The sequence below is a fragment of the Corapipo altera genome, unplaced genomic scaffold, assembly GCF_003945725.1.
Source record: "Corapipo altera isolate COAL_440 unplaced genomic scaffold, ASM394572v1 61085, whole genome shotgun sequence".
Taxonomy (NCBI): Eukaryota; Metazoa; Chordata; class Aves; order Passeriformes; family Pipridae; genus Corapipo; species Corapipo altera.
Window position 1 is genome coordinate 310,053 of NW_020885021.1, and position 72,089 is coordinate 382,141.

The following is a 72,089-nucleotide window of genomic DNA, read 5'->3' on the forward strand; positions in this document are numbered from 1 at the left end:
CGAGGATGATGAGACAAAGGGATGTCTGCCCGCTACGCTGAGCAGGCACTGCAGCGTCCGGAGGAGATGTAGAAAGCTCCTTAAGGTGAAATTCAGTCACTATGGTCACAAGATCGTCTCCCGGGCCATCAGCAGCACATCCATGCCGTAGCTGTCCTTGATCATCTTGGACAAGTGCTACCGAGTCTCGAGCAGTGCGTCCATTTCGGCGGGGCCGCTTGGCTGCCCCCGGCCCCGCTCTGCAACCTCCGGTCCCGCTTTGGCTCCCTTCGGCTCCGCCCGGCCCCTCTCCTTTAGAACTCTAATGTCCTCCCAGGCAAAGCAGCTTTTCTCTCAGTCCGAAAACACGAAAGTAACAAGCGACATAACTTAGCTTCGTCGGTCTAGCACCAAAACCCCGTAACAAAGCTTTCCAGGCGATAAACACATGCCTTTCGTTTGCACACATGGTCTGCCCCATGGTGACTTAGAAAAATTCTCAGGAGCCCACCTGTGCCTGACCAAGTGCCAAATGCACCCAGGCTTCCCAGGCAAATCGTGCCTTCCAAGTGCAGCAGAAACACTCGTGTGCAGGTGTAGAGAAAATCAGACCCGGGTCCTGCAGCGCACCCCGCTGCTATACAGTTCCTGAGAACCGAGACCCCGCTGCGCGCTCCTCGCAGCTCACCTGCCTCCGACCGTGATACCCCTACGACCCAGGCAATACTCGACAGTCTTTTTTTCTGTTTGCGTGGTCCACCGGGGCACCAGTTGTCGCTGGGTATCCGTCGAAAGGTCTCGACTTGAAAGGGGAAAGAAGGACAGACGCGACACACACGAGGATGATGAGACAAAGGGATGTCTGCCTGCTACACCGAGCAGGCAGCTTTTTATTAGGTGCCAAGTTCCCCTTTTCCCATACATACATACTATAAACATTTTCCTGTAAAACACCCAGGAATGCAACACCTGCAGTTTGTTAAAACAGCTTGACCTTATACTGTCCAACTCTCAGGGTTGTTTCCATGGGAATGTGCAGTTATCTCTTACTTCTCTCACGGGAATGGCCTTACTCCCTTTAATGCTTCTAACTCTTCTACTTCTAGGGGGCCTGGGGGTTCCATGGGCCTGCCATCTCCCCCCGCAGTAGTTGAATATTATTATATCATGTTCTTCACTATAAAACAAAATTAAAAAGACAGTTATTTTAGTGAAAATTTCTGAAAATGCAATGCTCAAGTCATATGTATTCTATCTTTTTATGTAAAGTCAGTACTTAAAAGTCTTATTTTTCCTGAGATAGGTGGGACATGTTTGTAGCTTACTGAAATTTAATCTTTAAGGCACTAACATCTATTTTTCCATTAGAAGAATTATCCTTATTAATGGCGGAGGGGGTCGGACAGAAATGCACACAAATCAATATGATTGGCAAAAATGTCCGCTTTATTAGAGGAAAGGCAGCTTATATGCTGCCTGTGACACAGAGACATGCGATTCTTTTCCCGGTTACATTGGATACATAAGGTAAACACTCTGAGTTGTATAATACCAATTGGACCATAGCAGGTGTCCATAAAACTTGTTTTCCTGCCAAAATAACTCCTCCTTCACCTTGGCACAAGGCCTGCAGCCATATTAGTGGTGCAGTATTTATTACTGTCTGCAACCAGCCGTGCCAAGGCAGAGGTCGCAGAAATGCAACAGAAATTGTTCACACAATTTCTGTCCTCTGACAAATCCCCTGTTGGAGTTTGAACAATTTAAATTGCATTTCTGTAACATTCCTTATTGTACCCATAAGAGTCCAATAAACACAAACATACAATAACATTACTATCATTAATAAACTTAACAACCTATTGATCCCAAGATATGTGCTCTTAAAGTGCGTCTAAGAGTGCTTCTCCAAACGTATTCAGTCTAAAAGTGTCTTCTGTTTTAATGTAAAAGTATTTGTGTATTTCAAGTGTGTGTGTGTATTTATTATCAGAACACAGTAATCATCATGCAGTCACGCACATACACGCGTACAAACTTTCACAGTGGCCACTGTCAACACACTTTCACACAAACATACTCCTGAGTTCCATGTCACTGTGTTTACTAACATGTGGTAAATAATCTAAAATCTCTACCTTCTAGAAGTATGTGCTAAAGTATACTAAAAAAAATTGTGCTTTAATAAGACTAAAAATACTGTGCTTTGATAACACTAAGATGTGCTCTTCATGATGTTGACAAAACTGTTATATACAACACCTTCTAACAGTGCTAATAATACCTACAGCAATGTTAGTCCTGATCTGAAGAATCAGCACCTTTCCAGGACTTAATCCATCAAGCCAGTATCCATCGAACACCTGTCTGTTAAGATGCAAGCATAACCTCTTCCAGTCATCTTCACTTCTGCAGGCCCTTTCCATTCTCCTGTTTGTGGATCCTTATATTGTACTTTAACTACTACCTGTTGACTTACCAGTCCAGACTGCAAAGAAGTGTTATGAATAATAATGGGAGGGTGTCGGAGGACAGAAATTGTGTGAACAATTTCTATTGCATTTCTGTGACCTCTGCCTTGGCATGACTGGGTGCAGACACTAATAATTACTGCGCCACTAATATGGCTGCGGGCCTTGTGCCAAGGTGAAGGAGGAGTTATTCTGGCAGGAAAACAAGTTTTATGGACACCTGCTGTGGTCCAATTGGTAATGTACAGCTCAGTGTGTTTACCTTATGTATCCAATGTAACCTGGGAAAGAATCACATGTCTGTGTGTCATAGGCAGCATATAAGCTGCCTTTCCTCTAATAAAGCGGACATTTTTGCCAATCATATTGATTCGTGTGCAATTCTGTCTGAGTCCCTCCGCCGATATCTGGCACCTGCATGGACTGGTCCTACGGTAAATAAGTTTCAGCAAGCAGTCTTGTCTCATGACTTTTTCCATCAGTCTGCCGATGTATTAGTCAGGCAGTTTGGGCTCACTTCATCGGACGCACGAGGAATTGTACAGGCCTGTTCAGCCTGTCATAAGAACGGGCTGGGCATTGGCTTAGGAGTCAATCCTCGGGGGCTACAAGCATTGCAGCTTTGGCAAATGGATGTTACTCATGTTGCGGAATTTGGGAGGTTAAAATATGTGCATGTATGCATTGATACCTTTTCTCATGCCATGTGGGCCTCTGCTCAGGCTGGAGAAGGTACCAGATATGTCATTCGACATATGTATGCATGCATAGCAGCCCTAGGGGTCCCCACAGAGCTGAAGACTGACAATGGACCTGGTTACGCTTCACAACGTTTCCGACGATTCTGTATGAATTGGGGTATTTCTCATGTTACTGGTATTTCTAATTCTCCTACAGGTCAAGCTATTATTGAACGGGCTCACGGAGTTCTGAAGTCACTTCTGCGCAAGCAGAAAGGGGGAGAAGAGCTAGCCAGTCCACATGACCGGCTTGCAAAAGTGTTATATGTGCTATTGGGCATGGCCCAATCATGGGGGATCATCATAGGAGAAGGCAGACCAGCCTGTAAGGGTCCCATATCTTCCATGACCGTGTTGACAGCTCACAGATCATGCAATAACCTCCATTTTCCTGATTTTTTCGGGATGGTAAATATGGGAGCGTTCCATGGACTCGTAGATGGAACAATATGTCCTGCATCCAATTGCTCCTGAACCAATTGCTGAACTATTTGCAGCCTCTCCTTTTTCAGCGGCCACTGATCTATCCATACTGGTTTTTCTGTTTTCCATTGCAGTTTTAAGGTCGGCTGCCTATCAATGGCCGCTCCTGAAAAGGAGAAGTAATCAGGCGTGTCCCCATTTTCCCTAACAGATCTCGACCTAACAGGCCAATTGGTAAAGATAACACATAAGGACGCGTTCCCACTATTGCCCCATCAGAAAACTGGAAAGTTATCACATCTCTGCTGATCCATGTCTGCTGTACACCGCCTACTCCCTTAACTCCTGTAGGTGTCATTTCCACAGGCCATGTTTGAGGCCATTTGTTTCAGAATAATTGAAATGTCAGCCCCAGTATCAAGAAGCATAGTCATAGTGCTGGATTGACCATTAGGATGCCGTATAATTACATCTTCCTCGGGCTTTCCCTGCATTATATCTACTGCTAACATCACCTTAGGGGGGCCTGTCGAGCCAAAACCCCCATCTCCTCATATCAATGGCTCTGCATTGGGCACTTCTGCTTTAAAAGGCACTAGCTGAGCTATTTTACTGTTAGCAGGAATAAAAACTGGTGGTGTTAAGGTGTATACCATGATCTTGATGACACTTGTAGAATCTGCATCTATGACTGCTGGCACCACAAAAATTCCCTGACGAGACAAAGATGATCATCTTACCAAATGAGCGCTCAGTCCTCTACCTAAAGGTCCTTGCAATGTGGACTCAATCACGTACACATCTTGAGTCTCAAGCATAGTATCTACTGCTGTTGCCAGGTCCACGCCGGCGCTTCCTGCGGTGGCTGCACAGCAGCAGTCCAAGCACCCTGATTTGCTGTCATCACATTGGAGTGCATCGCGCTCCGTTTGGAGTTTCCCTGTCGTCTACACTCATGTGTGTTATGGTTGTTCACTTGACAGTTATTACACCACTTTGACCCTCCTGCCGTACTTGCAGGGCAAGCAGTCCCTGGCAAAGGAAATGCTCAACAGTGGATGCTGAGATGTCCCTTCTGACCACAGGCAAAACATCTCTTTTCTTTGCGTTTTTTACCATCCCTTCCTTTCCCAGACAGAAGAGGCTTTACTACTGCACCTACTGCAGTAGCTAGATAGGTCGCTTCCTCCTGTTTGCTCATTCTTGATACAGCATCCAGGAGTTGAGCTGTGCCAGCACCCCTAGGCAGCGTGCTTAAAACCTGTGTGTTTTTCTCATTGGCATTATCATAGGTCAACACATCCAGAAATCTTGCTTTCATATCATGATCCATATCTGAATCTGTATTTACCGACTGAAATAAACTATCTATAAACAGATTATACGGCTCATGGGGCCCCTGTTTGATCAGAGTACATGGGGGCCCTGACCTTGCATCCTTCACTGCAAGCAAGGACCTGTAGGCCAGGTCTTGGCTAGTTCGTAGTACCTCATCTGGAAACTGTGCTTGTATGGCCGTTGTGTTATACTGACCAATACCCGTGAGCATGTCAGCTGTAATGCCATAGAGAGGGTGACCTTGCTGCCTGGGCTGGCTGTCTCTGTTGCACAGCTAGCATCCCATTTATTAAAAAATTGTAGCTGCTGCGAAGGAGTCAGCAGTGTGGTTACTATCACTCGTGTATCGAATGGTGTTAACAGACTTGCAGTAAAAAGATGTTCCATTATCGATTGTGTATAACTTCTCTTTAAACCATACCGGGAAACGGTTGCCTTAGCCTCTTTTATGAGCTTCCAATCTAAAGCTTCCCAGGATTTACGCCCTGCACCATCTACAATTGCAGGGAAAGCACTAACTCCTAAGAGCCCATAATCCCCATCAGAAGCAGCATCCCATATGATGTTCTTCCAATTTTGTGTTGGATTACCACTCACACCCACCCTTCCCCCCCCTCCACCCGGCAAGGCTGGAAACCCCACATCAGAAGGTCCCATCCCAGGCATCCCGGGAAAGGGGTTCGGAGGAGGCGAGGTCGGCTCCATAGATGAAGGTGGAACACCGCAGAACTCTGGATGCTGTGGAGTGAACTGCCTCTCTGCCAATGTAGACTTGAGCTCTTCAAGGCAATGCAACAAAGAGTTCATCTGATCCTTCGTTGCAAGGGTAGCAAGCCTGCCGCCGTCATCCTCCGAACTCTCAGCATCAGAAGCCGGACTCGGGGACCGAAGCGGAGGGGATAGCTGTTCCGCGTTGTCATGAGCCGGTAGTTCTTTCATCTTCTGCAGCAGCATCGGTGCAAGGGTAGTGGCCCCTCCTCCTGCAGCTCCTGCCTCTGTTGAAACAGCGGCGGCTCCCGCCGGCATAGCGGCAGCTCCTTTTGGAAAAGCTCCGGTCGCTATAGCAACGATCCTCGTCGGCGTACTGCTGGGTTCAGGTGCGACGGTTTTTGATGACATAAGCGCAGGCGACATGGCGGTTCCGGGTAGTAGCGCTGCAGTGCCCCCTGGTGACGCGGAGGCTCCTAGCATCGCCGTCCTGGGCGGCACCTGCGCGGTAACAGTCGCCAATGTAGCACCCGGAGCAGGCGCAGTGGGGAGCGGCGCCGCTGACTGCGCAGGCGCAGGAAGAGATGGCAGTGTCGGCTGCGCAGTCGCAGTAGAGGGAGGTGCCGTTGGCGCGGCGCCAGCTTTGTTCTCCACAGTCCCGGTTTTTTGTGCCAGTGTCGGCGCGCTGCTGAACCGAGACAAGCCCGCGGCTTCCAAAACCTTCATCGGTCGCGCCGGAGCAGGCGCAGGAGCCGAAACCTCCCCGAAAACGAACCGTTCCACGCACGGATGCACTACAGTCTCCCCGTCACCCTGGAAAGCTGCCTTTGCAGCCGTCTCTGCAGCCGTAGATGCTCGGTGTAAAGCGTTCTGTCTCTCTAGCGAGTCAACTACCAGATGCCAAAGCCTAGGATATTTCTTTGCATCTTTTGACCCCTTAGACATATCTTCCCATAAGTGGTCCTTTATAGTATCCCACGTGGACACCTCAAAGGCGGCTTGAGCGGTAGGGATTAGGTTCTTTGCTCTCGCCCATTCCAGTAACCCTTTCAGGGTTTTTTCGTCATAATTTGGCTCTCTTAGAGAGATTATATATTGGAGGAGCGTTTCCACAGCCTCGGCATCTTTAGATGCCGTGGGCCCCATGCCTCCTCCCTCGGTTGACTCACCTGGCCAAGGCGAGATTCCAACTCCACCGTGCGCACGGCTTTTTCGTAGCGCTGGGGACAACGCTACCTCACACGACCACTTCCCTCAGCTCCTACCTTTCACCTTACAACCCCGCAGAACTTGGCGATGTAGGACTTCCTGTGTAACGGGCGCCAGATATCGGCGGAGGGGGTCGGACAGAAATGCACACAAATCAATATGATTGGCAAAAATGTCCACTTTATTAGAGGAAAGGCAGCTTATATGCTGCTTGTGACACAGAGACATGTGATTCTTTTCCAGGTTACATTGGATACATAAGGTAAACACACTGAGCTGTACAATACCAATTGGACCACAGCAGGTGTCCATAAAACTTGTTTTCCTGCCAGAATAACTCCTCCTTCACCTTGGCACAAGGCCTGCAGCCATATTAGTGGCACAGTATTTATTACTGTCTGCAGCCAGCCATGCCAAGGCAGAGGTCACAGAAATGCAATAGAAATTGTTCACACAATTTCTGTCCTCCAACACTTACTTCCACTTTTAACATTAATTAAAAAAGGTATTAGAAATATTGTATGGAATGAAGTGCTCTATAAAGCAATTTCCATTTGTGTGTAAAATTCAGTGTTATGTTGTTCTATTAGCACATCATCTAATTCTATATTTTTGTTCATCTTTTAGCAACATACTGTAAGAGCTGTAAATTAATATAAATGGTATTTCACTTCTCGAATTTAGTTACTCATAATTCGCATCTTGATTGAACTGAAGGAATATTGTATCAAATATGGATTAAATTAGCCTGTACAATGCGTTATCATGGGATCATCTACTCAACAGTGTTAATACTGAAAAAGAATTTCTGAACGTTTACAATAGGTATACTAAGAGAAGCTTCACAGAAGTAGTCACTAAAGGAAAATAAAACAGTTATTAGAATTTATGCAGTACATTGCAAATAATTCTGTTAAAGAGGTTCATGCCCCCTCACACTGAGTATAATGTTGTAACTTTTAGAGATTTATGCTGGATGTCTGCAGCATGACATACACCCCAACCTGCAAGAATTGTTTTAGCTTTGGAAAACAGCAAATTACAACATTACTTGTCCTTACAGTTTTTCAAAACTTCCTTAATTGTGAAGTTAAACCAATGTCTGAGTTACATGAGTAATGTGTGATTGGCAGCAACCCATGATTTCTGTCTATAGTCGGTACCTAGAAAAATGAATAGATAAATCACTATTACAGTCTGCTAATACAGCTTGAAATTCAGGGTCTTCTGTGAGAAGTCAGTCCAAGTTGTCTCTGATGTCTGGGATGTAATTAACTCTCAGCTCTTGTTCATCTGCTTCTTTTAGTTGTTCTTCACCTTTAATAAAAAACTCGCAAATTTGTTATTAATAGTTCAGTCAGTTTTAAGTGGGTATCGTGGGTAATTTCACAGTTTTTCTTTGAAGCTGAAGGCATAGTGATGATTCTTTGCAGTGTAATTCTCTCCGTAGGAGATAGGTTCCATGGCTTGGTTCTTTGAATTTTTCCTGGAGCATTCTTCAATCCTGCTTCTCAAATAACATTGGTTAGAACAATCACATTTAGTTTTAGCTCATCTTTTTAGGTCTCTAACTTCTGTATTTCCTTTTACTTTGCTTTTATCATTTTGAGCAGCATTTTATCATGTTGTACTGCAGAACAATTCTCTCCTATTGTAAAGGAAAACACATTGAATTTCAGGAAGGTCACTAACTTCAATAAAAGCAAATAGCAGCTTTCATTATGAAGAAACAATTGGTTGTTCAAAATCCCAGCATATGGAAATCTTTCAGAGGGTGGGATTACTGATTTTGATAAGGGTCTTAGTTGCATAATTGGATTAAATATAGTTTTGTATCTTTTCTTTTATCAAGCCACACATGGCTTGGGATTTGAACAGGATTCACAAATTCATAGGGCAGATTCCTGCCTCTCTGAATGTAAAAAATGAAACTGGAAAACAGTCACATCCTTTTAAAACTTAAGCAGTCTCAGCCAGCCTCTGAAACGATATGATCAGCTAGGATTTATAAGCAGCTAATTCTGAATTTTTGCTGATATTTATATATTTTTCTGGGATATGCATGAAAACTTTAAACATCTTATTCAAACAAAATAGGTCTAACAGTTTAACTTACATCAATGTATTTAAGAAGTTAACACTTGTAAAGTAGCTTTCAACTTTAGCAACTTATATAAAGGCACAGTGAAACTCACTCAGGTTGCTTTAAACTAGGGTTTTGCTCATAAGAGTATACCAGGGGATCCAGAATGCACACCTGCAAAGCAGCAACAGTTCTGGTTTAAGCTTGTCACCTGATAACAGGGACACACCTCTGCTGCTTAGCACAGAGACTAGGACAGATGCAGTTTAAACTTGAAACACTGTCTGTTGTTAGGCAATTTCCTGTATTATATCTTTAGATTTTATCTCTCTTTCCACAAAGGTGGAAACTTCCAGCTAGAAACAGTTTATTTATTTTTTCCTTTTTTCTCTGGCAAAAACTGCCCCTGTCAAATAAGATATTTTTGAGCTAGGTATTCCACCAAATAAGTCTACCTTAAAGCTTCCTCAACAATCTCAAAAAACCTATTTGTAAAATACAGAAGCAACAAAAGAATGTTTACAGAGCTGTTTGAGCAGGGGGGGAGAGGGAAGGTAGAGCAGCTGTGCTTAGCAGCTCTGCCGGAGAATCACTGCCCCCACATGCCTTGGAATTTTCTTATCACAGGCAGTTGTCAGCAGTTACTTTAAAAACTCTATTTCTCCATTACATTTATGTACGTATTTTAAAACAATTTTGGTTATTTTAATGAACAACTTCAGAAAACAGTTAGTGAGACTATGTTATGAAATTGTAAGATAATTTCTTTCTCCAATCAGAAGGTTACAAAGTTGCAATTTTTACAAAGCAGGAGAGTTTCACTCCTGCTTAGTTGCCAAGCAACAGACCGTCTCTATCATGAGAAATACACACTGTTTTTTCTCCCTGGCAAGGCTGAATCTTTTCAAGGGAGGGCTTTTTACTTTTCTTTTTTCCTTTTTCTCCCGGCAAAGAACTTCGTTTCTTCACACACACACACAGAGTAACAATAATATTGTGAGCTCACAAAAACACATTCAACAGACACTACAGTTAACACGAGAATTAACAGAAATATTAGAAGGCAGTTTTTTTCCCCCTTTTCTTCCCCCCCGCAGCAGAGATAGTCTTCTTCAGGCTTCCATGACACCAAACTTGATCTGTTGCATATTTTTTGCATTTCATCTTGCACACATTGTGAGACTGAAACAGCTAATTAGTACATGAACAAAAAATAAGTAACTCAGGCTGCGAAGAAGCAAGAAAAGAATGTAGGTGATGACTTTTAAGTTCAAAGGCTTATACAGGGATGGGCCTTGCTGTCTTGTTTTTGGCCCAGCCCCCGCTGTTCTAATTTATCTCTGTCCCTCTCCATTCGCTTATATATCTTGACTTGAATTTCTTTTCTTAGCTGTTTTCTCGGTGGAGTTATCTGCTGGAAAACCTTTTTTTCTGCAGCGGTGGCAATGGAGGGGGGGAGTCCTTACTTCTTTTCTATCTCCGGGAGTGAATTACTAAATTTTTCTGCATTTTTTTTTTTTTTGCTTGGAGGTGTAGTTCAAGGACAATTTGTTACATCGGCAACCTGCTTATCTTTCTGGGCAACTGCGTTTCAGAGTTTTAGTTCTTATATGAATTATTGCATAGATTGTTGCCTCCCGCATGCTTCTAAGTCTTTCAAAGTCTCATGGAGCAAGTGTTAGGCAAACACACGAAATGCAACTTAACATAGTAGCTTCAAAACCTTATTTTCAGTACTATAACAGCACACGTCGTAAATTAAATTCAGCAACCTTGACATTCTTTCGGTTAAGGAGGGATTTCCACGTAGATAGAACTACACTTTCCTCCTTCGTTATATGCTGTCCCGTCGTTAAAATATTGTCCCCGGTGGCACTCCTGTTAGCTTACCTAATGAGGGCTCAAAAAAGTTCAGGTCCGGACCTTTTCGCGGGAACCACCCCTGCTTTCAAGCTTCACCAGGTTCTGTTCCCCCTGTGCCTCATCCCACAGGTCCAATCTCTCTATAGGAGATAAAATCTCTGCTCTTTCCCCCTCTAGGAAGGAAGTCACGGCAGCCCCTCTCTCTCGGAGAGGAATCCCTCCAAACTCTTTCTTGGAGTTGGAGATAAATCTTTCTTCAACGCTGCAATCACGTCGGCGTCTCCATATGTCGTTGTTAAAGTCGGAACGGCCAAAACGACACAGATATCAGACGTAGTCCAGGTGTAAGGTGATCAGGAAGCTGTTTATTGCTCTCAAGTGTTTCTTTTATACTCTTTGTACACTATGGTACCACAACACAATTGGTCAAAAGTCTCAAGCATAAAACACTGTATATACTTTAATTGGTAATACAGAAGACACTGCACACACTCTTATTGGTGACACTGAAGACACTGCATGCTGTGACATGCTATTGGTGACATTATACACATTTTGATTGGTGACCTTTGGTCTGGGCTGCATTACGTTTGTTCCGTCCGGCATTACAGTAAATATTTCCTAAAAGTTGTTTAAATTCCTCATCACTAATTGCCAGGCTGCTGACAGAATGGGGTTTCCAGACTGTTATAGTTTTATACCTTTCTATTTTTCCTAGTGAATTTTTCCATATCAACAGTCTCTTGCTAGGGCAAGACTTCATTGTTTGTCTAGCTTGGGCCTTAATGATTTCCCTATTGAAATGCTAAATAACCTCGCCAGCTAAATTGCATAAGGGAAACTCCATCCCCCCCCCCCCAGCCACAGTTGGGGGGGAAGGGAGACCTTAGTTGTTTTTTTCTCTGCAGACTTCCAGCACTGCCTGGGAGCTCTTCGGAGCTGCCAAGGACCAAAGGAGCTCCTGTTCGTCCCCCCTTGAGAGAGTCCCTGAGGGGGTCACACACCACCTCTGTTGTCAAAGAGGCTGCCAGTGCCTTGTGGGTTTCTCTTTGGGTCTCCCAGCTCTTTGCTGGACGGACCAGCACCTCTGTCCCTTGCCAGCTGCCACCAGCCGAGGGGAGCTTCCAACCACCCCCACTCTGGGATACAGCAAGATAATCCTGGGGGGGGGAACTCGCCTTGGCATCTCAGACCAGCTGCTGTGGCTGAGATCCGCCATTTGCCACGTGGGGCTCATCTGGAGGTCGACAACCGCTGCCTTGGTGTCCCCCCTCCACCTGCACCTCCCGGAGGTCCAACACCACCACCTGCCCACCATCAGTAACTGCAGCCTTCACTCCTCCGGAGGCCAAACAGCACCACCTGGTGATGGTGAGTGAGTCACTGCAGCCCCTGCCTTCTGAGGCATGCCAGCAGCTCCTGCTGTTTGTGATTATAACTGCACCAAAAGGCAAAAAGTACTCAATTGTTTTCGGTGGAAGTTTGGTTATGGAATTGTTGCTTGTTCTGTTGTGTTACGTATACATATATATATTTAGTAAAGAGCTGTTATTTTCTTTTCCACACCTTTTTGACTGAAGCCTCTTAATTTCGAAGTTATAATTACTCAGAGGGAGGAGTTTGGTTTTTCTCCTATCCCGCCCTACTTAGCAAACACTTTTGTCTCATTAAACTGAGACACAGATTCAGACAAGTACAAATTTCTTTTAAAAGTAACTCATTTATTCTGTGGTAATGCTTAATGTATAGAGCAGTTTAATTACTTAACATCTCATTTCCTGTCAAGTCCTTTATAAGTGTCAAATATATAATGTGATTCCAGGGGTGTGTAAGAGGTAGCCTCCTTGGGTGGGGGGGAGGATCTTTGGATGGGGTAGAAGCATGGTCAGAGCTACTGCCCCTGGAGTTTACTCCCATTGGATCTTGCTTTTTCCTGCCTACAAAGCAGCAACATGAAGCCTGTGAAAAGCTGCTGGTAAGACATACCTTCTGACTCAGGTGGAAAAAGAGCTTCTGTAGTAATAGTGTGAAGAAAAGAATAGGGAAAGAAATGCTGATGAGTAGTAGCCTTTTTGGTTTTTTTTTTCCCTTATAACACATGGTTTGTTAAAGTGAACAAAACCTTGAAACTTCTCTTTGCTCAAAAACAAGCAGTTCTCCATGCAGCAGGGAGGACTTACAGCTGAGGATCATGATTTTGCCAGTTCTCTAATGTACTAGATCTTGTTCCTGAGTCAGTGCTCTAAGGACTTTCTATCTCTTACTCAAGCTTTTCCTGCAATGAGAGCATATATACAAGAACAATTTTCCCTTTGGGGCTCTCTGCTTGTTAAAAAAAAACGAGCTGAGTTTACAACTCCAAAAAGCATCTTCTCTATTTGGCCATTTATTTTTATGGAAGTTGTTGTTAGACACCAGATCAGTTATTATTGTGTCAGAACCACCTTGTGGGGGTATGTGTGTGTTGGGGGGGAGGGGGAAGGGCTAGGCTAGGCCTGCAGACAAATGATCTGCAGGCCCATGGCAGGAAGGCACATGTAAGGCCTGTAGCCAACATGGCCGCACCCATGCAGAGCACATGGCAGGGAAAGCCATGTGGTTGGGCTGTCAGTAAGGTCCGCCTGGTTGCCTGCCCACACCATTCCCCCTGGAGCCTCTGATTGGCTGTGGAATGCCTCACTTGAGCTAGGGGGACAGTGAATGGCAGTGAACCAAATGTCCCACCTAGAGGGAGTGGCCACAATAGCCAGAGTCTCTAAACAGACATGCACATGGTCTCCATCTGCTCTTGGTCTCTGCCCTTTTGGTCTGTCAACATGTGACCTCCAGAGTGGTAAATATGTTTCTCTCCTCTCTTTCTTTATTCTTTCTTCCTTTACTCTTTTGGGCAACTTAAACATCTATTGTCTGTATTTCATTTAAGTTGTATGGAGTTTGTGTTTGCTGGGTGTAACAAAGGTTCCCCTGCTATAGTAATGCTTGCTAGTCTCAGTAATCTGTTGTAATGCTTTGGGGAAGTTGCATGTTATTTCTGTAAAACCTTTTTTGCCAAAACACCTATTTTCTCACCAAATTAAAAGAAATCTCTTAGAGAAAAATGTGTTTTTTCTCCAGACATGAACTCAAGGTATCAAAGAATCAAAGACTTTGCAAGGGTTCATGTGGGTGAAATCTCTTGAAGTCTAAAATTAAAGTGTACACCCGGTAAGAGCTTGGAGCTTCTGGACCGGGGCGTAACAGTTGTAGACACTTAAATTGTTTGAAAGGTTGAAGCAGACTGAAGAAGAGAGACCCATCACATTAGGAGATGCTGGAGCTGAGTAAGGACACCTGATCTGCTCCCCATATAACAACTGGTGCAACTAAGAAAAGGCAAACATGATAGCAGTAGGAGACCCCCCTGAGAGGTAGGGGGGGCACCCATTTGCCACCCCTCTAGAGGAGTGTGTTGCTTACCAGGGGCTCATATCAGGGATGCCATGATAACTCCCAGTATCAATAGAGGCTGGGGGATGACCAGATTGAGAGTAGCCCTGCTGAGAAAGACTTGGGGGTGCTGGTGGATGAGAGGCTGGACATGAACCAGCAATGTGTGCTTGCATCCTAGAAAGTCAACCATATTCTGGACTGCATGAAAAGAAGCTCATGAGAGGTGATTCTGCCCCTCTACTCCATTCTGGTGAGACCACACCTGGAGTGCTGCATCCACCTCTGGGGCCCCCAGCACAGGAAGGACATAGACCTGTTGGAGTGAGTCCAGAGGAGGGCCATGAAGATTATTACAGGGATGGAGCACCTCTCTTATGAGGAAAGGCTGAGAGAATTGGGATTGTTCAGCCCGGAAAAGAGAAGGCTCTGCGGAGACCTTATTGCGGCCTTTCAGTACCCAAAGGGAGCCTATAAGAAAGCTGGAGAGGGACTTCTTACAAGGCTGTGTGTGCTAGTTTAAAAGTAAACCGGTGGGAGAAATTAACCCAATTCTAGAGAGATTATAAGTCAGAGTTACAATTTACTAAAAATAAATTACAATAGATGCAATGATACAGAGAAAAACTGGTTTTATCCCACAAAAACAGAAGTATAACCCAGCCCTCTGGGACAAGAACAGAAGAGTGTTCATTGGCCCCTGTGCTGAGCACCATGTGGCCCCCTGGGTGCAAAATAAAAGGAAAGGAAAACCTGTTGGTCCAGATGATGGTGGCAGTTCTGTTGAGGTAATGATCACAGTCTTGTGGAGAGTGGCAGTCACAGTCCTGTTGGAGTTCTGGTCCTCCTCTCAATCTGATGAGTGGTACCAGAAGTCCCAAAACCCAAAGTTTATATATGCTCAAGTTCAGGTGGGAATGCCCAGTACCTCCCCCAGGATGGGGAGTTTCACAATGGGTGATTTAACTCTATGAGTCATGGGATATTTTTGGAATCTTTGATGGTCTAGGTCCTTGCAGCTGCCTATTATACCAGTCCAAGGTGGCCCATTAGCAGAGATGACCCCCTCAGGCTGGGTGTGAAGGTGTTAATGCCTTTCCGAAGGGGACTTATCACAGCTGAGTCATTGGTGTGAAGACAAATGAACACTCTCCTGCCTCTCAGGGTTTCTTTAATACCCAGCTTGTAGCCCGAGGTGTCAGGTGTGCCCTGGGCAGCTGCTGCAAACAATGAATTTATTAACAGTCCATCAGAAATGACATAGAGGGTGTGGAATACAGAGTTTTGCTTATACCCACATAGTGATAAACTGGTCCCAGCCCCTGTAATTAGGACACTGTGTAGTGACAGGACAAGGGGGAATGGCTTTAAACTGAAAGAGAGTTGGTTTAGATTAGACATTAGGGAGAAATTCTTTCATGGGAAGGTGGTGAAGCGCTAGAACAGATTGCCCAAAGAAGTTGTGGATGCCCCATTCCTGGAAGTATTTAAGGCCGGATTGGATATGGCTTTGAGCATTTTAAGTCGTGAATCCAGTATACAGGGGTGATTTGGGGGAGGGCAACCCAGCTAATTCACCCCCTCTTGTTGCTGATGACTCGCAGCTGCATGCTGAAAGAAATGTGACCTGGGAGCAGCCATCTTGTGTGCGAAATGGACCGAAACTGGAGCCGTCTCTTCTGACCCTGCAGCCATCTTGTCCCAACTGCTTTCCCACCACAGCGTCCATCTTCTGCCATGCCACCGCCGGGAACCGAGTATATCGGAACCGCAGATAGTGAGGCATCAGAGGATGCTGAGGAGGAACTGGAGGTGGTTCCTCCGGGTGAGGGCGAAAGTGCAGGCGCGGGGGTGTCAGTTAACCGGTGGGAAAGATGCTGCGAGGAAGCAATGCGGACGGGAGACTCGCAGGTTATTAAAGCATACACAGTTATATACCAGCTGTGCCAAAACCCTCAGTTCCAAAGCTTGCCCTATGAGGTGACAAAGGAATTGAGGCAAATTGTTAAAGAAAGTGGTGTTTCTTTGTCTCACACGTTTTCATACCTGGAGACATTGAGTACCACTTATGTATTCACACCACATGATTGGAAGATGCTGTTGAAAATGGTTTTAACTACCACTCAGTACAGCGTCTGGTTAACAGACTATCGGGAGAATTGCTCAGCGTATGCAAATGACCCAGGCGGTTCACAAACAGGCATAACTTGCAATCATTTGGCAGGAGAGGGGGATTATGCGGCAACTGATTCACAGACAGGCTACCCCCGGGAGATATATGAAGTGATCGCAAAATTGGCTTTGAGGGCGATAAGAAAACTCCCTAGCACGGACAGGGACAGCAACCTGTCCTTCACAAAGGTCCTTCAGGGATCGACTGAATCCTTCTCCCAGTTCCTCGGTCGGCTGCAGGCAGCTTTAAACAGGCAAATAGAACATGAAGAGGCTAGAGAGATGCTTTTTAGGCAGCTTGCTTATGAGAATTCAAACCCGGACTGCAAGCGAGCTCTGCAGGCTATCCCTAAAAGGGAAAGCTGCACCATTGCCGAGATGGTCCGAGCATGCCAGGGTGTTGGATCGGTTGAACATCACACAGCCTCTCTAGCAACAGCTTTAAGCGCCCAGCTGACGTTGCAGGATGGGGCAAGAGGGAGAGGCAGCTGCTACCGATGTGGCCCTGCTGATCATTTTTACAAGGACTGCCCCAAGAAACCCCCCTTGGCAATGTGCCAAAAATGTCACCGTGGGAAGTGGGGGTCTAAAAACCCTTCCAATCAGGGAAACTGCAGACGGGGCACGAGGCAGCGTGCCCCGGTTCAACAAATAAATACGGCCCAAGAAAACAGGTTAGCAATCTGCTCACCACCACCTCAGGCAGCGCTGGGCTGGACCTGGCCTCCAGAGAGCCAGTAACTATAACATCTACCACCGTAGTGTTGATCCCTACAGGGATTTAGGGACCTTTAAGCCCAGGAGTCCATGCCCTTCTAATCGGATGATCCAACCACCAGGATGGGTTTGTTTGTCTTACCCAGAGTGATTGACTCTGACTCTCACAGCGAGATACAAATCATGGCATGGATTCCAGTGCCTCCCTGTTACATACCTGAGGGACAACGGCTTGCTCAGATGTCGTGGTCGGGACGGACTACAACACATAATATTCAGCAAGAAAGTTTATTGGAAAGAATAGGAAGCAGCAGCAGCCATGAGCTGCCGTTTACAGCCTCTTAAATACAACTCTTTAGGCACACATATATTACACAGACAGGTCAATTTAAATACACAAACTATAATTCTCACAACCAATAGGTAGATTTTAGCTGGACTTTCTTAGTTCTATTTTCTCACAACATTTCTGCGCATCTGTCCTTGTTTTCCTTTGATGTTTATATTTTTCTCAGTCACTCTGTTCAAAATAAGTCTCTATTCTCATGGGAACAGTGTCCTTGTTCTGACGAGACAGTGTTCTTGTTCTCCTGATGTTTTTCTCCTCTTCCCAGGGTGCATGTTGCCAGGATGAAGGCCTCCATTCCCAGTCAGCTTTTTGTTCTATATTAAGGGTCTTGGTCAAACCAAGATTCCTGTTACGACCCGCCCCAAGAAAGGGGGGGGAAGGGAATAACCCAGGCTTTATCAATAACTCCTTTGGGGTGGATTAAAGCGAAACAACACTAAATAATCGGTGTCTAAAGCATATATTGACAAGATTTATTTTAGCAATTTTGTATCAATAAATATGCTAACATTTTGGGTGCTGTCATAACCTTTCTAGGGAGGAGAAAAATGCATAGGGGAGAGAAAGACAGGATAAGAATAAGGAAAAGCAAGGAAAAAAAAAGAAGATGAGATAATCACCACCCACTGGATCCAGCGATGTCTTGATCCGCAGATGGTGGGGGGAGAAGGAAAAACAAAAACCCCGCCAAAAAAACCCCCAAAGTCACCAGTTAAAATCCATATCCTTTGCACCTCCCCCAGGACGGGGAATTGTTTTCATAGGTTGGTGTCCCCCTTTTGGCGCAGAATTCATATAGAGGGCGTGGTAAACTTGACTCTTCCCGCCTTTTCGGGGCTTAACAGCTGCACTCCAGTATTCCCAGCTCTCTCCGTCTCAACAATGCTCCCAGCTCCCGCGCCCACATCCGGCCGCCGCTGCCGGGAAAAAGGGGGGGGGAATGGGCCCAGTTACTCATCAGGAAGTCAAAAGCCTGCAGGAGTCTCTTAGAATGCGTAAATCATTAACTGTTTCAGTCTCTGACAATTCCCCACACTCAACGAATCCCCTTTTACAGCATGTCACTGACTGGAGAGGGGGAAAAGGTCTCGGGGCTTTCGGGAGCACAGGCGAGTGTCAAATATTCTGGGCAAAAACCATTTCTGCGGCACAACAAATGATGACCTGTCATAGAATCATAGAATCAGACGGGTTGGAAAGGACCTCTCAGATCAAGTCCAACCCTTGATCCACTACCACCACAGTTGCTAGACCATGGCACTAAGTGCCACGTCCAACCTCATCTTAAAAACCTCCAGGGACGGAGAATCCACCACTTCCCTGGGCAGCCCATTCCAATGGCTGATTACCCTCTCTGTAAAGAATTTCTTTCTAATATCTAACCTAAACCTCTCCTGACGCAGCTTAAGACCATGCCCTCTTGTCCTACTGCTGATTGCCTGGGAGAAGAGACCAACCCCCACCTGCCTACAACCTCCTCTCAGGTAGTTGTAGAGAGTGATGAGGTCTCCCCTGAGCCTTCTCTTCTCAAGGCTAAACAACCCCAACTCCCTCAGCCTCTCCTCATAGGACTTGTGTTCAGGTCCCTTCACCAACCTCGTTGCCCTTCTCTGCACCTGCTCAAGCACCTCAACATCTTTCCTGAACTGAGGGGCCCAGAACTGGACACAGTACTCCAGATGAGGCCTCACCAGTGCTGAGTACAGGGGCAGAATCACTTCCTTGGTCCTGCTGGCCACACTGTTCCTGATACAGACCAGGATGCCATTGACCTTCTTGGCCACCTGGGCACACTGCTGGCTCACCTGGGCACACTGCTGTGTCGGATAGGCAGACACAGATTCAAAGGCCTGGTGGACACAGGAGCAGATGTTACCATTGTTAAGGACACTGAGTGACCAGCTGACTGGCCCACTGTTTATCCTGCTTTGACTATCCAGGGGGTTGGAGGCACACAAAGGCTCAAAATTTTCAGTAAGGGCCATTGACCAGCCATTCCAAGGACAAATTAAGCTGACATGGAAAACTCATGATTAATATGGGTGAATCAATGGCCCATGAAAAAGGAACGGCTTGCTCACTTAAAAGATTTAGTCCAAGAGCAACTCGATGCAGGACATATAGTGCCAACCTCCAGTCCATGGAACACTCCGGTGTTCTGCATACCCAAGAAAAGTGGCAAGTGGAGGATGCTGCATGACCTAAGAGCAGTTAACTCAGTGATAGAACCTATGGGGGCATTACAACCAGGGCTTCTCTCACCTGCTATGCTCCCAGCAGGATGACCTTTAGTGGTAATTGATTTAAAAGACTGTTTCTTCACCATTTTTCTTTACCCCGACGATGCACCACAATTTACTTTCTCCATCCTGCTCTAAACCACGTGCAGCCCATGCAGAGGTACCACTGGGTTGTTTTGCCTCAGGGAATGAGAAACAGCCTGACAATTTGTCAGACTGTTGTGGCAAAGGCTATTCACTCTATCAGAAAGCTTCACCCCTCAGCAATCATTTACCACTACATGGACGACATCTTGGTCTCCACGGCTAAAGAAACTGAGTTACAAACTATTATAAGTGCTCTGATTAATGCTGTCCAAGAAGCAGGGTTGCAGGTCGCTCCAGAGAAGATCTAACGATCTCAGCCCTGGACCTACCTTGGATGGAGGATCATGCAGCAGGAGATCTCGCCCCAGCCACTGACAATTAAGGTAAAGGACACTTTAACCTAAATGATTTGCAGAAACTTTTAGGAGCCATCAACTGGTTAAGGCCTATCTTAGGCTTGACCACAGAGGAGCTACACCCCCTATTTGAGCTGCTGAAAGGTGATCCAGACTTGACATCTAGTCGGTCTCTGACCACAGAGGCAAAGCAGGCATTTAAGACGTTCTCAGGCAATCGAGAGCAGACAAAGCAGAAGGAGAAATCCTGAACTTCAAATCTGCCTTGCCCTTGTTCCTAGCAGTTTCCAGCCAACTGCAGTTTTGTTTCAGTGGGACCAGGCTGAATTGGATTCACTGAGGGTCCTGGAGTGGCTGTTTCTGGCCCACTCACCACCTAAAACTGTGTGGAGAACTAACGAAATGTTTGTCAAGCTTGAAGGACGTCTTCAGTAGCTGGACGGACAGGATCCTGTGACCATCTACATCCCGGTGATGAAGGACAACCTCAACTGGCTGCTGGCTGAAGACACTGGATTCCAGGCTGCCTTGGCAGGCTATGACGGTGACATTTCCACTCACTATCCTAAACACAGACTTTGGGCAGAAATGGGTAACCTACCCTTAAAAACCACACGCAGATGCCAACACCAGCCAGTAAAAGACCTCACGGTTTTTACTGATGCATCAGGACAGTCCAAAAAGGCTGCAGTGACATGGGTAAATCCTGCCACAAGACAGTGGGAACAGGAGGTACAGACAATAAACTATGGTTCTGTACAGGTCCTAGAACTTGCAGCTATTCGCATTGCCTTTGAACTGTTTTCAGATCAACCTGTTAACATTGTTACTGACTCATGTTATGCAGCTGGTTTGGTTTCACCTCTTGAGGCTTCCTTCCTTCGAGATGTTGCAAATCCACACTTACTCATTGAGATACATACTGTATGGGTTCTTGTTAATCACAGAAGGTTTGATTTCTACATAATGCATGTTAGGTCACACACAGAAATGCCAGGGCCTGTAGCAGAAGGAAACCAAAGGGCTGATGCAGCAGCTATATTCACTACAGTGCCTAGGACACTTGAGAAGGCTAAATTGTCTCATTCCTTTTTCCACCAGAACGCACGTTCTTTGAAGAGACAATTTCAAATCACCCTCAATCAGGCTCGAGACATAGTCGTGTCATGTCCAGACTGCCAACAAGTTACTCCAATGCCATCCCAGGAAGGAGTTAACCCCAGAGGACTGATAGCTAATGAGGTATGGCAGACAGATATCATGCACATACCAGAGTTTGGTCAGCTGAAATATGTTCATGTTACAGTCGACACGCACTCCAAATACATAACTGCCACCGCACACACTGGGGAAAAGGTAAGGGATGTCATAAGGCACTGGCTTAACTGCTTTGCAACACTAGGGACCCCAGAAAAAGATCAAAACTGACAATGGCCCAGCATACATTTCAGCAAAAGTCAAAACTTTCCTAACAGACTGGGGAATCTCTCATTCCACAGGCATACCACATTCACCCATGGGGCAGGCCATGGTAGACAGAGCACACCGTACCCTAAAAGACATGCTAAAAAGACAAAGAAAGGGGGAGTCCATCTGTAGCCCACAGGAACGTCTGTGGAAGGCAACATGTCATAAATTTTTTAAATTGTGACTGTGCAGAGAAAAGCAGGTATGAGAGGCAACAGAGACCTGAGGCATTTTCCTCTCCCAAACCACCAGTCATGATAAAAGACTTAATCTCAGGGCAATGGATGGGACCAGTGGATCTCATGACATGGGGGAGGGTGTATGCGTGTATATCTACAGGTAAAGAACTAAAATGGATTCCCTCCAGGTGTGTCAGACCCTACATAGGTACACCCTCACAGCAGCAGCAAGAACCAGAGTAATGCAGAGAGAAGAAACTGCAGACAGAGATGCACAACTGATGTTTACCACTTGATGTTTACTACTGAAAATGACCAATGTGGCAAAATACAGAGTCTTGCTAAAAACCATAAGTGTGCATGTGAAGAAAGAGAGTGACGGTTGCCGGTATGAATGTGTATGAGTGAATGAAAGAGAATTGTGTGAGTGTACAAGCACTATAAACACTAAGCCTTAAAAAGGTAACATTACCTCAGCCACACAGTCACACTAGAAGAATTCAGTTCATGACATTTACCCTGTTGTTGAAATAAAGTTGAATTTCCCCTGTTCTACACAAACCCTTAGACAAATAAAGGTTCTCAGTTACATAAGTACCACCCAGTTTTATAAAAACCCTCAGAAAACTAAAGTTGATGCTTCTACCAATTACACGTAAACCCTTAGAAAAGTAAAATCAATGTTCTACCCAGTTATGCTAAAACCCTCAGATCAATAAAGTTGTTGTTTATCCAAGTTACATTATATCCCTTAGGAAAATAAATTTTCAAGTTTATATTAAGCAGGTTCAAAAGGTTAAAGAGAAAAATTCTAATAAATAAGTAGATTTATTGAAGAACCAAGTTAAGCAGTGAGCTGGGTCACTGTGATACTATGGTAATTGTTAAAGGTTTTACAAGGTTTAAAAATGTGCTGTTTTATTATTTGCACTGTTCTATGATTCGTCTTAATAATAAAGTTGGGGGAGATGTGGGGAACGTGTTTTAGGGATGCTGGACAATGCATCCTGGGAGATGTAGTCCCCAAAATATACCCTAATACACATGGGCAGTGGCAAGTCCCATGGTGGTTGGCTAAGCAAATCACATGTTTGAAGGCATATAAAAGGTGATGTTCGCTTCCAATAAACGGATTTGGTTGTTGGAAATCCAAGCAACCGGGTCGTGGGGTTTATTTATTATATTAATAAAGCCACAACCCTACACCACATCATGCAAGTGAACAGTTGTACTTGAAACAAGGGAGTGCATGTGACCTTCTGTAAACTGGAATATGTACAAATAAACCAGACCTGAAATAAAATGTGATGATGAACACATTTGGAATAACAACTGAGGTCTGTTTTTTGGTTACATTGCAAACAGGAAATGGAGCTAAATTCACTACATTAATAAATTACTTGCTGCAAATATGTTGCCTGATGTTAGACACTAGCTATTGAGAGCTTCCTTCTGAGATTCAGCTGAAGATTTACATGCTTTTTAATATACCCAAATCTGAGACATGCAGCCAAAGACATGGAGAATCCTTTCTGTATGAGCAGCACTGACATGCAGGGGAATTTGTATTCAACATTTATAGACATTTAAACTAACTTATTACATTTTTCTTTAAGAAGCAGCAAAGTCCTGTTTTGATTATACTAAAGAATCCTCTCTCTTTTTTGTTTTTAATTTTTTTCTTCTGTAGGGAATGGACAGGACCTGCTGCCAAGATCACATGCGTGACAGTCAGCACAAGGGTTAAGGATTTGTGAACCATGAACAATAGAAATGTCTTGGCTACAATAAAGCTTTCAACACCATCCCTACAGCACTCTTGGAAGGAAGCTGTGGAAGTATGGACTGGAAGACTGGACTGTTAGGTGGGGTGAAAACTGACTGGACCACTGGGCTCAAGTAGTAGAATGGGACTAATATTGTTCAGTACCGTTACCAACCACCTGCATGAAAAGACAAGGTGCATCCTCATTGTGAATGATAATAAGTCAGGGGAGAGTGGTTAACATGCCAAAAGAAAGAGATTCAGAGGGACAACAGACATCTGAGGGAATTCAGCAAGGAGAAGTGCAGAGTGCTGTGCCAATGGTGGATTAAAAACAATGTACTGGTGCAGGCTGGGAGCCAAGTGAGAGTGGTGCTCCTGGAAAGGACATGGACCATGTTGAATATGAGCCACCAGACACTCTACATCAGCAATACCATGTCCATATTTGGGTCCCCTGGTTCAAAAAGGATGTTGAGAAAATAGGGTCCAGCAAAGGGCTATCAGGATGGTCATGGGCCTGGACGACATGGCCTACAAGAAGACATAGAAGGAGACAAGTTTGTTTAATCTGAGGAAGAGGAGGCCTAGGGGTCCACAACTACTTGGAGTGAGTTACAAAAAAAAAAAAACAGGGACCAACTGGTCTCAGTAGTAGCAGATAATATACCAGTGGGTGATAGCATCAAACTACACCTTTGGAGTTTTAGATTGGAAAATGCCTTCACTAGGATGATGGTGCAGCCCTGGAACAGACTAACCAGAGGTATTGTGGTATCTCCATCCTTGGAGGTCTCACACACTTGTTTAGACAAAGCCACAGCTGACTGGATTCAGTGTTGGCAAAAACCCCACTCCAAGTGGTAGGTTGAGCTGGATGGCCTCCAAAGTTCATTCTCAGCCAACATTTCTGTAATCCTGTGATGATCTTCATCACTTTGACCACTAAGTTGGATACTTCCACAGTGTAGGTATAGAAAACCTTTGGAAGAAATTCCAAGGAGGGAAAAGCTTAACGTCCACTCAAGGAAACTTTTGCTACCAGGGTGCCTGGTGCCTGGGGTTACCTGCGTGCATTCACCCTCACAAACAGGCTTCCCATCCAACACGCTGGCCAAATAGCAGAGGGAGAGATTGGGGAATAGAGTACCATGGTAGTCTGCTTTTTTTTTATTTGAACAGAAAAAAAAAAGCAGTACTCACAATATTATTCTGCTTTGTCCAGAATGCCCTAGAATTTTACATGTACTAGAAATATTGTTATTTCATGGAACTGGATTTAGATGCAGACTTTGAATGTCTACTTTGACTGATGGACTGGAGATATTGCCAGCCAAACTACCAGCATCAAGATTTCTTTTGCAAGGCAATGTCAACATCAGGCAGAAAATGCACCAAGGTGGTCTCATCCAGGCAGCAAACCCCAAGCAAGGCACCAGACCTGACTGTAACATGGCATGGGGAGGGGGAGAGTCTCTGCATCTCCAGCCACTACTGTAAGATTAGCTTGGACTGAGAGGATTTTTTGAGCTTCTGCAAAGTCATGCAAGTCCAAAGGTGTTATTTATAAAGTTCTTTTGCTACTTCAAGTATTTGTCTCCCACATTAGAAAGACCTTTATTGTGGATACTTCAATTAAACAAAAGGGTTATTTTGAAAAAAAACATGATTTTCTGGGATATTTTCAGCAAATGCATACACCCGTCACTTTCTTCAAGGACAGGATTGCATATCTGCACTGGTGAAATACTTGCCTTTCCTAATTAATATCCATCCATACTTGTGAATTAATCTCAAGGAATTTAGTGGTGCAGCATGAATTTGTTTTCCCTATTGGGGTTTCTCCTAATCAGTATGTATAGTAAGAGACTTTCTCATTTACACCATGGTTTTCAGCATAGGTTCTTGGCATCTCTTATTTTTCAATTTGTGCTGGTTTTAACAGCAGCAGGGAACTAAATTCCAAATAAGCCACTCCCATTCCCTGACCCCTTATGGTAAGGGAGGGACAATAAAGGAGAGATTATGGGTTGAAATAACAATTTACTAAAAGCACAAAGCAATGGAATAAGACACACACAATAACAACAGCAGTATTAATAGCAAAAGAGAAGGTCTTTTACCCACAAAAGGGGATTCACCACTGGGAACAAAAAAAAGCAAGTTGGCAGATGCTTCCCCGTAGATTGTGCCCTCATGGTCTCCAGACAAAGGCAATAGGGTGACTGTTCCTGTACCCGCACCAGGTGGTATTCAGGAAACAAAGGCAATATGGCAATGAGAGCTCCCCCGGCTAACATGTGTTTCCTCCCCCCCATCCGAAAACCAATGAAAAGCAGGGACAAAAAATACCCGTAAGCTGGTTCATCCAAATAGGGGCCCTGCAGCTTCTCCATTGAGCTCAGTTTTCTGCAGTTGCTTTGCCTTGGTGTGAGAAAAATGCTGGGGCAGAGACTCCAACAAATCAGCCCCCTCCACTTTGCACCAATGCAGAGAGACAAAATGAGAGGAGATATAAGTGGAAAAAATAACAGCTTACTGACAAGAAATATAGCAGCAACAATGACAATACAAACAGAACGGAGAATGATTTAAGCCAATAATAGACAGAAATCACCTCTAGTCTCCCCTCCTCCCCAAAATTCCAGGGACAAAAGCAAAACCTAGGAAAAACTGTTTGTCCACAAAAAGTTATACTATCAAACTGCTCAGTTCACATCACCTGGCTAGGCTCAGGTCCTGTTCTGCTTGACTCCCAGTGGCAGGGACTGCAGAAATGGCAAACAGTGGGGCAAAAGCGCTGGAACAGCAGATGGTTCCATGCAACTTACCCTCAACTGGGACTCCAAGGCGAGATTTAGTGGAGCAGGATTTGTGAGGTGGCAGTGGCTGTAGAGCTAGTTTTACTTTCATTTTCTCTCCAACTGTGGCAACTGCAACCCCAGTTCTGCAGGGCTTTGCTCTACACGGCTGCTGTGGTGGTGTGGTGGGGAAAAAAAGTTTTCCCCCTGGAGTTAAAAAAATGGTAACCCCTGAGGGGGTGGTGTCCCTTGGGGTTGAGCCAATGAGCGCTCCTGCAAAATATAAACATATCACAACCAGACCGGAAAAGGAGGATGTTGTAGTTGTGGTTGGAGAGAAGTGGTCATGTTGTAAAGCCATGAGGAGAAGGGGTAGGAGCCCCTCTGGGGGACCATGGCCCCCCAGCCCCCGACTGGGATCATAGAAACTCAGAAACAGTGTTAAACTGGACTGAGGTCTGTGACTGAGAAACTGGGAGTCTTTCTCCACTGTGAGTGGGCAGCAGGAGCAGCGGCAGAGCAACAGTGAACAGAGAAACTGTGACAGAAAGCCAAGAAGATAAAGAACAAGCATGCAGCTAAGCAGAGACACAGAGAGGTCTGAGAGGAGAGAGAGAGCCAACACAGAGCAGAGAAAGCTCTACTGAGAGTTTTGGGGTAAGAACTGAACCAAACCCCCCAAACCCCTTTTGAGACCCCTCCTAAGTGGAGGTGGTGGACTCCTACTGGATGGAAGTCCTAAAACACAGCATGCACTGGAGAGAGGAGCTAAGAAGCTCAAGACATCCCGGAACTGGACCGGGACGACCAGACGGAATGCGGAGGGAGTGACCTTGGTTTCCCCCCCGCTGCTGCTGCCAAGCTAGCAGCCTGAGACAGAGCACAGGAGCTCTGGTAGAACTCTTAAGGTAAAGACTTTCAACTGAAAGCTGCCCAAGACGTTCTGACTCAGGGGTGAATCCCATGAGGAAAGGGACCGTCACGAAGATTCCCCTGCACTTCGTGATATGACGTGGTGATGCGAACTTGTCCCTGATATCGCAGTCCACAGAAGAGAGGGGGGAGAGGAGACCCCCTTGTGTGTAATGGAAGGAGATCCAGCTACAATAGTCCAGCTACAGCTGCTGCATGGAAGAAGAGAGGCTGTTGCCCTGAGAGTGGAAAGGATCTTTCCTTTTCCCTTCTGGACTTTTATTGGAGGGAGAAGAGATTGATCCATTGTAAATACTGATTTATCATAGGAGACATAGTTAAGATTATGTATATGATGTATTGTAATATTTATTTGTACAGTGATTGTAATATAATTCCCTTTCCCCCCATATTGAGTCTTGTGTTTTGTCTGGAAAACCCATCTCACACTGGGGTGAGATGTAGGAGGGGGGCTTGGACTCAAGATTTGGATTTTGGGGGTCTGAAACCATCACAGGTGGTTCAGATGCAGGGGCTATGGCTGGGCTGTTCTTAAGCACAGTTCACAGAGAAACGGTTGAGGTGGGGGTGGCTCCCTGGGGATGGCTCCCATCTGCCCCACGAGCCTGGCAACAGTTACAGTTTTTCCGGTTTTGGTAACGGTTATGACTTTTCACAACTCCCAAGCCGCAGGATGGTGGTGGCCACTTTCTCAGTACTGATCCGAGAGTTCTCGGTAGTGAGGCTTCCCAAATTGAGCAGCTGTGGCAGCCTGTGTGTCTCTATCCCTCTCTCTCCACCCTACCAGCAAGAAAAATGTGGTTCCAAACAAGATTGAGAGTTCCGCTTCCACTCTTGCAGCTGAGACTATAGGTGTGAGCCATCACGCCCAACTGTGGCAAGGGTTTTGCTCTTAAAGGAACAGTTTCTCCAAAACAATGCTGTAAAAAGGGGATAGAATACAAAACCTATTTTAACCATGACATGCTTGCACTGCTGCCTCCAACTCTCCACTGTGCCATGTGAGGGGGGAAAAACATCCCTGCCAGGGTGCCGACCCTGTGCCACCACCTGGCCCCACTGACTCAGTCACGCCTCAGAGATGTCCCTTCAGCACCACAGGTCCTGTAGTCATGCTCTAGAGAAAACAGGAGGGGGGAACTGGCAGGCAGCAGAGGAACCAAGTGTGCCGGGGTTGATGAGGACAGTCCCTCCACTCTGGCGAGCCAGGCAAGATGACCAACTTCTGGTTATGTCCCCCAGCTTTTCCTGCCAAAACCACACCCCCAACGATGATGTGGGTGGTATGGAATAAACAATTTGGTCACACCCACACAGCGCTAAAAGTCCACCCCCTTTCTTTGTAACCGGGACACAATTCAACCTCATTTAAGGCCAATAAACAAATTGCCACCTCCATCCAACCTCCCTCAGAAAGAAAAAAATGTTAATGCCACTCCAGAAATGAACGACCTCTGTAGCTACTAAATAATTGTCTTTTGTTATTCCACTGTAAGGCAAAACATCAGCCAGGATCATTTACAAACAGTTGTCAAAAGAATGAGTCAAAAAGCAAAAACAACTGCAAACCCAGTTTGCTAAAGAGCTATTTATGTAATAAATTGTGGCAATTTTTTAAAATTTAATTAAGTGCACACATCACTATGCAATTAAAAACATGTAGACATTCTATATTTCTTTAGGAACTACCTACCACTTTCAGTCTTGCTCTCTGTCTGCTTTGGTCACAGGGGACATGAAACAGCCTTCCTGAAGACCATTAAAATATTTTTTTTGAGAAAAAAAAGGCAAAGTTTTAAAGCAGGTGTCCCATGTTAATGTAAAGAATGATTTACAGCTGCTACTAGAAACTGGAAGAGGTCATCCATTGTCCCACACCCCCCCAGTCAGGGTCTCTAGAAACATGTTGGGATGTACCAGGGACAGGAGCAGAAGGGAAGGGATGGAGCTGTGTCACGTGAAAGGGGGGGTATGTCCAACCCTTAGAGTGGGGAGATTTTATTGACCCACAGAGATTTATTTGTCTGTTAGTGCCCCAGGGAAAAGGAAACCATATATGTCCGACCCAGTCTGTCAGGTATCCCGCACAGGAACCCTTCACCAAACAGATTCACAAGATTGAGGTAATTCAATTGCTCTTTTTCAGAGACTGTCACATAACAGTGTAAGGGAGACCCCTCAACAGGCCTTCCTACATGTTATCCCGCTGCCAGCAAACTGTCAGCACCTTATAAAGGACTCACTCTAACAGTTTACAGAATAACACTCTTTATTAATACAAATTGTGACAAGTTAATAAGGTTCGTGGTCATCGGTGACAGGGTCTGTCTGTAAAAACATGTTTAAAACAATTTAATAATGCTATAAAGCAAACACAAGCACAAACTCTAAAACAAAACAATCTACTAATATATTATTGAACAAAACACAAGCTCTAGTCCTTAAAGCAGTAGTTAGCACACATAGCATAAGTTTCTCACCCGACAAGCGTCCCTGGATGGGGGAAAGACAGGTTCAGCCCATCAGCCAATCCAGCAGTTTCAGTGGAAATCTTCCTTACCAGGTAAGTAAAATATTCCAAGTGGTTGAGAGTCATTGGGATATTTATAAATATCTACATCATCACTTGCCTTGCTCTGAAATGTCTAAATTTCTCCTTGAAGCTTCAGGAACTTGTGAAGTGGTTGTGAATAAAGGTGACTTTGAAGGTGAAGAGAGACAACTAGTACATTTACTCCAGTCTCCTAACCAAAAGCTGTATCTGTTTCCCTACTGTGCATCACAGGTTTTGGTTAAATTAGACTTTCTGGTAAGACATCCTGCCTTGATGTGACGATAACAAGTGTAGGAGTAAATAAGCCTTTTCCAGAAGATTTTGCTACTGAGGAGTGTCATCATCATCATCATCATGGCTAGGCTTTGCGAACAAAGATTTAGGAAGGCTCTATCCATCATGACTGGGCTTCGTGAACGAAGATTTGGGAAGGCTTCATCCACATTTGTTACAGGCACGTTGGTGACTTATGAGGTCAATACATGACAGACATATCCGATTGCAAAAGGCACAGCAGAAAGACTCCTTAGATGGTGTATTCCGCAAGACACGGTTCTTCCTGCGTTGCCTTTTCTCCTCGAGAGTGATCCTGCATGTGTTCTCAAAGGCATCAGCAGCGTTATTGATGGTGTGTTTCCAGGCCTCCCGATTTGAGGCCAGAGTAGACCAGTTATGGTGATCAATATGGCCAAGGCTGAGATGTTGTTTCAGGGAGTCCTTGAATCTTTTCTTCGGGGCTCCTCTCTTGCAGCAGCCCGTGGCAAGTTCACCATAAAGCATGATCTTAGGGAGGCAGTGGTCCTTCATCCTTGAGACGTGTCCTGCCCAACACAACTGTGTTCTCAGCAACATGGCCTCAATACTTGTGACTGCTGTTTGTTCTAGAACAGATGTATTAGTCACATAGTCTGACCAGTGGATGTTTAGGATTGTTCGGAGGCAGCGTTGATGGAAGCGTTCTAGGAGACGCAGGTGGTGGCGGTAGACGACCCATGATTCAGATCTGTATAAGAGAGTAGACAGCACTATGGCTTTGTAAACACTGATCTTTGTACTTTTCTTCAAGTGTTTATTATGCCATACTCTTTTATGGAGTTTTCCAAAAGCACTGTATGCCTTTGCTAACCTGTTGTCTATGTCCCCATCAGTCTTGCCATCTGAGGAGATGAGGCTACCTAGGTAATTAAACTGCTGGACTGATTTAAGCTCTGATTGACCAATGGTGATATGGGGATGATGGAAGACGTCCTGAGCTGCAGGTTGATAGAGAACTTCTGTCTTCTTTAAGCTGACTTCCAGCCCAAAGAACTCAACAATGTCTGCAAAGCAGGATGTTAAATGTTGCAGAGCTGCTTCTGTGTGAGCAACAAGGGCGGCATCATCAGCATAGAGCAGCTCCCGGACAAGATGGTTTAAGGTCCTGGTGTGGGCCTTCAGTCGCCTTAGGTTGAAAAGGCTTCCATGAGTACGGTATCGAATGTAGATACCGTCTTGATCATCGAGGTCTGCTGTGGCCCTTTGGAGCATCATGCTGAAAAAGACTGTGAAAAGGGTTGGAGCAAGAACGCAACCTTGTTTCACACCATTCTTTATTAGAAAGAGCTCAGAAAGTGCGTCGCCATATCTGACTTGGCCGTGCTTATCCTCATGGAGTGAGATGATCATTTTAAGGAACTTAGGGAGACAACCTAAACGTTCCAAAATCTGCCGTAGACCTTTTCTGCTCACAGTATCGAAAACCTTGGTGAGGTCGACAAAGGTTACATAGAGACCTTTGTTCTGTTCCCTACACTTCTCTTGCAGTTGTCTGAGAATAAATACCATGTCTGTGGTGCTCCTGTTGGTTCTGAAACCACACTGACTTTCAGGTAGAATTCCTTCTGCTATAGCGGGTATTAGTCTGTTCAAGAGTATTCTTGCCAGGATTTTGCCAGCAATGGAGAGCAGAGTAATACCATGGTAATTTGAGCAGTCTGATTTAATTCCTTTCTTCTTATACAAAGTGATGATGACTGCATTGTGAAGGTCTGATGGTAGTTCGCCTAGTTCCCAACAACGTAGTAAGAACTCGTGAAATTTAGCATGAAGTGCAAGGCCCCAATGTTTCCAGACTTCGGGTGGAATTCCATCAACCCCCGCTGCCTTGCCAATTTTCTCCTGCTGTATGACCTTGAGGGTTTCTCCTAAAGTGAGGGCAGTATCCAATTCGTATTTCACCAGTTGTTGTGTGATGGACTGAATTGTTGAGTCTTGGACTACACGGTTGGTACTGAAAAGAGTCCGAAAGTGTTCGGACCATCAATTCAGAATGGAGGTTTTATCTGTCAGAAGCGTTTGACCATCTGCGCTGAGTAGAAGGCTTTGGACTTGTTATATAGACCTGTATGATGTTTTCAGGGCCTCATAGAATCCTTTGTGATCACCTGTATCTGCACATAATTGAGTTTTTTCAGCTAGATCGATCCACCACTTGTTCTGGATGTCACGGAGTTTCTGTTGGAGCTTGTTGCATGCAAGATGAAAGGCTATTTTTCTTGTGTGACAGGATGGCAGTGCAAGGTGTGCTTGGTAGGTGGTTCTCTTCTTCCTCAACAAGTCCTGGATTTCTTGATGTTATCATCAAACCAGTCCTTGTGCTTCTTGAGGGAGAACCTCAAGGATTCTTTGGAGGATTGCAGGATGCTGTTTTTAATATGGTGCCAAATTGTTTCAGGAGAGGAATCTGCAGAAGCTGTGGAATGGTTTTCGAGCCTAGTTTGAAGGTTTGCCTGGAAATTGTCTCTCACTGTGGCTGATTGAAGATTGTTAACTTGGAGTCTTCTCCTTGGGATACTGCCCCTTTTAGGTTTGAATTTGAGATTGAAGTTAAGTTTACAGTGCACAAGTCGATGACCTGTTTGGCATTCTGCACTGGGCATCACGCGGGTATGGTGGACATCACGGACATATCTCCGTCTCACCAAGACCTAATTGATGAGGTGCCAATGCTTAGATCTAGTATGCATCCAGGTTGTCTTCAGACTATTTTTCTGCTGAAAGACAGTATTAGTGATGGTGAGTTGTTGCTCTGCACAGAATTCTAGCAGAAGGCAACCATTATCGTTGCAGTTTCCAACACCATGCTTGCCTAATATTCCTTTCCATCCTTCAAAATTCTTACCTACTCTGGCATTGAAATCACCAAGGATAATGATCTTATCATCTGCAGACACCTTTTGGGTAAGGTGGCACAGGTCAGTGTAAAATTTATCTTTTTCAGCAGGGTCAACTTGGAGAGTTGGGGCATATATACTAAAGAGGACAACATGTTACTTGTTGTGGAGTGGAAGGCGTAGGGAGATAATGCGGTCAGAGTGACCTGTCGGCAGATTTTCGAGGTTACGAAGAATAGAGTTTTTGATCATGAAACCAACTCCTGAGAGATGTTTTTCAGTTCTGGGCTTACCTGACCAAAAGAGTGTGTAACTGGCACCATGTTCTCTGAGGCTGCCTTCCTCATGAAGGTGAACTTCACTGAAAGCAGCAATGTCGATGTTGAGATGAGCCAGTTCATGGGTGATTAGGGTAGAATGTTGCTCAGGACGTACACTATCCGCAGAATCGAGCATGGTTCTGATGTTCCAACATACTAGAGTTAATTTAGGTACACCTTTGGAGGCAGGTGCATGCCTTTGTCTTTTGATCTTTGTGCGACTGCATTGGAAGAAGATGCATGTTGGCCTGCGGTTAACCAACCAGGTGAAGGTGGAGATGAGTTTTGTTTAGGCCACCTTTTCTAGGCCCCTCTCCGAGTGGAGCAAGCAGTGCTGTCCTTGAAAAGGCTGCTTGGTCGTTCAGGGTGCTGCATTAAGAGACTGTCATTTCTGGTCAGTCTCAAATGACCAATATCCTGAACTGCCTGCATGCAGGGTTGGGTCTGCGGCTTCCAGTGCACCTTTCACCTGCTGTTTCGACCCTCGCCCATTGCTACAGGACTTTTTGCATGTGGGTAAAGCCTTTAAGTTTGCGCAATAGATTTTTTAGGTGAGATGCAGTATGCTCAGAACTGGACCCACTCTTTGATCCTAAGGTTCATCTGCCAGGTCCGAGCAAGCTTGGACGGTGGCAGTGAGATCTTCAGGAAGTAGGTTTGATTAGAGTGACCTTCTCTTAGACGGATGGCCTTACAGGGCTAAGCGAGCTCCATCTGCCGCAGTTTGGAATTAGAGTTGTCCTTCTCCTAGGATGACTGCCATCGCCAGCATAGCTCGCAATCATGAAGGAGTACACAGGCTTCTTTCCACTAAAGTGGACTGGGGCAAACCATTCAACCCCTTACTTTTCTGCCACCCATCTATGCACAATCTCAGGGAAATACCCAGGAACATCCCTTTGTCCTGACCATCCATGCAGGACGCAGTAAATATATCCAAAACATACTGAACCTGGGCAGTAGCCGCAGGAGAGCCAAAACCAAAAATGTTCCAGTCCCTGCACCCACCCGGGGCTCAGGTACTTCCCAAGGCCCCAGTCTGGCTGATACCCCTCAACCCCCAGACGAACCCACTACCCACCCTAACCTTATTCTCCCCTCACTGTGTTACCACAGATCTACCCATGCACTGCTCACCCGTGACACACCATACACTCCATACGGGACTGCCCTGCTCGGTCTCCCGCCAGCCCGAGGGCCCCCATGGCCCACCCGACATCCCACCCCTCCCCCAAACCGGACTGCCAAACCTCCATGTGTTCCGAGGTTCTCCCTCTTCTCTCCCACGAGGGCGCAGTCCTCCCCTGCGAAGCTCCACCTCTCTCCTTTGTCCCACCCAGGGGCCGCCCCGTGGACGCCCGGGGGCCATCCTGGGGACCACGTGGCATAAGGGGGATGGGAAGAGACCCCGTGCCCCTGCTGCGGCACACGGCGGAAGGGAGGGGGGGAGAGAGAGACCCCGTGCCCACACAGCGGAAGGGGGGGCGGAGAGAGAGACCCTGCATGCGGCGGAAGCACTGAGGAGTGTAATAGCAACTAAACAAGACAACACCAGCCACCTGGACGATAGAAGAAGAAGAAGAAAATATTAAAGCAAAAATATTGTGGTCCTGAGAGAACCAGAGCTAAGATTAGTGTGTGTGTGAAAAGAATCGCAAGGTCAAACTGGAAAGCCGCTTGAAGCATGATTGTTCTTTGTGGTTGAAGACAGCCACGGGAGTGTCTGTGTGGAATGTGTACAGATAAGTAACACCTGGCCTGGCTTGATAGCTCGGCCCCTTGTTCTGTATATAAATGGAGCAATAAAGTTACAAGAGAGTTCTGCCTGCACAAAGTCTGTCTCCTGTGGATTCATTCGCCAAAAAGGGTGCTGAGTGAGGGACCGTCGCCACAATTGGTGCCCTGTGTGAGCCGTTTTTCTGCACCATGGTGAATGCACAACCCGAAGGGTGAGTAGAGAAGAAAAAAAAAGACAAAGGAAAAAATAGAAAAAGAGAGAAAAAGAAAAAAGAAATAGAAAAAAAAATAAAAAGGGAGGAATTTTTTTTTTGTGGCCAGAGCTCTATCAGAATAGAGCACAGCGGCTCTTGTTGAACAAGGAACTGTGGGGTTGTGTTAGAGATGGGGCAGACTGCTTCTAGTGAACATGAGGATGGGGCAGACTGCTTCTAGTGAACATGAGTTGTATTTTTGAGTTTTGCAGTAGATTTTAAAATCTTCATATCATTTAAGTGACAGACAAGTGACTTCCCTATTATTATGGGTAAAAAGTAATTGTAATTGGTTCTCGGAAGAAGGTTCATTTAATAGTAAAATATGGGAACGTGTTGGTGAACATTTACAAGCTATGAAACAAATGGGACTTGACATTGCAGATGAATTGTTAGTGACTTGGAGATTTATTTTTACAGCATTGTCTCAGTTGCAATCTGCAGAAAGAGTTCTTGAAAAACAAGGTGAACAGGGGGACGATAGGGAACATGTTTGCGATTTGTCTGGAGAGAAAAATGTTAAAGACAATGGTCCTGATGTAAATCCTTTTGATCCAGGACTTGTAAACCCTGGTATGGGACCTGATTTATGCCCTCCCCTTACACCTATGTAGACATTTTAAGTGGATTATGAGAAATCCAAGAATCTGTATTCGGTGCCCCCTACGGCACCCCCTCTTATTGACTTTGCGAATAAGCAGGTTAATGATGCTGATGACCATATTCGACACACGGCAAAAACAGTTATGCAATTTTGTATGGAGGAAGTGTTAAAGCAAGGGCATTTTTCTTTCACTTTCCCTGTGGTTTACTATCTGAATAAACCTCCTACACATGATCCGGTTCCGTATCCAATTTTCAAGGAATTGAAAAAAATCTGTAATGGAAAATGGCATTCAATGTCCTTTCACACTGGGACTGGTAGAAATGATTGCTTCTAGTAATTCTATGGTGCCTTGGAATTGGAAAACTCTTATGTGAACAATACTGACACCAGCGCAGTTTTCAATGTGGCAATTAGAATATCAAAACATGGTTGTCTTACAGGCTTTAGATAATATTCAGAATGGAGTGCCCACAGATGAAAACATGTTAGTGGGGATGGGACCATATGTCTCTCCTCAAGTACAGGTGCACTTAGACTGCAGAGTTTTTGAACAGGCAGCGTGGATGGTTGTGACAGCCTGGAGACAAGTTCCAGAGGCAGGGAAGACAACAACATCGTTTTCTACTGTTAGACAGGGACCGCGAGAATCTTATGTGTCGTTTGTAGATCGGCTACAGCATGCCAGATAGATAACTCGGAGGCAGCCAGAGTTTTGCTTTTTCAACTAGAAAATGCAAATGCTGATTTTAAGGCTGCTTTGGCTCCTATTAGAGACAAAGTTTCTGACATCGGGGAGTATATAAAAACTTTGTCAGAATGTCAGCACCGAATCGCATAGGGCGGATGTTTTGGCCACAGCACTGTCTAATCTCAGTGTCAGGAACACCTCAATAAAATGTTTTAATTGCGATTGGGAAGGTCATATCAGTAAAATCTGTCCTAGGAAACTAAACAAACAGACTAGGAAGCAACCTAGTAAATTATGTCCCAGGTGTTTGAAAGGCTATCATTGGGGGAATCAGTGTAAATCTCAATACAACAGGGTCTACAGTGCAATGCAAACGCTCAGTCTGTGACCTCACCCTCTCAACAGCAGGGAGTGCTGAGTTGGACTTGGTAACCACAACAGAATTAATACTGACAGAACCTAAAGTATATGCAATAAATACATCGTTTTGGGGGCCTTTGCCGAAAGGATTGATGGGGTTAATAATTGGGAGATCTAGGTCAACTACGCAAAGAATGATGGTACTGCCCGGAAAAAAAAAACACACAAAACCCAAAAAAAACCTCCTCACATTCTCGCATATCATTTGTGCATCTGCACATGCAGGGAAGAAGAGCAAAGATGTACAAAGGCATTGGTCTCTGGCATTTGCTATTCTTGGCCTACCCAAGCAAATTAAAACTGATAATGGACCAGGCTATGTCTCTCGCTCGACACAGGATTTTTTACAGCAATGGGGAGTTCAAAATGTTACAGGTATTCCACGTTCACCTGCAGGGCAGGCAATCATTGAACGTATGGATTTAGTGTTGAAGCAAATGCTTTTAAAACAAAAAAGGGGGAATATACTTCCCTCTTATAGGTTAGAAATTCAGGAGAATTTTTCTTTCCCCTGCCCCCCCCCCACTGTAGGAAAGATGGAGTTTGAATGGAAAGGGGCAAGGGAGTTAATTAACCTTACAAAAGAACTAGCTAACCAGGTCACATTCCTCACTGATGGCCCATCAGATGCTGGGGGGAGAGGGGAGAAGTTTTGGGAGGGGGTGGCTGACTCTGCTCGGAGGGGAGAGATTCAGACTGCTGGGTTCTTTTTCGGGGACAGAGACGGGGTCTGGTTTGGTGCATTTGGAGAGAAGGCCTGGAAGTCTGTCTTTCTGGCTTCCCGTCCTGGTCAGCCCTGACTGCTGGCCTCAACTTGCCTGCGAACTGTCTTTTGTCTCCAACCTGGACCTGCTGCATTTTCATCGGAGAGTCTCTGTGCTCACTGGGAGAAAAGGAGGAGCTTTTGGGGTACCATCAACTGAGAACAACAGTGAGTCCTGTTGCGGGTGAACTGCTTTCCTTTCCCCTTCCTTCCATTGGGGGAAGGGTCCCCCATCTTCTTTTCGGCTTCTCCCGTGACCCGAGACCACCCCTCCTCCAGACCCCTCTCCCCATGTGGTGACCTCCAGTGATCCAACAGCGCCCCCTGCAGGCCACGACGGAGTACTGCAGGCTCTACACCTCCAGAGCCTAGCAGTACCCCCTGCAGGTCACGACAGAGAACTGCAGGCTCTACACCTCCAGAGCCCAACAGCACCCCCCTGCCAACCATGATTAGAACTGCGCTAGAAGACAGAGAAGTATTCGGACTTTTTCTTTTGTTTGAAGGGATCTTCTGGGTACAGGACTATTGTTTAGTTGTTCTTATGTTCTGTTACTGTTCTTGCCAATATACATATCTCTTTTAATAAAGGGTTGTTATTTCTTCTTTTCTTCCACACTTCCTCGATTAAAACCCCCTTAATTTTTGAATTTACAATTGCTGAGAGAGAGGAGTTTGGTCTGTCTCATAACTCATCCTTTTTAACAAACATTCCAGTCTCTTTAAACTGAGACACTTCCCAAGAACAATTAGACAATGCAGTTTACACACTAAATTTTTTAAATCTCTCCTCTTCCCATATGTCTACAACAGCTGTAGAAAGACATTTTTGTAGCCCTATAGACGGACCTCAAAAGCCTAAAGTCTGGTACCATGACCCTTTAGAATCATCCCAGTGGCAGGGACCAGTAGAACTGATAATGTGGGGGAGGGGATATGCTTGTGTTCTTCTACCAACAGGCCCACGGTGGCTTCCTGCGAAATACATCAAACCATATCACGAACTGGAAAGACTCCACAGAAAATCCGAGGCCAGAAATGCAGAACCTGTCATTGCAGCAGAAGACCATGAGGAAGAGGACTGAAGACATCCCTGATATTACATGGGGTCAAGTGAAGAAGTTGCATCAAAAAGCAAGTACTATCATGGCAGTGACAGGTGCTGAACCCAATCCAATTAACACCTTCTTAGCCTTTTTGGCTGCTGTCTCCAACAATACTGAAGTAAGACAGGGTCTGAAATATTCGATGGCTTTCAATTTAATTTGTTTTGCCAATGGTCAACAGCATTATTAGGCTCATGTTTTAAACCCACCTGGTTTTAGATAATTGTCATGGTGGAATTCAGAAGTACCCATTTTCAATAATGATTCTACCTGGACAGGGGATACGTGACTCCTGCTGGGTCATTAATTGAAGGAAGAGAATGGAATCTTGTGTAGTTAAATCTTACTGGCTGGCATAATGATTCTATTATGATTTGCACTTCATGACTTTATGCTTGTCTTGCAATAAGTAATTTAGATGTTAAATTAGTTAATGGTAGCTATCAGATTAATGCAACTAATCCTTTATGTGCTAACTACAGTACAAATAGTTTATAGGGATAGGATGTGTGTTTCTCTTGTTTTTTCTTATAGTCCTGTGAATCATCTGGGGAGCAATCAAGAAAATGAGAAGAACTGAAGTTAAGGTGCTGGCTGCTCTCATTGTGAACCTGATGTTCTAAAACAAAAAAGGGGGAGATGTAGTAGCAGCTAAACAAGACAACACCAGCCACCTGGATGATAGAAGAAGAAAATATTAAAGCAAAAATATTAAAGTGAAAATATTAAAGCAAAAATATTGTGGTCCTGAGTGAACCAGAGCTAAGATTAGTGTGTGTGTGAAAAGAATCACAAGGTCAAGTTGGAAAGCCGCTTGAAGCATGACTGTTTGTAGTGGGTTTATGTAGTTAAATAACACTTCCTTTCCTGGGAGGAACAGGATATTTCATACCATGTTACTTCAACCAGGCTATAAAAGGGGAGGGAAAGGTAACTCGACCCTTCTTCTCCTTCCAGGATGACCTGATAGACAGTTGCGCCTGTCTGAGAAGCCGCTCCGTGGGGGAGGTAGAATTTTTACTGTTAATTTCCTTTACCTGTGTGTTTGTAGCGTTATTAGTCTCTTCCTTTTTTTTTTTCTCTGTGTAAATATAAACTTTCTTTCGTGGTAAGCCCTGGGTTTTCACGGTTTTTTTTCTTTCGTCTCCCCTTTGGGGGGGGGGAATCTGCGCAGGCTCAGTGGACGCCTGGCGTTCAGCCAAAGTAAACAACTACATTGTTCTTTGTGGTTGAAGGCAGCCACGGGAGTGTCTGTGTGGAATGTGTGCAGATAAGTAACACCTGACCTGGCTTGATAGCTCGGATCCTTCTTCTGTGTATAAATGGAGTAATAAAGTTACAAGAGAACTCTGCCTGGACAAAGTCTGTCTCCTGTGGATTCATTCGCCTAAAAGGGTGCAGAGGAGTTGGTAATTTCGCTTAGGAAAGGTTTCCCTGCTGCTTTCTCAAAACAGTGCTGTTCTATCCCCCCTCACGCTCCAGGAGCTCGCTCTCTGATATGTGAGGAGAGAGCAGATGCCACAGGCTGTCCCATCCAGCAGGGAGAGAGGGGGGAGTGTAGGGATCGGGTTTCAGGAAGGGTGCCAAACAGCACCCCGGGAGATGTAGTTTCCCAAGTACTCCCACACATGGGTAGTGAGTACCTCCTAGTAATTGGTTGTTAAGGTCACATGGTGTGACGTGTTAACCCGTATATAAGCTGTTGCCTTATTTGAATAAAGAGGATTTGGCTCTGAACCCCCAAGCTAACCAAGTACCTATGGTTTATTTACTTATGATATTAATAAAGCTATAGGGGAGTAGAGATAATAAAACTTGAAGAAGAAACAGGAGACATGACTTTCTCAGACCCAGTATTTTTCGCTGATGGCGCAGATATTTTGCTTTGTAAGTTTTTTGGTGTTCTTGCCTTTGAAATAAACCTTTTTGAATTCTTTCCACTGCCTTGGCATTTTGGGGGAATACCTGCATGTATCTTACTTTACAACAAGATACTGGAAGCTTTATGCTTCTTTTTCATGCTTCAGTAGCTTTATTTGGATAGGGTTAACCTGGTTCTGATACTGTGCCAGTGTCCTACATTTCTAAGACTGGTATCCTGACTGTGATAAACAAAGTCTCAAGTTTCTATAAGTTTTTTAATAAGAGTTTATTATATGGAAAAAGCAAGCAGCCGTCTGGGTGACAGAAATGGGGACCAGTTTCCCAAATCTGCACACCTACTACAGGGTACATTTAGTATTTATCTTAGCTACTTCATGCATATTAATTATATCATATACATATACATTCTACAGGTTTTTGCTAAGTATTTAATATATGGGTTTTCTTACAGCTAAAACTAAAAGGGTTATCTCTACAACCAGTCATAATTCATAGATTCTTGGACGAACAGGCACCTAAAGATTTAAAGTTCTACCATATTTTATTCTTAGGATAGTAGGGAGGTTTTTGGGCTTCTTGACCTTGTAAGGGTCTGTTTTATTTCTTTATGGGAGTGTAATTAAGTTTTACAATCCGTTTCTTTTATTTTGATTTAATCACCCATTTGTTTCACGAATCACAATTATTTATTTATCACAATTCCCTCCTTTTTATTTTTTAACTTATTGATTAGTGACTTTTTGATTTTTTAATATTAACTTTGTATATTTTGTCTTAGTTATTGTATACAGTAATAGAGTCAAAAGTTTCAAAAATGTCTTTAAGTTTCCATTCGTTGGTTTATGTCTTAATTTTATTTTAAATTTTCTGTTGGTGATGTTGTCTATGCAGATCTTGGCGTTTTCTTGACTTTGGTGTAATGTATTTAAGGAAGTTGCTTTTTAATTTTGATTGCAGTTCGTGTAATTAGCATCACTTGATATAGATTTTTCACTTTGGTTCCAGGGCTTCACCTGTAAAAGATCTTACATATATATAATCTCTAGGTATAACATTATGAATTGACCTCTCGAGGTTACAAGCTTGTTTTGAGGATTAGCTCTTTAACATTTTTAAGTTGTTTTTATAAATGTACAATATAATTTTTTAATAGTACTTTTATCATGTTTCTGGCTAGATTAGTTTGACAAGGATATGCCTCAGGTCAACCTGAAAAAGTGTCAGTGAGAACAAGCAAATATCTATACCCCCCTTTTTCTGGGTAGTTCTAAAAATCGATTTGCCATTCCTGTCTTGGATAATTATTTTTTTCTATTTGTCTTAGTTGAATTTTGCTATGCGTCTCCTGTCTCACAATGGTATAGAGATTTCATGTTACTATATTTTGGTTCAGATATTTGTATAGAACTTCTGCTCCTAATGTGTTTTCTTGTGTTCTGTTATGATAAGTGCTCATAAAATAGAAGAGGATATTACTAACTTACTTTGTGGTGTCTTGGCCCATTTGTTTTTCTTCTATTTTTCCTCTTAAATTCTGGATTATCTTTCAGTCTTCTTTAGAGTATCTAGGCTCTGTATTTGACTACTGAATTTGAATTTTACCGTCAGGGATCAAATATTAGATTTTGCTTTCTTCTACTTTTACTACCCTTTTTACTTCCGATCATCCATGGCATTTCTTCTTTCATGGTCAGTAACATCCTTTTTTTTTTGTGAGCTTTTCAATGCATAATAGCAACTTTTGTGGCAACTGAAGTGTTATAATCTCTGTTTTTTGAGTTAAGGTATTGACAGGGAGGGCTCTTGCCTTTATTACTCCATTTATCGTGGTTATTGCATATCTAGCTTTACATCCTCTTTTCTAGATGAAATTTTTTCTTTCTGTGAATCAGAAGTTTTGAGCATCTTTCAGGGGTTCTTCTTTCAAGTCTGGTCGACTGGAGTACGTTGTTCTTATTGTCTCTAAGCAGTCATGTTCAACTGTATTTTTGGTGGTTTCTTGAAGAAAAAGTTGGATTGACAATATTAGTGATTATTTTGTTCAATCAGTGTGGTTTGGTATTTCAGAAAGTGCTGAGGTGAAAACCAATGATTTAAATCAAGGGCTGGATCCCTCATGAGTTTTGTTTCAGCTTATGAAAAGCTTTATCAGTTTCTTTACCCCAAGTGAGTATGTTGGACTCACCTTTATGAGTTCACACAGGGGCTCCACCAGAAGTCCATAGCTGTAGATCTATAAACGACATCATTCGGTTGTTCCGAGTAATGTTTGGAACTCTTCCTTTTTCTGTGACTGGGGAGTCTGGCAGATAGCTTCTTTCTTTGCTGTTTCTAGGGTTCGTTGTCTTGCAGTAATTTCATAATCGAGGTAGGAGACTTGTTGTATAGTTACTTGAGCTTTCTGTGGAGAGACTCAGTACTCAATTAATCTGAGACAGTTTAGTATGTTAACAGTTCATTCAATACATATTATTTTGGATTTTCTTTCTCGTGTGAGGATTTTCTCATTTAAAAGTGAATAGTGATTAACTTTCAGGGCTCCAGGGCAGGCAGAAGAAAGCATCTTTTAGATCCAGGACAGTAAACTATTTTAACTCTGGTGTTAATTTAGTCAGTAGTGTATATGGATTTGCTACTATGAGGTGCAAGCCTTTAGTTATCTTATTTATTGCTCTAAGATCTTGCACTATCTTATACTTCCCATCAGGTTTCTTTACTGGTAAGATGGGAGTATTATATTTTGATTTATATTTTTAATAACTCATGTTTAATAAACTTTTCTATATTGTGTTGAATCCTTTCTTGATTCTCTACTTTTAGGGGATATTGTTTAATCTTTATTGGTTGTGCCCCTAATTTAACTTTTACTTCAATTGACAATGTTATTTTTCTTCTTGGAGTTTCTGAAGCTCATACTTTGATCTGTTACTTCTTCATGTATGCTGCTTGAACTTGGAGTGTCTATTAGGGCAAGATTTAAAATCTCAATCAATTGCTCCTTTTTACTTTGAATTTTATTTTGTTCTGTTAAAATTTAATTTCAGCTTTCAATGACTCTCGTAAGTCTCTTCCCAGTAAACAAACTGGGGAGTTTGGCATGTATAAGAATCTGTGGATTTCAAATTGCTTTTCTAATTTGTATTTTAAAGGTTTCAAGAAATGAGCTTTTTCTGTTTGACCCATGGTTCCCCTTATCGATACAAAACTTACAGCAGTGGGTACTAAAGTTTGATTAATACCTAAAATGCAGCTCTTGTATTTATTAGAATTATGCTTCCTGATTTTTGTTCTTTTAGTCTTTTTGTATTGGGGATCTTGGGGCTATTTATAACCTTTTAGGACTCAACACAGCCCCTTAGGATTCGGTCTAACCCCCCCTTTCCCCCCGGGTACAAAGGAGTTAATAAATTCTCTCCCTGCTCCCCTTTCCCCAGGATAGCTGTAGTAATCAGGAAGGTTGTTAAACTGCTAGGACAGAATATTTACAAATCAGAAGATAACAAGAAGACAAATATAATAGTCATGGTATTATCCAGTGTTTTGATAGTATTATTCAAAATTTCAGTCCGATTTTGTATATGTATCAGTTTTTGGAGATTGGTATTTGTTCATTTTCGCACAAAAATCTTTTTCATCCATACCACCTCCAATGCGAGTTTTGGTGTCTTTGCTTGGTTACCAGGTTTGTCTGCTGAAATGAACTTTTTATAAATAGTTAATTTCCAATATATTGCCAACCCATATTGAGAGTAAAGCAGTGATTCCCCTTCTTGTTTCACTACAGCCCCCCCCTTTCTCGTGTTAGCTTGTTTAATGGGTGAGGGGAGGAGTCACAGCAGCAGTTCGTCCAGGGGAGAGTAGGTTGCCCTCAGTAACCGAAATAACTGTCTTGCCAATCACTGTAAAAGTGGTGACTCCCCTCCTCCCCTGTTTCAAAAACATGATTTTCAACACAGAATTTTCATTAAAACTATTTTCATGTACATTTTCCAAGACAATGAACAATCTGGCATTGTTTCAGGTTTGTGAGGATCTCTAAAAGTGCCAAACTTGAGACACAGGTAAGCAAAATAATCCATTTTATCTGATACCTTAAACCCCTAATGTTTTTTTTTATTTTTCTAATATTGGTAAGACTTGTAAGTTTTATAAGTAGGTTTTAAAAGCAGAAACCCTCCCTTCTTTGTCCCTTGTCCCTTCCCCTTTCTCCAGTACCCTTGTTTATACATTCCTTAACCCTCTTACCCCATTCTATGCTCCCCATATCAATCCTACTTCTGAATACAGCAGAAATGTTTAGTCTTTTGTCAAGGCAAGGCTTAGATGGTTGACAGAACAGCATATCAGGGCCTAAACCACAGAATACGGTCAAGAATTAGGTAACTATGTACCCTTTGTGCTCTGATGATGGTGAAGGTGATGAAGTAGGTGGTCCCGAAATGCACCCCAGACCCATTTTCAGGGGGTGGACCCCGGGGCGGTCCAGAGCAAAGGCCACAGGGTGGACACATCTGGGATTGGATGGATGGTATTATAAAAATGTAACCTCTCGGGCACAGGGGCGCACGTCTTGTAACATCTACTGCCTTGGTAAATAAACCCTTTCTTATCTCACCCCTAATTAACTGCTCCAGAGATTTTTTCAGCACATAAATCCCACGGCAACAGTTGGTGGCCTGTACGTTGGGGAGACCTGGACCGGGACTTCTTCAGACTGGAAACTTTCATCGTGCAGGAATATTCCTCAGCAAGCAGGCTTTTATCTGAGATAATTCCCGCCCTGGTCTGAGAAGCCCAGCTCCACAGAACCCACAGAAGCAAGCACGGAGCATAGAGGTGAGATAAGAAAAGAGCGAATAAGGAAACGGTACCTATTTGGTTAGTTAGTAGCTGCGGGAAAGTTTTGTGTTTTGTGTTCCGGGATAGGGAACACGGGTTCCTGAAAAGTTTGCTTAAAAGACTTGGGCCCAGATAGTCGCGAAAGTCGCTTTTCAGGAGGTGAACGGGTAGTTCACCAGTTACCCAGGTCAGAGCGGGTCAACCTAGGGCTGTTTGGTTTTGAGGGGACGCCCTCCGGTGCTCTGACGCTGTGGAAGAGCCGGTGGGGCTCTGGAGTCGATGTGACTCGGTAAATAGTTGAGGGGTTATGTAACAGCCTTGTAACCTAAAGGTAGCAAGTTTGAAACCCAGTCTGTGACTGTGGTTTGTTTTTGTTTTACAAGCATGGGTTGTGTGGATTCAAAAGTTGAGATCCCTAAGGAATCCCCCCTGAGAATGATTTTGAAACATTGGAAGACTTTAACTGGTTCTGAAACAATTTTAAAGAAGAACTGTGTAGGCTGTGTATGGATGCCTGACCGCTGTTTGGACAAATGAGAGGGGTGGCTTGGCCAGAATTCGGTTCCTCTGAGCTAGACACGGTACTGAAGTTAATTTCGCTCCTCAATGCGGAGCAAAAATGGGATGAAATCAGGTACGCGGAATTGTTTATGTTTTTGTTAACACGCCCTGGATTGAGGGGAGAGAAGAGAAACAAAAGCTCAGAGAGGGCGGAAAAATCGGAAGTGGAGTCAGAAAAAGGAGTAAAAGATCGAGGTAAAACCCCCGTCCCACGAGTTTTATTTAAAAACACGGGGAATGGTGATTTAAATGTGTTAGTGTCACCTAATGAGAGAGAAAGCAGCCCGGAAGAGGCTGGAGCTGCAGGAGGAGCGGCTCCTGGACCGGCTCTGGCTGAGCAGGCAGGAGCCATTGGCGGACCCCCTGGTGTGGATCTGGCTGCACCGGGAGGGATTAGGCAAATTAAAGTTTCTGGAGAAGTTAGCTCGGGTCCAGCGGGAACTAGTCCTGTCGGTTTAGTTGGAATGTGCACAGAGGTGCAGATGAGATCGACCTTTGTTGGAGCTGCTTGCAGCGCGGCAGAGCAGAGCGAGAGTTATGCATATGCTGCGGAGCTGGCTAGCCCAGGAATAACACCAGGAGAAACTCCTGGCCCCACAGGGGCAATGGCTGCGGGGTCTGCCCTGCCTGTTCCAACGAGCGGGGAAGCAGTCTGTAGCTCTGCAGCAGCTGGCAGCTTTGCCGGAGCAGATAAAGTTGTCTTAGCAACAGCAGAAGTGAACTCGAAAGTAGAGGAACAAGTAACAGCTAAAGTTGATAGTTGTATCGGTAACGGAGTGGTGAAGGCTGAAAAGTCAGCTTTTAGTAAGGTTGCTTTTGGTATAGTAACATCAGAGAAAGTTGTTATAGAAGCGGCATCTGTTGTAGAAACAAAAGAGATTTTAGAAGTCACAGCGAAAGCGCCGCCGGAATTGACCAGTGCAAACACGGTAGACGTAGGAGTCGCTGATCTAGACAGTGACAGTGAAGCGAAGGCGTCGGCCCCAGGGGGGGCGACAGCCCCAAATGTAGAGGTGTTTGAAAGAGCGAGTAGCCCAGCACCACAGATGGGTGCTCAGGCAGTTGATTTTATCGGTGGTAATAGCGATATGAGAGCTGTAAGAACAGAACTGCATGCCCCGAGTGCAAGAGAGACCCCAAAGTTTGCTGCAGGCTCTACTGTTGTAGAGGAAAAGACAAGAGAAAGGAGTTGGGTCAAAATGTGTGAAACCAGGCAAAAAGCAAATGAGTTGCCCACAGAGTTTTTGAACAGATTGAAAGATGTTGTTAGAAAATATATTGATATTGATTTAGAATCAGACTTGGGAAAGAGACACCTGGTATACCTGTTTGTGGGACAGTCCACAAACGATATAAAGAGGAAATTATTAGAGATAGTTTGGGCAGTATATCAGAACAGAAAGCAGAAAGCTAGTACGGTAGGCGGTGAGGGGATTATAAGAACAGCCATTGCCGCGGCAACAGAACTCCCGGCTCAGAGAGCAGGGGAGGCTCCTGGAATGGCCGTTACCACGGTGACGGAACTGGTTGGCGCCGTGAAGAAAAAAGTGTTACCTGTGTGTGATACAGTGAGAATGCGTGTGACAGGATTGATATGGGGAGCATAGAATGGGGTAAGAGGGTTAAGGAATGTATAAACAAGGGTACTGGAGAAAGGGAAAGGGACAAGGGACAAAGAAGGGAGGGTTTCTGCTTTTAAAACCTACTTATAAAACTTACAAGTCTTACCAATATTAGAAAAATAAAAAAAAAAACATTAGGGGCTTAAGGCATCATATCACTTGTGAACACATACCAACTCTTCTAAAATCAAATTTTTAACAGTAAAACCTTCACAACGCTTTCTTCTACTACACTGACAAACACAACCACAGACCCACTACAACAGGGCTTCCAACACAGCATAAATCAATCACTTTGTCTACTCCTCCTCCTCTCTCTTTATCACTGTTCAAAACCTTCTCCAAATTTAACTGCAAATATGGGTGAAGACATTCAACTGCATACATATACATACTTTTGGACCTGGTGTTTGTTGTTCTAAAGGACGAAATATATTACAGAAATAACTTTCCTCTTCTCAAGTCACCAAAATTAAAGTTATAGACTTCCTCGTCCTTCTCCTGCGGGACACCGCTTCAGTTTCCCCCCTTCCCCCTCCTCCCGCTCGGTGAAGACAGAGAAAAAGCAGCCAAGAGCCAAAGCTGGCACTTCACTCCGCGGTGCCTCTGGGGTGTGTCGGGAGGGGACACCGACTCTGCGATGGCACACGGTGCCCCCAGCTCGTGTGCCAGGGCAAGGTAGATGACTCAGCACGGGCAGGCCGCCGGCAGCTGGGCTGAGGGGGCTCTGGCGTTGGTGAGCGCGGGGGGCACTGGCAGTGTTAGCCCGCTCCCTACAGAGATCTTTCTGTTTATCACAGGGTTTGGGGCACTGCTCGGACGGGTTGCTAGGCTGATCCCAGAGTGTTTCGCGTGGGCTGGTAGTGCAAAAGGGGAGGTCTAGTCATTCTCTCCAGTGCTTGAAATAAACTGCTAAATTTAAACTTGTTTTTTGAGAGATATTGTGAATTTTTTCTCTTTGTTCTAATCACTTTGATTGTAGTTTTACTGGCTTTATAATTTTGGGGAACTTTGTTTATATATTTTTGATTAGATTCAGTCTTTACTATGAATTTATATTTTTCACCTTGAGGTTTTAATTCAGTTTTGTCAAGAACTGGTTACAGTGTGTTATTCTTGGAAAACAGAACTCTTGACACTTTTAATCTCATTTATTTTATTCAAATAGTTTCAAGTCTCTCTGTCTTTTCAGACAATTTCTTCTTAGATGACCTTTTCTTTTACAATAAAAACATTTTACTGCCTGGACTCTTGAAACAATTTGTTGGGGTCTGCTCATATACACTTTTTGGGCTTCTCTCAGTAAGTCTTTGAGCTCCCCTTTCTCCCATCCATCTAATTTCTTTAGTTCTCTTTTAATATCACTCCAGGCATAATTTATAAAGTGGACTTTCAACAATATTAGGCCAGCTGGTGTATCAGGACTAATGCCTAAATATTGCTGTAAATTTTTCTTTAGTCTTTCTAACCAGGTAATAGGGGTTTTATTTTTTTCTTGCTGATCTTTAAATGCCTTTTTGACATTTTTCTCCTGAGGAACAGCATTTTTGGTTCTTTGGGTCAAGGAAGTACAGTACTCAGTCAGGGCTGAGTTACATTCCCAATCGAGTCCTAACAATTTGTTTAATTGTTCGACTACTCCCAAGAGGTCTTCTAGCAGTTTCCCTATTTCTTTTGTTGTTTTTAAACTTTTGTCTTCTTCATCAGAGCTTTCCTGATTTATTAAAAAGGCTCTGACGTTTCTTAGGGCTGTCTGTTTTTTTCTTTGGGCTTCAGTTCTTTTGGGACTTTCATACCCCTGATTTAACAGGACCGTGAGGTTTACAACCGAGGGAAGTTGTGGAGAGGGAGGGGGAGTATTTCTTGGGGCTGTGGGAACTACAACTGAGGAAGTTTGTAAAAGATAAGAAGGGTTATAGGGGAGAGGTAAGCTTCCTAATAGTTCCCATTTCACTTCTTTTGATCTCTTTTCTGTTGGCCTTTCTTTGGTTAACTTACCAATATTCTCAATATCTTCCCAATTTGATATCATTACCCCCAAAGGACTGGTAGGGGTAATATCCAGCAATGCATGCTTGGGCAATGCCTGCTTGCTCCCTTTTCCCTTGAGGCTACCTTTCTTACTGAATCCTTGCCCCATAGTTTTCCGAGGTCCCTTCTAGAATCTCTCCACCGACTCTCTGGGATCCCTTCTAAACTCTCCCCACTGACACAAAGGTCCCTCCTTAAGACTTTTCCACCGACCCCAGAGGTCCAATCACCAATTCTCTCGCTTTGCCCGGTCACTGGCTGCTCCGTTCGCACGGAGACAAAAATGCAGTTAAAAGGGCTACCACAATCACTTCGCAGCAAAGCTGCGTCTCATTCACTCATTCACTCTGACCTCTTTTATTTGCCCAACCAGGGAATACTCACAGTCCGTTGTTCTTCCCTGGGTCTTCGTGCACGAGAATTATGGACCCTTTTGCTGCAGCAATCTGGGAGCAATCCTTGCTTTTACCATATAACCATATAACGTGTTACTCCAGTTCTGTGGAAAATTAGACCTGAAATACACCACTGAATTCAGCGGAGGCCCCCCCGTTTCGAGTACTAATTAACCCAGCAGGGCTCGGAGAACATCACGTTTGGAAAGTCACCAACTGTGATAAACAAAGTCTCGAGTTTCTATAAGTTTTTGAATAAGAGTTTATTATATGGAAAAAGCAAGCAGCCGTCTGGGTGACAGAAATGGGGACCAGTTTCCCAAATCTGCACACCCCTACTACCGGGTACATTTAGTATTTATCTTAACTACTTCATGTATATTAATTATATCATATACATATACATTCTACAGGTTTTTGCTAAGTATTTAATATATGGGTTTCCTTACAGCTAAAGCTAAAAGGGTTATCTCTATTTTGATGTAATCACCCATTTGTTTCACAAATCACAATTATTTATTTATCACACTGACCGCAACTCTCAGCCATTATATTGTGATATTTTCCCTCTAAAGATGCCATTGTAATTGTCACCTCACAATGTTTTCAAACACAAACTGAACCATTTAACCTCTTTAAGGGCATATCAGTACAAAAGAATAGACACGTTCTCCTGGAACAATTATACCAGTAAAATAAAGTGCCAGGACCTTTTCTGCCTCTGGGAGGATTTGGAGATGGGCAAGGAGCACCTGAGCCTTGGCAGCAGCTTCACCTCAGATGCCACATGTAAATCAGGAGAGGCCTTGGGTCTGCAACCCTCTTGGTTGTGGGACACAAGCTTTCAAGAGGACTAAAGAAAGCTCATGACAGTCCCTGGCACTTCTTATCCTTCTAGGTAAGCCCAACACCCTGAGTCCCACTGGTACCCTGCTTGGCCCTCATAGCTCAAGAGACTCATGAATTGAACTGCTATAACATTTTTCAGTCACTTTACAGAATAGTCATTTCTGATTTAAAACTTAAGGATAGAGTTGATTCAGAGGTGGTGGAGGTTTTTTTGTAAGTTAAGAGCAAGATGAATATAAAGGCATGAAAGTTCACTTATGTATGAATGTGAAAGCTGAATGAATGAGAAGATGTGTGGACATGTATGTATGTAGACTTAGAGATACCTTGTGCTTCATATGCTTTGAACAAATTACACTTGCATCACAACACTTGTTCTCTAAGGGCCCTTTCCTTGAAATGGAGTTGAATTTATACTTCTACCAGTTACATGCAGGCCCTTGGGGAAGTGAGAGTCGGTGTTCTACCCAGTTTGTACTGAAGTCCTCAGTTTCAGCCTGTAAGGGAGTCATAAGACACTGAAGTGCCAAGCGAAATAACACCCACGTAAATCAAATAAAAAAGGAGTTAACCTGTATTTAAAAAGAATAATCTTTCTGGATGCCTTAATCATAGATGTCTTAGCCACGAAAAATTCAAGACACCAAACACTTGGTGGGGAAACAACTGTAGAGAATGCCTCCAAACCTAGGCACGATATTATCAGACATTAGCAGGTAAATCAACTCCCCCTGATGCTCCAGGGACCTGGAACAATTTCCATAGAAAATAATGAAATTCATAGAATCATAGAATCGTGTATTGGATCTGGTTGAGATGGAGTTCATTTTCCCATAGCAGCCCTCACAGTGCTGTGCTTCGCATTCTTAATTTGAAAGGTGTTGGTAACACACCACTGTTTTGGCTACTGCTGAACAGTGCTGGCACAGCATCAGAGATGTCTCTCAACATTCATACCCCATCAAGGGGCTGCGGGTGGGCAAGATCCTGGGAGGGGACACAACTAGGCCAGCTGACCCAAACTGACCAAAGGGATATTCCATACCATATGACATCAGCTCAGATATAAAAGATAAGAAAAGGAGAAGGAAGGGGGGGCATTCATTATTTACAGTGTTTGCCTTCGGGATCAACCTCTACATATGTTGAAACCCTGCTTCTTGGGAAGTGGCTGAACATCACTTGCTGATGGGAAGTAGAGAATAAACCTTTTTTTTTCTCTTTGCTTGTGCATGCTTTAGTAAACTGCTTTATCTCAACCTTCAAGTCATTTTCCATCTTATTTTCTCTCCCCTGTCCAACTGGGAAGGAGAGTGATAGAGCAACTTGGTGGGCATCTGGCATCCAGTCAAGGTCAACCTACCACAAGTCGTTAAGGTTGGAAAAGACCTTCAAGATCATCACGTCCAACTGTCAACCTAGCACCACCACCATGTTCACCATTAAACCATGTCTTCAGGTGCCATATACTGTGGGAACAAGTTGAGCCAACAGCATCTGCATTCAGTTAAGTAGGATCAAAAAGGAGTGTTTTGGTCTTGACTGGTGTTTTTGATAAAGAGAGTGCTGTGTTCTCAAAGCAGGACACCCCTTAACAGTCTGCATGGTCTGCATCTTTTTCCTATGGCTGAAAACAGTCAAACATGATGCAAGTGTGAGTGTGTGGGATCAAAGCACTGGTTTAGGATGATCCTGGGAATTTCAGTTAACTAAAAGACAAACGCCAGGTGCTGTTTACAAAGGAACCCTAATAAAAGGGGAATGCTGGAAAGATTGGCGGACAAATCCTGAAATCAAACTCTGTGGTGGCAGCCTCATTTCTTTCAGCACTCATACTCGCCATAATATACACTTTTTTTAAACACTTCCAAGGACATGCTTCCCTGGGCAACCTGTTTGAATGCTTTACAATCCTTTCAGTGAAAAATATTCTCCTAATATCTAATCTAAACCTTCCCTGGTGCAAGATGCATCCATTTCCTCTTGTCCTGTTACTTGTTACCTGGGGAAGAGACTGACACCCACCTCACTACAGCCTCCTTCCTGGTAGTTGTGGAGAGCAATAACATCTCCCCTTAACCTCCTTTTGCCCACTTCCCTAGTCCTGCTGACCACACTATTTCTTATACAAACCAGGATGCCATTGACCTTCTTGACCACCTGGGCACACTGCTGGCTCATATTCAGCCAACTGTCAACCAGCATCCCCAGGTCCTTTTCTGCCAGGCAACTTTTCATCCATTCATCCCAAAGCCTGTAGTATTGCATGGGGTTATTGTGACCCAAGTGCAGGACCCGGCACTTGGCCTTGTTGAACCTCATACAGTTGGCCTTGGCCCATCGATCCAACCTGTCCAGATCCCTCTGCAGAGCCTTCCTACCCTCCAGCAGATCAACACTCTCACTCAACTTGGTGTCATCTGAGAACTTACTAAGGGTGCACTCCATTCCCTTGTTCAGGTCATCGATGAAGATATTAAACAGGTCTGACTCCAGTACTGAGCCTTGGGGAACACCACTCACGACAAGGGCTCAGTATGGCTGGATGTAACTCTATTCACCACCACTCTGTGGGCCCGGCCATCCAGCCAGTTTTTTTACTCAGAGAAGAATACACCTGTTCACACCATGGGAAGTCAGTTTCTCCAGGAGAATGCTGTGGAAAACTCTGTCAGAGGCTTTGCTAAAATCTAGGTAGACAACATCCACAGCCTTTCCCTCATCCACTAAGCAGGTCACTTTGTTGTAGAAAGAGATCAGGTTAGTCAAGCAGAACCTGCCTTTCATAACCCCATGATGGCTGGGCCTGATCACCTGGTTGTCCTGTATATTCCACATGAGGGCACTCAGGATGATCTGTTCCATGACCTTCCCAGGCACTGAGGTCAGACTGACAGGCCTGTAGTTCCCTGGATTCTCCTTCCAACCCTTCTTATAGATGGACATCACATTTGCCAACTTCCAGTCGCCTGGGACCTCCCCAGTTAGCTAGGAGTGATAATAAATGATTGAAAGTGGCTTGGTGAGTTCTTCCACCAACTCCCTTAGTACTCAGGTGAATCCCATCTGGCCCCATGGACTTGTGCATGTCTAAGTGGCATAGCAGGTTGTTGACCATTCCCTCCTGGATTATGGGGGCTTCATTCTGCACTCTTTCTCTCTCTTCCAGCTTGATGACAACTGGTCTTGTTATTAAAGACTGAGGCAAAGAAGGCATCAACTACCTGCCTCAGTTTAATGAGACTGAAGTGTTTTGCTAAGGAGGATGAGTTATGAGGAAGACCAAACTCCTCCCTCTAAGCAATTGTAAATCCAAAATTAAGAGGTTCCAACTGAGGAAATATGGAGAAAGGAAACAATAACAGCCCTTTATTAAAGGATATATGTGTATTGGCAGAACAACAAAAGAACACAAAAACAACTAAATAATAATCCTGTACTCAAAAGTCCCCTTCAAAAAGGAAACAGTTCAATACTTTCTGCCTTTTGGTACAATTCTAACCACAGGGGGCGCTGTTGGATCACTGGAGGAGCAGAGCCAGCAGTGCTCTGTGGTGGCCGGCAGGGGGCGCTGTTGGGCTCTGGCGGTTGCCACGTTGGGGCCGTGGTGCACAGGAGAAGCCAAAAATGGAGATCTCCCCCCCCACAGAGAAGGGGAAGGGGAAAAGGGGGAAAAAAGGGGTTCTTCCCACGAAACTCACACAGTCTGCAGCTGGTTGTGGCCAGGATTTCCCCCCCTTCGTTGATGGGAACAAGCTGCTGCCAACACAGGAGAGGAGGAGGGAAAAGGTGACCTCCTCCCCAAAAGGTTCCTCTGCAGATGGGTCAAGCCTCTCCAATGAAATCTGAGCAGGTCTGGGCTGGGAGTAGAACAGGGTGCAGGAAAATGGAGGCAAACGGGGCCAGAAGTAACCAGATGACCAGACCGAAAACAAAGTGAACTTCGGACCCCTCCAACACACACCCTTCCTCAGTCAGGGCAAAAGTGAAGTGCTGTTTCCCAAGGAGAGAAAAAAAAAGAACTCATCAACTCCCCCCCCCCCCAGTCTTCTGAGGGCTATCAGTCTGGAATGTGGATCTGCTAGCTAGTTCCTTTGTGTGTGTCAATCACCCTAGGTAAATACCTTCCCCCTCCCTGGTTCAACAACTTTCTTTTACACTGATGTAGGGGAAAGAAAAAAAAACTTGGTTTTTATTTTTAGAACAAGTAAACCTATGACCGTATTTCAACCTTTTCCTCATCCTTTGTCATTATGTTCCCCCTTACATGCAACAAAGGATGGAGATTCTCGTTAGCCCTCCTTTAGTTGCTGATGTATTTGTAGATACATTTTTTGTTCTCTTTTACAGCAGTGGCCAAACTTAGTTCTAACTGGGCTTTGACCCTTCTAATTTTCCCCCTGCATGACCTCACAACATCCTTGTAGTCCTTCTGAGCTGCCTGTCCCTTTTTCCAGAGGTGATAAACCCTCTTTTTCTCCCTGAGTTCCAGTCAAAGTTCTCTGTTCAGCCAAGCTGGTCTTCTTCCCCGCTGGCTCATCTTTTGGCACATGACATTGCTGAAAGATGGATGCTGTTGTGGAGAATGATGCTAAACTGAGTGGAGTTGTAATTTAAATAGCTTGAGAGCCTGTTCAGAGGTTTTATCTTTGCTGCTGGTAATTACAGCACAGTCCCAACCAACACCACAGTTTATCTGTAACTACCATGGACCTACAGGGTTCCTATAGGAAATTTTACATATTCTGGTTACTGTGTCTGGCTGTTAAGACGCTGCAGGCTTACAGACAGTGGTGGGTGTGCGAGGTTGAGCATCATGGAAGGATGGGGATCAGTGATCAGTACAACCAGAACAATAAGAACAGCAAACAAAGCAGTACTGACTGCTTTGTTTGTAAGTGACCAGAACAACATGCAACCCACCAGGCTCCTGACCACAAAATGGTTCTTCAATCTCTCCAAACAAAATGACCTCCAGGTATTTCAACATGAGGTAACCATGGAAATCCCTGCTTATAATAAAACTATCTTATTCATTTCTCACATCCAGGACCAGTGATCGATCTCTCTCTCTCTCCTTTCCCCCTATCCCCTTTCTCATATAATACTGCAAGGTTTACCAATACAACTGTTTGCTAGCCTTCATCATTCACCACTGTGAGTATTTCTCCAAATAAAATTGTCACTTGTTAAAGGATCTCAAATGTTGTTTCACTGCCTCTCTAACCAAGGGTATTTTTGAATCTGAGTCGCTTTCCTACCCCTCCTGTGTTGGAAAGTCCTAAGGGATACTGACTCTACATCCAGTAAGGGACAGGGCAGGGACAGCCAGGAAGTGAACTCTCAGCTTTAAGCCAGGAGGCATTTGAGCAGTGGCAAGCCATGACTGCCCACAAAATGCCAGTACTTGACTGTTCCCCTGTTTAAAGTTATCTCCAACTCAGGGAATCCACAAACCTGAGTTACCTCCCCCTCCCTTGTCAGGACAATTAATTGATGTCACAGACAGGATACCCTTATGTTACAAAGTTCATTGGGATACTGACCCTCCACCCAATAAGTGGGCAGGGAGAGTTAGAAATAGACCTCTTAGCAATAAAACTGGGAGAGGTCCAAGCAGTGGCAAGCCATGACTGGCTGGCAAATGTCAGAGCTTGACTGCTCCCCGCTTTTGGAAAAGCTGAAGGAATATAATGCACATCCTTCCCCACCAGGAATGACTTAGGCACCCAATAATTGGCACAGTCCAGAGGCTGTGGCAGAAAATCACCACCCTTGCAAAGGAACAGAGGTGACGATAGGAGAAAGGAAAGGCTATGGTGTGTGGCATGCTGGGTGCAGCATTTACAGCATCACAAAAGGTTTGCCATCTGACTAGACATGCAGAAGAAGAAACAATTAAGTCTTTGCAGGACTTGGTAAAGTGTTACAAGATCAATTAGCTGTGGAACAGAATACTAATCAATGGCTTCATACCACCGTCTCTGATGCTCTGGACTGAGAAAAAAATTCCATGGTCTGAAACAGAGGAGAGGGAACAAGGAACCCCCAACTGGACAGATCTTGAAACTATTCCCAGTAGTGAACCAGGGTTTTCCAGTTGGCACTACTAGCTGAAAGGCAAGCCTACTGACCCTTATATCCAACTAAGGAGGTGGAGACCTGCCAAAAGATATTTTACCCTGAGGACAATGAAGTGAGGATGAGACCCCTGATTAAGACCAAAACTACTGATAACAGTTATAAAGGTTCAGAAGATAAGGGACTAATGTGTCTGTCTCAAACACCAATAGCCAGATAGTTGTGGAGCCAACCAAGAATTGTTGATAAGAACATGCTGTGAGAAAGAACAAGATGTGACAGGAGAAGCGGACCATACAGAGGTTGGGCAGCACTTTTCTTGGGTAAATGTCCTTGTTCTGGCTCCTGGAGATAAGCACAACACAGTACAGCACAAGTGCAGGAATGAAGTCAAGAAACAGGCATTGACTTTCTACCAAAGGACAATCCAGTAGGGGGGGGCATCAGTAAACCACACCCACTTGAGATTACTGTCCTCTTTCAGTGGAGGTGCTGTAGGGTACGCAAATGTCCTTATATAATAAGGAAAAACACCTCTTCGTGTGATGGTGAACAAAGAGAGTTTATTTTAAAATCGGAGCAATTTTATCCTTTAACACCATGTGACTTCTTTGTCCAATGAGGTTACCTATGTCGGCGCATGCTCCCTTGGGCTCCTCTGCCCCAGCACGTACCCTGTGCCTTGGACACGCCGCCTACATCACCCCTCTCTCAATTATCTAAAGAAGTCACGAAAACAGTGCAAAACAACAGTGCAAACAATCAGAACAGTACATTGTAAACCACCAAAGTTCACAATGACCCAGCACATCGCTTGCTTGGCCTCTTATACTTCTATTGTAAACTTTTTAAAACTTTCTTATATTCCTATAGGGTAGTGCAACTTGAAGAAATAACTTTATTAACTTAGGGACCTTAGCCCAACCGTGTATAAAACTATAACTTTTATTAACCTGAGGGTTTTTTAATAACTGGGGATTTCAACTTTATTTAAGAAAACAGGTTAAGCTTAGCAAAACTAAATTCTTTTAAAACGACCTTGTGGTGGGGGTAATGTGGTTTTGTGAGGTGTTTTGTGTTTTAATATTTGTCCAGTCAAACAACTCTTTTATTCATTCACTCATTCATTGACAACCGTCATTCACTCACACACACACATGCACAGATACTTTACAGACTGCTTTTTACCACGTTGGTCATTCCTTAATGTAAACCTGAAACATAAACATAACTCTTTTTAAACTTCTGCGTTACTCTGGTTCCTGCTGTTGTGATTGTGTTCCTAAATAGGGTTTTACACACCTGGAAGGAATCCATTTAAGTTCTTTTCCTGTAGCCACGCAGGCATAACCTCTCCCCCAAGTCATAAGATCTAGAGGTCCTGTCCATTGCCCCGAAATCAAATCCTTTACCATGACTAGTGGCTTGGGAGAAGCAAACGCCTGAGATTTGCGCTACTTTTCGTACCTGCTTCTTTCAGCACTGTCACAATTTAAAAAATTGATAACATATGTGGCTTTCCAGAAACGTTCTTGCGGACTATACAGATTCTCCCCCTTTTTTTTGTTTAGCTAACATTTCCTTCAGTGTGCGGTGTGCCCTTTCTACAATTGCCTGTCCTGTAGGTGAGTGTGGGATTCCTGTGACATGTGAAATTCCCCACTCTGACAGGAAATTTCTTACCTTTTCTGAGACGTACGCTGGTCCGTTATCAGTCTTTATTTGTTTTGGGGTACCAAGGGTAGCGAAACAACTGAGCTAGTGTCTCATTACATCCTTGGCTTTCTCATCTGTGTGTACTGTAGCAGTTACGTATTGTGAATGTGTGTCTACAGTTACATGTACATATTTTAATGTGCCAAATTCGGAGATGTGTGTGATATCTGTTTGCCAGATCTCATTTGCCATTAACCCTCTGGGGTTAACGCCTTCCTGAGATGGCATGGGTGTGATTTTCTGACAGTCTGGACAAGTCATGATAATGTTTCGAGTCTGATTAATCGTTATTTTGAATTGTCTCTTTAGAGAGCGTGCATTCTGATGAAAAAATGAATGGGACAATTTTGCTTGCTCTAGGACCCTGGGTATTGTGTTAAACATTGCTGCTTTGTCAGCCTCCCGGTTCCCTTCAGCTATTGGCCCTGGCATGTCAGTATGAGATCTGGTGTGCATTATGTAGAAATCAAACTTTCTGTGATTGACAAGAACCCAAATAGAACGCATTTCAAATAACAGATGAGGATTAGAGACATCTCGAAGAAACGAACATTCCAGACATGAGACTAACCCTGCAGCATAACAAGAATCAGTAACAATATTAACAGGTTGTTCAGAAAATTTCCCCAAGGCAATACGAATGGCAACCAGTTCCAGAACCTGCACAGAGCCTTGGTTCATGGTCTGTACCTCTCGTTCCCATTGTCCTGTATCAGGGTTTACCCAGGTCACCGCAGCTTTTTGTGTTCTCCCAGATGCATCTGTAAAGACTGTGAGGCCTTTTACTGGCTCATTTCTGCATCTGGTCGTGGTTTTTAAAGGTAAATTACCGATTTCTGCCCACAATCTGTGCTTAGGGAGATGGATTGAAATGTCACCATCAAAACTTGCCAAGGCAGCTTGGAATCCTGCATCCTCAGTCAACATCCAATCTAAATCGTCCCTCGTGGTTGGTATGTAGATGATGGCTGGATCTCTGCCATCCAGTTCCTGTAGTCGTCCTCTGCCTTTAATGACAAGCTTAGCAAACATTTTATTAATGGTCCATACAGTTTTAGGTGGTGTGGGGGGCAGAAACAGCCACTCCAGAACTAACAGCGGGTCTCTCTCAGTTTGATCCCACTGAAACAAGACTGAAAATGGCTGGTACCTGCTGGGAACTAAGGCTAGGCAGATTTGCAGTTCAGGATTTCTCCTCCTGCCCTGCCTAAATTCTATTGCCTTGGCACAAATACCTAACGCCTGTTTTGCCTCTGCTGTCAGAGACCTGTTAGACATTAGGTCAGAGTCCCCCTTTAGCAGCACAAAGAGAGGGTGTAGCTCCTCTGTAGTTAAGCCTAGAATAGACCTTAACCAATTAATGGTTCCCAGGAGTTTTTGCAACTCATGTAAGGTTAAAGTGTCTTTTACCTCGAGCTGCAGTGGCTGTAGGGAAATCTCTTGCTGCGTAATCCTCCATCCAAGATAGGTCCAGGGCTGCGATCACTGGATTTTCTCTGGCACAACCTGCAACCCTGCTTCTTGGACAACATCAGTCAGAGCAGTAACAACAATTTGCAGTTCATGTTCTGTGGCCATGCTAATTGAAATATCATCCATGTAGTGGTAGATTATTGCAGAAGGAAAACGCTTTCTGATGGAGTGAATAGCATTTGCCACTACTGTTTGACATATTGTAGGACTATTTCTCATCCCCTGAGGAAGGACAACCCAGTGATACCTTTGCATGGGTTGTGCATTGTTCAAGGTCGGGATGGAAAAGGTAAACCTTGGCGCATCCTCGGGGTGTAGAAAGATGGTAAAAAACCAGTCTTTTAAATCAATTATTATTAGCGGTCAATTTACTGGGAGCATAGCAGGTGAGGGCAACCCTGGTTGCAATGCTCCCATCGATTCTATGACTGCATTTACTGCCCTGAGGTCCTGTAGCATCCTCCATTTGCCACTCTTTTTGGGGATGCAAAACACAGGAGTATTCCAGGGGCTGTTTGTTGGCACAATATGTCCTACTTCTAATTGTTCTCTTACAAGCTTTTTTATAGACCATTGGTCTACCCAGACCAACTGGTCACTCTTCCAGACCAGCTTAATCGGTGCTTGGGACGGCTGACCAATGGTCCCTATTGAAAAACCTGGCTGCTTGCAGAAGGAATTTGCATGACTGTACCAAATTACCCTAGTATGTCCCTCCCCCATAGTGAACAAGGAATTGGAGCAACAAAAGGAGCTACCTTGGCTATTTGTCCCTCTGGTCCCAAGACAGTGAGTACTTGGGCACTCTGTCTGGGCCTTTGTGTGCCTCCCACCCCCTGAATGGTTGCAGCTGGGCAAACAGTGGGCCAGTCAAGTGACCATTCAGAGTCCTTTATGATGGAAACATCGGCTCCCGAGTCCACAAGGCCTGTAAATCTGTGCCCATTAACTTGGCACGTCATGAGTGGTTGTGTGGCTCTGATGGCTGCTGCCCAGTAAACTTGTGGGTGTCCTGTGCTACCAAAAACCCCTGAACCCCGCTCCCTCTCCCCCTCCCCCGCAGGTGACGCACTGTAGAAGGGGATTAGTTGAGCGATTTCCTGTCCCTTTGGAATGAAACAGGGGGGTGAAGGGGTCCAGGTCATTATTAGAATCTCACTATGAGAATCTGAGTCTATCACTCCAGGTAGCACAAATAAACCCATTCTGGTAGTGGAGGACCTTCCAATCAGTAGTGCATGTACCCCTGGGCTAAGGGGACCCCAATGCCCAGTTGGGATTAGCACTACCTCTGTGGCAGTTATGAAGACTGCGTCCTGGTTGGATAAGTCCAACCCAACGCTGGCTGGGGTGGAGGGGCACAAAGTGCTGGCTGAGGTGGGGGGGCACAAATTGCCAACCTGTTCCCCTGTGTCGCATTTGTTTGCTGTATCGAGGCGTGCGACAGCGCCCCTTGCCTCCAGTTTTTTGGCACCCTCCTTGCTTTTGGGTGCTTGCGGGGTGCCACTGCTAGGGGTTTCCTAGGGCAATCCCTTTGAAAGTGGTTGAGGGCACCACAAATGTAACAACCATTTCTGGGTCTGGCTCCCTCCTGTGCTCTTAATTGGGCACTCAGTGCTACTGCCAATAAATCAGTCTGATGTGCCATAGAACCAACCCCCTGACAGGCATGAACCAGTTCTGCAATGTTACAACTCTCCCTTTTGGGAAGGGTCTGCAGAACTCCTTTACAGTCAGGGTTCACGTTCTCAAAAGCCAGTTGACTGCTAAGTATTTCTCTGGTTTCCTCATTTTCAATCTACCTATCTAGGGCAGATTGCAGCCGATCTAAGAATTGGGTGTATGGTTCTGTTGGGTCCTGCATTATTTTTGTAAAAGATAAATTGGTATCTTTATCTGATGTGGGTAGTTTCCTCATAGGCCGCATTGCATGTTTAGCTATCACTTCATATACTTCTCTATTGTACCCAGTTTGTGAGTCTATGGAACGGTAGTTACCCTCCCCGGTGAGTTGATGTGCTGTTACACCTGCCTGTGGGTCATTAGCATAAGCGGAGCAATTTTCTCTAAAATCGTTCAACCACACATTGTACTGGGTGTTAGTAAGAGTTATTTTTAACAGGGTTCTCCAATCGTGTGGCATAAAAATGTAGGTGGAGCTCAGTGTCTCTAAAAATGCAAGGGTGTTAGGGGAAGACACGTCAGTTTCCCTTATTAGTTGTCTCAGTTCTTTCGTTAGTTCGTGTGGTAAGGGTTGGAATTGGTGGTTCTGACGTGGACCAATAAAGACGGGGCACACATTTATTACTTGCAAGTCCCCTATTCGTAATGCCTCCTCTCTACACAAACCCCACCTATCAATCGATCCTTCCCCGTTTGCTGCCTCGTTCCCTCCCAGCAGACCCATCCCGAATTCCTCCTCCTCATCCCCCCATTCTTCCCCCCCCCCTGGCCCCAGTGAACCTGGTTCCCTGTGTGTGGGTGGTGGTGGGTGGTGGGGACGGCACGGGGGGGGGGGGTTACGTCCCCCATTGTGCCTGTGGGTGGGACGGAGTAGCGCTGGAGCGGGAAGGGACAGGTCGGTCTCTGGTCCGTGTGGCAGGTGAGATGGTGGCGATCATCCATGGTATGGGGTGGCAAATGTACTGGGTTACCCCCCCCATCGCCATTACGGGGCCCCCTGTGGTGGTCCCATGGACTGGGATCTTGCATCACAGGCCTTGTCCCTTCCCACCGACCTGCGTCCCTTGGGCTCCTGGTCCCTGACCCAGTACTTAAATCACAAACGGTTCCTCTCCCTTCCCCCGTCGGACTTTGTGTGTTTAAGCTCCTATGCCTAAAAGCTGGGCTGTTGCCAGCAGTGTGAGCGGGGGGTGTGTGTTGGTGTTTGGATGCGTGTGTTGTCCGTTCGTGTGCTCTGCTTAATGCAGACATTATGGCTTACCAGGCTGGGAAAGCATTGTTAGCTTGGGGTTTCCCCCCCTGAGACTTGAGTTTTATAAGGTTTCCTAATTTGTCCCATATTTCTATGTGGAGGGCTTCAACCAATGGCAGTTGAGGTACAACTGCCTTAATAAAGCGTACCAAGTCTGTCAATTCAGCCCTTGTAGGGTGTATGTGATATGGTTTTAGCAGGATAGCCAGTGCATCTGTGTCCTGCGATACCTCAGTGGAGAGGAAACTTCCCATTTTACCTTTGAATCTCGGCGCTGTGGGCGTGTGCTGCTGGAGAGTGTTTGTCTATTTGCTGGTTTGTCCCAGTTCTCAGTCACTCGGTCCATGTGGGTGGCAGAGGTGCTGTCTGTCGATGGCGTCGGTCGGGTTTGGCGTCAGTCGGGCTGTGGCAGGCGCTGGTTCGGCGGCAGCGGGTGGCGATGCGGGCGAGTGGTGGGTCTGTGGCTAGTGGCACGACAGCGGTGTCTGCAGGTGCGTGGCGGCTGGCGAGCGTGGGTGCGGGCTCCCTCTGCGGCGAGTGGCGGTGGAAGCCTCGTCCAGCAGCGGCGGAAGTGGCAGCAGCGGCTCAGGGGTTCCCGCAGGTGGCTGTGCGGTGCAGGTGTTCGGGCACTGCAGCGGGAAGTAGCGGTTCGGTGCACTTCAGTAGGTTCTGCACGGTTTGAATGTGGCACGGAGGGGTCGCGGCGTGGCTTTTAAGCTTGGCGCGGAGCCAACAGGGGAGCTACAGCAGTTTCTGCTACGCAGAAACCGTGCAGGCTTCGCAGGGTCTGGTGGTCACTGAGGATGTTAGAGGCGGAACCGCTTTTTACGCACACAGTCGAGCCGCGGCAAGTGGAGGGCAGCGAGGTTCCCCCTGGCGGTTTTAAGGTGCTCCTCCGCCCGGGTCTCCAAGTTGCGGGGCGCCGCACCGGTTAGGGAAAAGTCCTTGCTGCGTGTGATGTGCCACTGTCTGTCAGCTTGACTCACCGCTCCGGCATAAGTCGGAGTCCGGTCAACCCTCTCCGGTTGCTTCGATCTGTCAACTTTTTCTTTTCTTCGTTCTTCTTCTCATTCCTGTGCACTTTTCCTAATATTTTGGAGCTCCTAAACTAACTTTCCATTTCTCATATGCAATTGAGACAACGGCTTGTAGACGTCTTGATTTTTTTCGGTGAAAATTCCCATCTCCACACAATCGAGACGATAAACAGAATTACAGAGTGTTTTGCCTGATTCAGGATAATCTAAACTGACTTAATATAAGTTAAAAAGGTCCCAAGTTCAGGTGCACCATATGTAGGGTACGCAAATGTCCTTATATAATAAGGAAAATCACCTCTTCGTGTGAAGGTGAACAAAGAGAGTTTATTTTAAAATCGGTGTGGTTTTATCCTTTAATACCATGTGACTTCTTTGTCCAATGAGGTTACCTATGTCAACCCATGCTCCCTTGGGCTCCACGTAAAAGCAAACTGTGTTTTGTCCTGCACACAGAAAGGAATCATGAAAAACATATCTCTGACATCTAGGGCAACCATCCAAGTGTGAGCGGCTCCTCGTATTAGTGTTACTATTTCAGCAATGCTTGGAACTGCAGCAGTTAAACATGCAGTATTAGCATTCAACTGTCAATAATAAACTGTAAAACACCACTGCCCAGTTGTTTTCTTTACTGACCACACCAGTGAATTGTAAGGTAAATGAGTCCTTTTAATGATGCCCTTTTTTTCAAAGTCTGTTACCACCCCATCAGTACCTGTAAGTGCCGCTGTAGTCAGGGGGTATTGCTTTACATTAGTAACCTTGGAAGGAGGCAATGGTATTGATGATTCTAATAGATTAATACATTTTTTAGAGTCTGATTTGTCCCACATTATTTCAAAATCTGTTTGTATTCCTGGCAATCCAGTGTCTCTCACTGTGAAACTCCATAGAGTTCTGTCTGGGAGTTTCCAGGTTTACCCATACAGTAAATCAAATCCTAGAAGGTTTGTTTGGGCAACCCCCACAAGTACTTCAGCTCTTGTTAACTGTTTTTCTTCCAGAAACCGGATGGAAATTTTTGCTGTAAGACATTTCCTTATTATACCATCAATTCCAATAAATTCAACTTTGCGACAACTAGGTATAATTCCTAAAATATTTGTTGTATATTTTATAATTACTGACATTTGAGCCCCTGTATCAATTAGAAATTGAACCATAATTTTTTGAGGACCAACCGGGATATTAATTGAAGGTTCATGGTATTCATTTGGGAGCCACTGTACTGCTGTTATCCTATGGGCAGGGTGGTTCACTGTCCTCCTGGGGGATATGAGTTTTTTTGCCAGGGATTCTGCCAAATTAATTAAGTCCTGTCTCACTGCAGAAAGGAGAGTCATCCCAAGGCAGAGATTTTTCCTGAGATTGTGGGAGGACTATGCCAATTTTTGTTTTTTCTCCATTTCCACTATTTTTCTTTACTGCAACTAAAGATTGAAATAACTTACAGAGGGCAGAGGGCATCCTTTGAGGCACCATGCAACCAAAACTGGGGTACTCCCTGTTCCCAAACCTGACGCCATAGGTCACTCCACTCTTTATCGAATTTGGGTCTTTCCTTAGACCTTTCATTAAATTTGGGCTGTGAAATGTTAAGTTGGTGGACTCCCTATGTACGGTCCAGAGACTGTTCTGCAGATGATTTAAAAGTCCAGTCCATACGATGCCCAATAACTCATCCCAAGTGAGGTTTGGGGTCTTGCTGACTCTGTCTGCGACTATGAGGACTGTGTCTATTATTTTGCAGATGGTCTTGAATATCTGCAACATACATCTTTAAACTTTCAGGGAGTCCACAAATGAGGGGGGTTAACTGTGCTGTCAATAAGGGCTTGCATCAGGGATTTCCTTGTAGGATCTCTCTCATACATTGCCTGTATGCATGCTGCCTTCTGCACTGATGCAGCCAACTCAGAGAGACTTAGTTTTGATTACCAGCCGGTCTCCTCTCTCCTGAGGATCTATACCACCTGCCCAGTACGCAGTCCATGCAGTTAAGGAGTAATCATGATGCCCCAGTGTGGTAGTTAGAAACACTCTGGGTACCCAAAAGCCTTTCACTCCCTCCTCACTCAACAAACTCACCACACATATTTGACTTCAGATTCACCTGGTCGCCTGGAATATTTTTCCTGTAATTTTAATAACTTTGCTGGCATCCAGGGAATTGTACACATCATGGTATGAGTCTCATCATCACAATCGACAGCAGTCTCGATCTTAAATTAAGGGTCACAATGAAACTAGCCAAGAGTTGGAATCCGGGGTCCAACTACATTCATCATCATCACTATCACTCCTAATATCCCCATTCCAAGTCTCAATATCCAGATAAGATATTGATTTACAGAGTTACCTGACCAAAACAGGAGACTGTTTTTCTAGCAACACAATCAGAGTTTTAAGGTGGTCAACCTCAGTTTTAAGATGCTTATTTTCAGCAACAAGTTTATCAACTTGAGCTCCCATTTTCTCTTTTAAATTCCTTTCAGAGGCTAATGATGACTTCAACACCTCATTTTCTGATTTCAAAACAGTATACTCTACATCAGAAATCCATTCAGAAGCAAGTGAATCTTTAGCTTCATGTTGTGCACAAGACAAACAGGTTCCTAAAACTCCACAAATGGCACCTTTACTTTTTCCTTCTTTACACTTCTGTTTAGCCTGACATTGCTCAATACATTCCACTACTTTCTCTTCATCCTTCCAAAAGTTTTGAGCCTGCTCCTTCCCAGTCTGGGCAGGGGCACATTTAGATTTTGCAGCAGACTATCCATAGCAATCCTGTCCATGATGCCAATTTACTGTCACATGAAAAGGGGAGATTTCCTCAACCCTTAGTGTGGGGAGATTTCCTCGACCCTTAGTGTTTGATTTGTCTGTCAGCAACCCAGGAAAGACGAGACCCCTTTACCCAACCAGTCTTCACTGAACAGTCCTACTGGATCAGAGGGCGGTTCAACTGACTTGTTCAAACACGCCAACAGCATAAAGGAGACCCCTCAGTGGGTCTTCCCACTTTATGACCCCTCAGTGGGTCTTCTACTTTATTCAAGTATGTTAGAAAGAGGTACACAAACCTACATTGGCTGAGTTTGACTTTCAAGTATTTTAAAAATATATCAGGAGTGAGTGCATCACACCAGATCATGTTACAGGCTTGTGTACCATATTTCAGGACAGTTCATGTCAAGTTTTCCTGATACTCTCCCTCTTCTATCAGCCATATCTGCTAGTTTAACTAAGGCATTCTCATAAGTAGCAGAAATATTTCAAAAGACGATGCTTATTTTAAGATCTAACTCTACTAAACATAAAATATAAATATATATATGACAGAAAAATTGAACTGAACTTGGAGCTATAATGAAGGCAATCACCGAAGCAACCAGTGCTCTGGACCAACAACACAAAAAAAATGGATTCTGAATATTAATCTTCTTCCACTCCAAGATTATAAAACATGTTTCCCTTGTCCACCTGCACCTCTTGAGAAAGGGAGATACAATAATCCTCAACTGCTTTAGTAGAAGCACATACTACACTGTTTTTTGACACTTCTTCATGCTTAAAAGTCACTATTCCAAACAAAGCTGCTCTTGTATTTGCCTTCAGCTTGGGGTCCCAGACAAACTATTCCAAACAACTTGTTCAAATGCATAAAACCAAGAAATTCTAGCTTCTGAATTTCCTTGGCAACAGGAGAGCAGTCAGCAGAACATTCTCTATATCAGCCCGCAGGATTTCCTGTCCTCACCAGGAAAACGTGATACCATGAAAACGAAACTGCACTAACTCACCAGGAAGTCAGCATTATTTTTCTTCTAATTATAGCAGCTCGGGAAGAATCACACACTGTCCTTCATGTCCAAATGCACAAGAGGAGACACTAAGTTTTATCTTGTTGATGATTTTCTGTTTAATGGTTTCCTATCAGTCAAGGTCATTTACTGCATATCCAACATGGTTGATGCAACATACTGTGGTAATAATCTCAAATCAGAGTAACATCAAAAAAGAGTCTTGAGGATGGAATTCTCCCATTCCTGTGATCTCATGACCATTTATAAAGCTACAACAAGCCTCAAAGTGCACCTTGAAACACCAAATTTAAACATAGGAGCCTGAAACATTAAATGAATGTAGGAGTTTACTCACTGTGTTTTGAGCTTTAGAGACCTCTTATGGTATCACTGTTAAAAAATAAAATTTGATAAAATTGTGGCAATGACACAAAACCAGTAAAGTAGATAGATTTATGTAGGAGGCGTGTCCAAGGATGCAGAGGATGCACCGAGGGCAGAGAAACCCAAGAGGCATGCGCTGAAATACACAACCCCATTGGTCACAAGGTCACATGGTTTTAAGGGATAAGAGGGAGTGCTGAGTTTGAATAAAGCTCTTTGATTACCATCTCATTGGAGAGCTGAGTCCATTTCTTTATCATATAAAGACCACCACGCTACAGATTTAGAGTCAAAGAATTACTTACACTACATCAGTACCTAAGAGAATAAAATATGTTGCTAAACTAAAGCCACATTAAGATGTCATGTACTCTTCCTGTTTTCCTTTCTATGGTCACTGGCTACCAGGGTTTCTCCTTTCCAATCAGTTCTTTTTTAATAGTTTGTTCATACAGGATGAAATATTGGCTCTAGAGTCAGTGTGAGACTTTTCATTTACTTCATCAGGGCCAGGACCTCACACTTGGAGTTTACTGTGACTATGGCTTGGCATAGACATGTGATGTCCTGCACTATTGCCCACTATTGCCTTTGTTATAACCATAATACACTTTTAACATCTTTATAGATGTATATGGAAGTGTCAATTCTGTTGTTATTATGAATTGTTAAAGAAGCTATAAATGTCTTATGACTCAATAGATTATAAAATAAACAACAGTTTTGGCAGGTAAATGGACTTGAATTTTTCCAGTGTTTTGTTTTAAGTTTTTTTTAAAATAGATCTGAGACTGTACCACAAAAGAATGCACTACTACAGTACTGTGGTAGAAAAGAAATAAAAAATTCTGATTAATACAAAACTAAACTGCCTGGTAAAGTAGGTAAGAAGAAAATAATCATACTCTAAATTTTGCAGAACTTGCAGAGCATGTTTTCTCCTCTATTTCTACAGCTACAGCGCTAAAAGAATGCTAATAATGCAGTGTTTATTTTGAAACTATGGAGAAAATTATAATGAACTAAATGTTTTTGGGGGTGATGCCTTAGAGTTTTTGATTTTTTAAATTTTTATAGACTTTAGAAGTAGTTATGTAGTGAATGTAGATTTTAAATGTAGCTGTATTATATTTCTCAAGGTGTTATATCTTTTACCAGTATTTTCCAGTAAAAATAACAGCAGTAGCTTAACAGTTGCACATACCAAACCCCGTCCCATATCAATCCCTCAATATTCCGTTAGTTGTTTAGTCTTCTTTTCAATGTGGAATTGCAGAAAACACCTTAACGCCTGCACCCCAGGAGATGTAAACATAGGCACAACAACCTTTAAACCTGGAACTCTGGAGGGCCTCCAAGGACTCAGAGTGCTCCAAGGAGGATGAAAGAGGGGTCCCAAACTCCCCCAGACTCAATTCCAGAAGGGGTGTGCCGAGGGGCAGAACGGGGCAGAACCGGGGGATGGACGAACGGGGGTTGGATGGACATCATTATAAATTGTAGCACCTGGGTCGGAAGGCAGGCACGATGGTTTGTATTCCCGGGGCCTGGAGGCTCATTAAAACTTCTACTCCCTTATCTTATCTCCTACTTAATTTGGTCTGGAGTCTTTTTTTCTCCTCGATCTTTTAGGCAACGGGGGGGTTCAATATTTTTAAGCATGCTGTTGTGGAATGTATCATTTCACTCCTGTGTTTTTTTTGCCTTTACTCTTTGTGGACCACTGAGGTAAATATCATGTCTAGGCTTCGCGAACAAAGATTTGGGAAGGGCTCTACCCACGTTCAAGCCTGCGCAATGGATTTTTTAGGTGAGATGCAGTATGCACGGAACTGAACCCACCCTTTGATCCTAAGGTTCATCTGCCAGGACCGAGCAAGCTTGGACGGTGGCAGTGAGGTCCTCAGGACGTGGGTTTAAAAGGTAAATATATATTTACTGTAAAGAATGTTTTGCCATTTTAAGTGAATATTTTTGTGATCTTTTGTTATGGGTTTAGAGTTTCTTGTAATTTTCCCATACCACCATTAGAGAGCGCGGGCTGATAACAGTGTACCGCGATCCGGCCGCAGCTGGTGGCGGACCATCCACGAGAGGGGAGGGGGGCCACACTTTGGGATGCTTGACACAGTGGACGGAGCGGAGGGGGGGAGCGAGGGTTTTTGCGTGAAGTGGCACTGGAGTTTGAGCGGGATAAGAACGACTGACGGGACAGGGACTGTCTCTGATCCTGCATGGGAACCGGGAAACCCCCGCATCAGTCTCTGCAGGACCCCCCCATGCCGCTGCCGCTTGTACGGATTTTGTCCGCGGCCAGCTCCAGAGCAGCAACTGTCTTCGCTGATCGGGACCGTGGCATCTGCCAGCGCCGCAGCGTCCGAAGTCGATGTGCCCGCCACTGCCGCCTGCCTCGCGCGAGCCCCCGCGCTTCCGCTGCAACCACCCTAGCCGGGACATCCCCGGAGCTCGCGCTGTTTTGCTGCAGCCCCCGCACTTCCACCACGACAGCCCGTCCCTCCCTGCACAGTCTGTGCCACCCTGCGCTCCCGCCGGCGGCGCTGCTACTGCTTTCTGCCATTTTTCATCCATGTTGCCTAGGTTTTTTTTCCTTTGTCGTGTTACCTATATATATATTCTTTAATAAATGGCTGTTATTTTTTCTTTCTCCACATTTCCTTGACTGGAACCCCTTAATTTTGAATTTACAATTGCTTAGAGGGAGAAGCTTGGTCTTCCTCATAACTCGCCCTCCTTAGCAAACACGTCTGTGTCGTTAAACTGAGACAGTGTGTAAAGTGGTCCTGGCCCTTAGGAACTGAAGTCCAGTAATGCAATCAATCTGCAGATCCTCACCTATCCTCTTCAGTGTCTAGCTTTTCACATACTTTGTATATAAAATATACGATATAAAATCTTCAAGTACTTTAATTTCTGCGTGACTGTATGTGCTGAATTATTAGACCCAGTCTTTCATTTAATCAGAAATCTGTACCTGAGACATCTTTTGTCTGAGTCCCACTACACACAATTTCCTAAGTTGTTCTATAATTGTACCTAATCAGTCTTAAATCAGACCAGGTTGTATGGGGCTCTGAGCAACCTGGTCTAGTGAAAAGTGTCCCTGTCCACAGCAGGGGGCTTGGAACAAGATGATCTTTAAGGTCCCTTCCAACCCAAACCATTCTATGATTCTATGATAAATGGAATGAACTCATCTCAGCAATCTTGGCCACTTTCACTCAAAAACAGTGATAGCTGGAGGAAGATACCTTATGATGACATACACCTGAGGCTAGAGTATTTGCTGAATAAGAGAAAGTCTGGTTGTGGTGCTGTTCCAGGTTGAGAATTTTGAAATCTCTCATAACTTCTGCTGGAGTTCCCTTATTGCTTTTAGGCTAGGCTTAGAGTGCATAGCAGAGTTGTCTGCTCTGACTCTCCATCTCCCCTCAAACTGAGATGTTTAGGGCATCCAGTATGAAACTGTTCATCTAGAATGATGCCTTAAAAGCCAGAAAATAACTCTCTAAAACTCTTTTTGACTATTAGAAAGCAAAAAGCAC